Here is a 72,089-nt window from a genome sequence, read left to right on the forward strand (position 1 = left end):
GAAGAAATTTTAAAGGTAATAACTGTATCGTTGCCTGTCAAGCTAAGTCCACTAGGGCCACATCTGACGAAGCTTTTTCAGAAGGAAAAGGAGCCTTCGGTAGCGAAGAAGCCAGATGAGCCAAAAAACGAAGAATTATTCATGTAGTTGAAGTTATCGAGCAGACACCGCCGCTGGCATCGGCGTCAAAGACTCCAGCTATTGAGAGCACTGCTGCTGTCGAAGCTGCACCCACCGAAGCCGAAAGTGTCGAAGCTAAAACCGCTGAAGATGTAAATCTAGAGGCCACACTCTCTGAAACTGATACCATGCTTCTGGATGCGGCCGCGGAAGAAGCTGCTGCAGCCGCTGAAGGGATCCCGGACACAGTGGCTGGAAAAGGAAAGGAGAAAGCCGAGGATACTTCAGAAGAAGAGGACTTCAATTTCCAAGATATACTTGGGCAAGAATTGTCAAAGAGTATGCTATATCTTGTGGGTACAGACCAGGTGCGTTACTCTTCGGCGGAGTCAACGAAGAAAGCTTAGGATGCCTTCGGGATCACACTAGGGCGAAGGTTGTCGGCACTATATCGAAGAGTGTTGGCCTCCCGAAGGTTGAGGCAGACCTCAGCAGGTACTAGCGGCAGCATATCGCCGGTAGCCTATTTTATGCTAACTTTAAGGTAAAATTCTTAACTTTTTATTGCTTTGATATGAAGATTGTTTTCTGATGAAGCTTATTTTATCAGAGCTTACTGCCGAGCAAAGTCCTGAGGATGCAACAAGACCTCAAGGACAAAAAGAACGAAATTATAATTGAGGGCCTGGAGAAGAAGATTAAAGACCATGAGGCTACCCTGGAGAAAAAAGACTTCGCACTTCAAACCATGGAAGGTTCACTGGCGGAGGTCCAGGCCGAAATTGCTAGATTGAATAGTGAACTCTCCATAGAAAAGAAAAATTTTGAAGCCAAACTCGAAGATGAAGCTGAGAAAAATTCAAATTTGCGGAAATCACTGAAAGAACTTCAAGAAAAATGCGTAGACTTCGGCAACCAGTGCCTGCAGCGGCTAAAACAGGTTTTCAACTCGGTTGGAGCCAGCGCTAAGAAATTCAGTCCTTCGGTTGAAAACCTGCCGGAAACCTTCGAACACATTGAGGGCGAAGTTGATGCACTCGACGAAGTTATAGCTGGACACGCCGATTTTTGCGCTCCGCTAGCTTCTCGGGGCACAGTTGTTGCCTTTATGAAATCTAGCTGTACACATGAAAAAGTGTCAACAAACCAAATTTTAGCTTATCACCGGCAGATTTAATTGATATCCCCAGCCTAGCTAGGAGTATAGGAAATAGATTTATAACTCAAATTTGGGTAAAAGGTGGGCGACGAAGCTCGAAGCCACCTTAAGCCGGTAAAAAATTTGTGCCTGTTACTTTATCTTCTCCTTGAACTCTGCACTTCTCTCATACCGTTTTAATATGTACAAGATGACGATGCTGAGAAACAATGAGCCGAAGCTTGACAGGTGATCTGAAGCTCAGATGATCCGAAGCTCAATCATGTCAAAGCTGGAGACCTTGCTGAAAAAATTCTAGAGAAAATCTTGTAATATCGTTGTAAAAATATTTATAATTTAAGAATCAAATACTAATTCTGTAAATTTGTGCATGCCTTGTAATATATTTTTACCTTTTTGTCCATGTATGAACTGCTTTGATGTGGACGAAACTAGTATTTTTTTGAGCCAAAGACAAAAAACACCTTCACTTCTTTTCGTACACAACGAAGCATGAAACTGCTTCTTTTTCTTTTTGCCGAAGCCTTATCTTTATAGTCGAAGCATCTGCAGGTGTCTGTATGTTATGATGATGATGATCCTATGTATGTCTAAACGAATGTTTATGAATGCAAATGTATGATGTAATGTGTCGTGCAAATGTATGCCCAAACACACACATCCGAAGCTTCATCCACAACCTTCATTCTCTAAGGAATGACTGAAATCTCTTTGCCGTTTATTTTTTGGCTGCACCGTTTATTTTTTGGTGTAAGTTCTGCATTCCCTAAGGAATGTCTTTTGAACTTCTTCGCCTTCTATTTCGGCGGTATTCGCGTTGACTTTTCGCGCTTCGCCTTATATTTCGGTGGTATCAGCGTTGACTTTTTGTTGTAAGCTTTGCATTCCCTTGGGAACGACTTTTGAGCAGAAAACTTACGCTGCACTCCCTTAGGAACGGCTTTTTGTAGCTTCGTCGTGCTCTGCATCCCCTTAGGGACGACTTTTGAGTTTCTCCCTGTTTTTTCCTTTTTCCCTGCACTCGATGGTGCATGCTCAGTTTTTACATTTACATATTTAGGGGATTTTGCTCTCGTAGAGCTGAATAAGAAAAAGAGAAATTACATGTTATGGCCCCATTAAAAACCTTTCTCCCCCTTTGGAAAGGAAAAGGGTGTCATAGGAAAAATAAAAAGATTACATCAAGCTAGACATAATATCGCCGAAGCTCATCCGCATTCCAAGATCTAGGAATGTCGTTGCCGTCCATATCCTTCAATCTGTAAGAACCGGGTCTTGACGAAGATACTACCAGAAAAGGTCCTTCCCACTTTAGCTGTAGCTTGTCTACTGTATCTGGGTTGGCCACTCTCTGAAGTACCAAATGCCCTGGCTTAATGTTCTTTAGCCAAACTTTTTTGTCACGCCATTTTATTGTTTCGGCTTGATATTTATTGATATTCTCCACGACCTGAAGCCTGATCCCTTCTATAGCATCTTTTGCCACAAAATAATCAGCTTCGTCCTCTGCTGAAGCCACTGTTCTTATTGATCCTGCCTTAGCTTCTTCTGGGGTTATTGCTTCGTCACCAAACAATAGTTTGAATGGTGTAAAACTTGTTGACCTTGATATTGTTGTGTTGTGGCTCCACACAACTTTGATCAATTCATCTGGCCACTTTCCTCTGGGCTGATTGAAGATTAACTTCATTATTCCCGTCATTATAATGCCATTAGCTCTTTCAATAAGTCCATTTGACTCCGGATGTCTGACCGATGCAAAATGAATCTTCGTGCCAATTTGTTCACATAATTCCTTGAAAGCTTCAGCATCGAACTGTGTTCCGTTGTCTACAGTAATAGCCTTCGGCACTCCGAAGCGACAAACAATGTTTTGCCAGAAGAATTTCTGGACGGTGACCGAAGTTATTGTGGCTAAAGGCTTCGCCTCAATCTACTTGGAAAAATACTCTACCGCCACCACAACATATTTTAGATTTCCTTGTGCTGGTGGAAGTGGGCCTAGCAAATCGAGGCCCCACCTTTGCAACGACCAAGTGGGCTGTATTAACTGAGTGAGAGATGAAGGTTGCTTCTGGTCTCTTGCACATTTTTGACAGCATTCACATTTTTGGACTAATTCTGCTGCATCCGAAGCTGCCTTCGGCCAGTAAAATCCTTGTCAAAAAACTTTTCCCAACAAGGGCCTAGATCCAATGTGAGATCCACACAGACCTGCATGTATCTCTTTCATTAATTCCATACCTTCAGTTCTTGATAAACACTTGAGGAGTGGTGAACAAACTCCATGTTTATACAATTCCCCTTCTATTATCACATATGGTCTTGTTCTTGCCTCCATTATCTTGTTATAAGCTTCGTCACATGAAAGACAATCGTCACTGTGTACTGGAGAAATAGTAAGCACTGCTCTTTCCATGAGCTCAACCGAAGGTGCTTTTATTGTTTCAAAAAATACTTTCGAGGGTAGGGGGAGCCCCTGAGCCGCTGATTTGGCTAGCAAATCTGCATGCTCATTTTCACCTCTTGGAATATTCTTGACAGAAAAACCTTCGAAGGAAGCTGTCAACCTTCGAACTGTATCCAGATATCTTTCAAGCTTCGGATCTCGTGCCTTGCTACTTTTGTCCACGTGGCCAGCAATAACTTGAGAATCAGTCTTTAGGATGGCCCTTCTTATTCCCATTGCCCTTAGTTTCCGAAGACCCAATAGAAGTGCTTCATACTCAGCAATATTATTTGTGCAACTGAAATCTAGTTTGATTGCATAACATGTTTTAACTTTTGAAGGTGCCAGTATGACCGCAGCTGCTCCTGCACCGAAGGCTCCCCAAGAACCATCGCAAAACACTATCCAAGCTTCGGCATCTTTGCTTGTCTCCTCTTCGTGAGCCCCTGGCGTCCAATCAGCGATGAAATCTGCTTGTGCTTGGGATTGAATTGAAGATCTGTGCACATAGTCAATAGTGAATTCATTAAGCTCTGTGGCCCACTTTCCAATCCTTCCAGTAGCTTCTCTATTCCTCATGATATCCTTCAAGGGCTGTGATGAAGGAACAATTATGTGATATGCTTGAAAATAATGCCGAAGCTTCCTGGATGCCATTAACACAACATACAACACCTTCTCCAATTATGTATAATTTTTCTTTGATAAACTCAAAACTTCGGAGACAAAGTATATTGGGACTTGCTTTTTAGCTTGTCCTTCTAGCTTCTCTTGTACAAGCGCCGCACTCACTGCAGAGTGCGAAGCTGCCACATACAATAGCAATGGAGCCCCTAGCATAGGTGGAGTTAATGTTATTAAATCAATCAGGTATTGCTTCAGCTCTTCGAAAGCTTTCTGTTGAGTTGGGGCCCATTGAAAAACTTCAGTTGACTTTAGTACTTCAAAGAATGGTAAATTTCTTTCTACTGATCTAGATATAAATCGATTCAAAGATGCCAGTCTTCCTTTCAGCTGTTGCTGTTGGGCCCCCTTCTTTGTGCTTGGCGGCTACATTCGAAGGATAGCTTCGATCTTGCTTGGGTTGGCTTCGATCCCCTTCGTTGAAACTAGACAGCCAAGGAACTTGCCCTTCTTCACTCCGAAGACACATTTTTCTGGATTTAATTTTAGGTCAGCTTGCCTAAAATTAGCAAATGTTTCTTGCAAATCAGTAATGTGGTTTTCTTGCTTCGTGCTCTTCACTATGATATCATCAACATATGTTAGTACATTTCTTCCTATCTGAGAGTGAAGAACCTTGGCTGTCATCCTGTTGAAGCTTCCTCCAGCATTCTTGAGCCCCTCAGGCATCCGAAGATAACAATATGTACCACTGGGGGTTATGAAGCTGGTCTTTGGCTCATCTTCCTTCTTCACCCAGATTTGGTGGTAGCCTGAATAACAATCTAGTAGACTCATGAGCTCTGATGAAGCTGTTGCATCTACTAGAAAATCTATTCTTGGTAATGGGAACTCATCCTTTGGACAATCATTGTTCAGATCAGTAAAATCAATGCACATTCTCCATTTACCATTGGCCTTCTTCACCATAACAGTGTTGGCTAGACATTCTGGGTATTTTACTTCTCTGATGACACCAGCACTGAGAAGTCTTTTACTTCGTTCCGAGCACCTTTGGCTTTATCGTCAGACATTTTCTGAAGCTTTTGCTTCCTGGGTCTGAAGGATGGATCAACATTGAGTGAATGTTCAATGACGTCCCTGTTGACACCATAGAGATCGTTGGCTGACCATGCAAAAACATCTTTGTTGTTGAATAAAAACCTTATCAAGGTTTTCTCCTGCTCTTCAGATAATTGGGACCCCAGCAATACCTTCTGCTCTGCTATGTCTTCACATAGAAGCATGGGCTTCGACTGATCAACCGAAGCAACCTTCTCTCTTCTATACTTATATTGTTCACAAGCTTCGGCTCCATCTATATTATGGATTGCTTTTGAGTCTGTCCAATTTCCTTCAGCCTTTCTGACAGCTTCCTGACTTCCATGAATAGCAATAGGCCCTTGATCCGAAGGTATCTTCACGCATAGATATGCTGGATGAAGAATTGCTTCGAATGCGTTGAGTGTTCGACGACCAATGATTGCATTGTAGGGGTATTCCATGTCAACAATATCAAACACAACCTGTTCAGTTCTTGTATTGTGGACAAATCTGAAGGTCACTGGCATCGTGATCTTGCCAAGTGCTACAATCTGCCTTCCTCCGAAACCACAAAGAGTGTGTGTAGCATCATGGATCTTATCCTCTGGCTCTTGTATCTGTCTGAAGGCCTTAGCAAATATGATATCCGCTGCACTGCCTGTATCAACCAGAACATTGTGGACTAGAAATCCCTTGATGACACAAGATATGACCATAGCATCATTGTGAGGGTAATCCTTGAGCTGAAGGTCCTCTTGGGAGAAGGTAATTGGGATGTGGGACCATTTTGACTTGATGAAGGGTCCCTAGACCCCAACATGTTGTACCCTTCTCTGTGCCTCCTTCTTCTGCTTCTTGTTGGCCGGCTCTGAGTATGAATCGCCTGTTATCGGGAGCACTAGCTTCATAGCCGAAGCAGCTTCAGCTTGATTGTTGAACGAAGCCATCAGCTCAAAAAGTGGAAGTGAGTTCACCGGAGGTGGGTGCCAATGTTGGGACTTGTTCTCAAATGCTAAGAGTCAAGAACAAGGCAACACATAGTATTAAATGTTAATGCCCTTCATCCTTCAAAGCATTATTCCCCTTAGGATATAACGATCTTCGGACGAAGGTCATGAAGGACATACCTTCGTGATCAAAGTTATAAGATAATGAAAGATGAAATATATGAAACATGAAACATGAAAGATAATATAAACAAGCACATAATATCATCCATATATCTCATCACACGAACTTGAATATCAAAATACAATATTTAATTACATTTATACCTTCGGTTTGACAGAAGGCAAGAATCCAAGTATTGCGTGCGAGCGATTACAAGATAGCGTCCACAGTACGGGGCTACTGTTCATCTATTTATAGGCACAGGGCATAGCCTGTGAGATATTACATTCATGCCCTTTACAAAAGATTACGATTATGACACAGACTCTCATGGATCAATCGGTCATTTCATCTTTAAGTCGATGCAATCCTCCGTCTTGAGATATGCCACTATGCCGAAGCTTTATGGATGATAGCTTCGGCGCTGCTTTTGAAAAGATCTACCGAAGGTGTCTCTTCTTACAGGATCTTCGGCGACGAAGCATACCCCCAACAAAAGGTAATCAAGATGACAGATGAAGGTTTATTAGGTTGTCCGCAGCAGATCGCGTAAAATAAAGAATTTATATTGTACATTACATTGTTTATAGAGTGAAGTTTAAAATAGAGAATTCGATAGAAGATAGAATAGTATAACGGCCGAAGACAACCTTACGTTTGCCTCGGTTTAAATCGCCTTGTCACAAGATAGTAAGAGAAAAAAAGACAAAAAGACGATAATAGCTCCAGGTTAGAGTTGGAGCCTTGGTGGTCATACCAATAGATAAAGATGAATCAAGAGAAAAACAATTATACTCATCCATGAAGAAGATCTTGTTCAGCATGTTCTATTTGATACTGGTAGGAGAAGAACCCGACTCGGTATTCTTAAAAAAAGAGGGGAAGCAGAACCAAGTCAAGATGATATGGATCACCCCTTCTTCTTGCGTCAAAGATCTTACCATTTCCGAAGGAACTGGGGCTACATTTCTTTTCAATTTCCATTCAAGAGTTTCTATCTGTTTCCACGCCCTTGTTTTGAGACCTCGAAACATGAAATGGACAAATTCATTCTCTTAGGAACACATACAAGAAAAAGGATAATGGTAGCCCCCCATTAACTAATTTATGAATTTCATAGTAATAGAAATCCATGTTCTACCGAGACAAAATTTCGAACTTGCTATCCTCTTGCCTAATAGGCAAAGATTGATCTTGAAAGTCGCCTAGAGGGGGTGAATAGGCAAATCTGATATTTATAAAGTTTAAGCACAACTACAAGCCGGGGTTAGTGTTAGAAATATAATCGAGTCCGAAAGAGAGGGCGAAAACAAATCACAAGCAAACAAGGCGGATGACACGGTGATTTGTTTTACCGAGTTTCGGTTCTTGCAAACCTACTCCTCGTTGAGGTGGTCACAAAGACCGGGCCTCTTTCAACCCTTTCCCTCTCTCACACGGTCACCTAGACCGAGTGAGCTTCTCTTCTCAATCAATCGGGACACTAAGTCCCCACAAGGACCACCACACAATTGGTGTCTCTTGCCTTGATTACAATTGAGTTGGGAACAAGAAAGAAGGAAGAAGAAAAGCAATCCAGGCGCAAGAACTCAAATAAACACAATTGTCTCTCTCACTAGTCACTATTTGATTGGAATGATCTTTGGACTTGGGAGAAGATTTGATCTCTTTGTTTGTATCTTGGAATGAAGTCTAGAGCTCTTGTATGAGGTTTGATGGCTGAAAACTTGGATGCATTGAAGTGTGGTGGTTGGGGGTATTTATAGCCCCAACCACCAAAAGGACCGTTGGTGAGGGCTTATGTCGTATGGCGCCCCGGACAGTCCGGTGCGCCACCGGACACTATCTGGTGCGCCAGCCACGTCACCAGGCCGTTAAGGTTCGACCGTTGGAGCTTCTAACAAGTGGGCCACCGGACAGTCTGGTGGTGCACCAGACAGGTCATGTTCAATGTCCGGTGCGCCATCTGCGCCTGCTCTGACTTCTGCGCACGCAGTCGCGCACTGTAGCGTTTCACTGTAGCGTTGCAGACGGCCATTGGCGTGGACGACCATTGCTCCGCTTGGCACAACGGACAGTCCGGTGAATTATAGCGGAGCGGCCTCCCCGAATTCCCGACGGTGGCAAGTTCGGAGTGGAACTCCCTGGTGCACCGGACACTGTCCGGTGGTGCACCGGACAGTCCGGTGCGCCAGACCAGGGCTGTCTTTGGGTTGTCTTTTGCTCTTTTTATTTGAACCCTTTCTTGGACTTTTATTGGTTTGTGTTGAACCTTTGGCACCTGTAGAACTCATAATCTAGAGCAAACTAGTTAGTCCAATTAATTTGTGTTGGGCAATTTAACCACCAAAATTCATATAGGAAAAGGTGTAAGCCTATTTCCCTTTCAATCTCCCCCTTTTTGGTGATTGATGCCAACACAAACCAAAGCAAATATAAAAGTGCAGAATTGAACTAGTTTGCATAAGATAAGTGCAAAGGTTGCTTGGAATGAAACCAATAATTATTTCTACTAGATATGGTTGGCTTTCTTCTTATTTAAAATTTTGGACCACGCTTGCACCACTTGTTTTTTTGGCAAAGTTTTGGAAATTCTTTTTCAAAATCTTTTGCAAATAGTCAAAGGTATATGAATAAGATTTTGATAAGAATTTTCAAGATTTGAAATTTCCCCCCCTGTTTCAAATGCTTTTCCTTTGACTAAACAAAACTCCCCCTTAATGAAATCCTCCTCTTAGTGTTCAAGAGGGTTTTAGATATTAATTTTGAAGAGGGTATACCAATTTGAAATTATATCAAAAATAAGATACCAATTTGAAAATCTTTAAAAACACTTCTTTAATACAAATTGAAAGACTACAATTTTTTGAAATTGGTGGTGGCGCGGTCCTTTTGCTTTGGGCTAATACTTTCTCCCCCTTTGGCATGAATCGCCAAAAACGGATACTTGTGAGTGAAATATAAGCCCTTTTTCAAATTTTCTCCACCTTTGGTAAATAATATATGAGTGAAGATTATACCAAATTGGAGAGCGTTGTGGAGCGACGACGAAGGATGAATAATTCGATGGAGTGGAGTGGAAGCCTTTTGTCTTCGCCGAGGACTCCATTTCCCTTTCAATCTAAGACTTAGCATAATATTCACTTGAAAACACATTAGTCATAGCACATGAAAGAGATATGATCAAAGGTATATAAATGAGCTATGTGTGCAAAATATCAATCAAAATTCCTAGAATCAAGAATATTTAGCTCATGCCTAAGTTTGGTAAAAGATTTCTCATCTAATGCCTTGGTAAAGATATCGGCTAATTGATCTTTAGTGTTAATGTAAGCAATCTCGATATCTCCCCGTTGTTGGTGATCCCTCAAAAAGTGATACCGAATGGCTATGTGATTAGTGCGGCTGTGCTCAACGGGATTATCCGCCATGCGGATTGCACTCTCATTATCACATAGGAGAGGAACTTTGGTTAATTTGTAACCATAGTCCCAAATGGTTTGCCTTATCCAAAGCAATTGCGCGCAACAATGACCTGCGGCAATATACTCGGCTTCGGTGGTAGAAAGAGCTACAGAATTTTGTTTCTTAGAAGCCCAAGACACCAGAGATCTTCCTAAGAACTGGCAAGTCCCTGATGTGTTCTTTCTATCAATCTTACACCCTGCCCAATCAACATCTGAATAACCAATTAAATCAAAAGTGGATCCCCTAGGGTACCAAAGTCCAAACTTAGGAGTATAAACTAAATATCTCAAGATTCGTTTCACGACCCTAAGGTGAACTTCCTTAGGATCGGCTTGGAATCTTGCACACATGCATACGGAAAGCATAATATCCGGTCGTGAAGCACATAAATAGAGTAAAGAACCTATCATCGACCGGTATACCTTTTGATCTACGGATTTACCTCCCGTGTCGAGGTCGAGATGCCCATTGGTTCCCATGGGTGCCTTGATGGGCTTGGCATCCTTCATCCCAAACTTGGTAAGAATATCTTGAATGTACTTCGTTTGGCTAATGAAGGTGCCTTTTTGGAGTTGCTTGACTTGGAATCCTAAGAAATACTTCAATTCCCCCATCATTGACATCTCGAATTTTTGTACCATGATCCTACTAAACTCTTCACATGTAGATTTGTTAGTAGACCCAAATATAATATCATCAACATAAATTTGGCATACAAACAAATCATTGGCAATTGTTTTAGTAAAGAGAGTGGGATCGACTTTTCTAACTTTGAAGCCATTAGTGATAAGAAAATCTCTTAGGCATTCATACCATGCTCTTGGGGCTTGCTTGAGCCCATAAAGCGCCTTAGAGAGTTTATAGACATGGTTAGGTTACTCACTATATTCAAAGCCGGGGGGTTGCTCAACATAGACCTCCTCCTTGATTGGTCCATTGAGGAAGGCACTCTTCACGTCCATTTGATAAAGCTTGAAGCCATGGTAAGTAGCATAGGCAAGTAAAATGCGAATTGACTCAAGCCTAGCTACGGGTGCATAGGTTTCACCGAAATCCAAACCTTCGACTTGTGAATATCCCTTGGCCACAAGTCGGGCTTTGTTCCTTATCACCACACCATGCTCATCTTGCTTGTTGCGGAAGGCCCACTTGGTTCCTACAACATTTTGGTTAGGACGTGGAACTAAATTCCATACCTCATTCCTCGTGAAGTTGTTGAGCTCCTCTTGCATCGCCAGCACCCAATCCGAATCTTGAAGTGCTTCCTCTACCCTGTGTGGCTCAATAGAGGAAACAAAAGAGTAATGTTCACAAAAATGAGCAACACGAGATCGAGTGGTTACCCCCTTATGAATATCGCCAAGGATGGTATTCACGGGGTGATCTCGTTGGATTGTTTGGTGGACTCTTGGGTGTGGCGGTCTTGGACCCTCATCATCTTCCGTGTCTTGACCATTAGCATCTCCCCCTTGATCATTGTCCTCCTCTTGAGGTGGCTCCTCTTGATCTTCATCTTCATTATCTTGAGCTTAATCCTCATCTTGGGTTGGTGGAGATGCTTGCATGGAGGAAGATGGTTGATCTTGTGCATGTGGAGGCTCTTCGAATTCTTTAGGACACACATCTCCAATGGACATGTTCCTTAGCATGACGCACGGAGCCTCTTCATCATCTAGCTCATCAAGATCAACTTGCTCTATTTGAGAGTCGTTAGTCTCATCAAACACAATGGCACAAGAGACTTCAACTAGTCCAGTGGACTTGTTAAAGACTCTATATGCCCTTGTGTTTGAGTCATATCCTAGTAAAAAGCCTTCTATAGCCTTAGGAGCAAATTTAGATTTTCTACCTCTTTTAACAAGAATAAAGCATTTGCTACCAAAGACTCTAAAATATTAAACATTGGGCTTTTTACCGGTGAGGAGTTCATATGATGTCTTCTTGAGGATTCGGTGAAGGTAGAGACGGTTGATGGCGTAGCAAGCGGTGTTGATTGCTTCCGCCCAAAATCCTCGCCATGTCAAGTAGAGTTCTATTCTTCCTCTCCACTACACCATTTTGTTGAGGTGTGTAGGGAGAATAGAACTCATGCTTGATGCTCTCATCCTCAAGGAAGCCTTCTATTTGTGAGTTCTTGAACTCCGTCCCGTTGTCGCTTCTAATTTTCTTGATCCTTAAGCCGAACTCATTTTGAGCCCGTCTCAAGATTCCCTTTAAGGTCTCTTGGGTTTGAGATTTTTCCTGCAAAAAGAACACCCAAGTGAAGCGAGAATAATCATCCACAATAACAAGACAATACTTACTCCCGCCGATTCTTATGTAAGCAATCGGGCCGAATAGGTCCATGTGGAGTAGCTCAAGTGGCCTATCAGTCGTCATGATGTTCTTGTGTGGATGATGAACACCAACTTGCTTCCCTGCTTGACATGCGCTACAAACCCTGTCTTTCTCAAAATGAACATTTGTTAGTCCCAAAATGTGCTCTCCCTTTAGAAGTTTGTGGAGATTCTTCATCCCAACGTGGGCTAGTCGGCGATGCTAGAGCCAATCCATGTTAGTCTTAGCAATTAAGCAAGTGTCGAGTTCAACTCTATTAAAATCAACTAAGTATAGCTGACCCTCTAACACTCCCTTAAATGCTATTGAATCATCACTTCTTCTAAAGACAGTAACACCTATATCCGTAAAAAGACAATTGTAGCCCATTTTACATAATTGAGAAACTAAAAGCAAGTTATAGTCTAAAGAATCTACAAGAAAAACATTGGAAATAGAATGGTCAGGAGATATAGCAATTTTACCAAGTCCTTTGACCAAACCTTGATTTCCATCCCTGAATGTGATAGTTCTTTGGGGATCATGGTTTTTCTCGTAGGAGGAGAACATTCTTTTCTCCCCAGTCATGTGGTTTGTGCACCCGTTATCAATTATCCAACTTGAGCCCCCGGATGCATAAACCTACAAAACAAATTTAGGCCTTGTTCTTAGGTACCCAAACGGTCTTGGGTCCTTTGACATTAGAAACAAGCACCTTGGGTACCCAAACACAAGTCTTTGATCCCTTGTGTTTGGCCCCAACATATTTGGCAACTACTTTGCCTGATTTGTTAGTGAGCACATATGAAGCATCAAAAGTCTTAAATGAAATATTAGGTTCATTTGATGCAATATGAGTTTTCTTCTTAGGCAATTTAGCATGAGTGGATTGCCTAGAACTAGATGTCTCACTCTTATACATAAAAGCATGATGAGAGCTAGAGTGAGACTTCCTAGAATGAATTCTCCTAATTTTGTGTTCAGGAGAACCGGCAGGGTATAAAATGTAACCCTCGTTATCCTGAACCATGGGAGCCTTACCCTTAACAAAATTAGACAATTTCTTAGGGGCAATAAGCTTGACATTGTTTCCCTGTTGGAAGCCAATGCCATCCTTAATGTCAGGGCGTCTCCCACTATAGAGCATGCTTCTAGCAAATTTAAAATTTTCATTTTCTAAGTCATGCTCGTTAATCTTAGCACTAAGATGAGCTATGTGATCATTTTGTTGTTTAATTAAAGTTAGGTGATCATGAATAGCATCAATATTAATATCTCTACAACTAGTACAAATAGTAACATGCTCAACCGTAGATGTAGAGGGTTTGCAAGCATTTAATTCAACAATCTTAGCATGTAAAATAGCATTTTCATTTCTAAGATTGGAAATAGAAACATTGCAAATGTTTAAATCTTTAGCCTTAGCAATTAATTTTTCATTCTCAATATTAAGGCTAGAGAGGGATGCATTCAATTTTACAATCTTAGCAATTAATTTAGCATTATCATTCTTAAGACTAACAATTGAATCATCACAAACATTTGAACTCTCAACCTTAGCAATTAATTTCTCATTTTCATTCCTAAGGTTGGCAATAGTATCATGACAAGAATTTAGCTCACTAGTTAATTTTTCACATTTTTCTACCTCTAGAGCATAAGCATTTTTAACCTTAACATATTTTTTATTTTCTTTAATTAGGAAGTCCTCTTGGCTATCCAAGAGTTCATCCTTCTCATGAATAGCACTAATCAATTCATTTAATTTTTCTTTTTGTTGCATGTTAAGATTGGCAAAAAGAGTATGCAAGTTATCCTCATCATCACTAGAGTTATCCTCATCACTAGAAGTTGCATACTTAGTGGAGGATCTTGATTTTACCTTCTTCTTCTTGTCGTCCTTTGCCATGAGGCACTTGTGGCCGACGTTGGGGAAGAGAAGACCCTTGTTGACGACAATGTTTGCGGCGTCCTTGTCGGAGGAGGAATCGGTGGAGCTCTCGTTGGAGTCCCACTCCCGGCAAACATGGGCATCGTTGCCCTTCTTCTTGTAGTACTTCTTCTTCTCCTTCCTTCTCCCCTTCTTGTCGTCGCCCCTGTCACTATCACTAGATAATGAACATTTAGCTATAAAGTGACCGGGCTTACCACACTTGTAGCAAACCTTCTTGGAACGGGGCTTGTAATCTCTCCCCTTCCTTTGCTTGAGGATTTGGCGAAAGCTCCTGATGATGAGTGCCATTTCCTCGTTGTCGAGCTTGGAGGCGTCGATGGGGATCCTACTTGGTGTAGAGTCCTTTTCTTCTTCCGTCGCCTTGAATGCGACGGGTTGCACCTTGGGTGTTGAGGTGGCGCCTTGCTCGATGATTTTCTTGGAGCCTTTGATTATCAATTCAAAGCTCACAAATTTTCCTATCACTTCCTCGGGAGACATTAGTTTATATCTTGGATCACCACGAATTAATTGAACTTGAGTAGGGTTAAGAAAAACAAGTGATCTAAGAATAACGTTGACCATTTCATGGTCATCCCATTTGGTGCTCCCGAGGTTGCGCACTTGGTTCACCAAAGTCTTGAGCCGGTTGTACATGGCTTGTGGCTCCTCCCCTTGGTGGAGCATGAAGCGACCGAGCTCCCCCTCGATCGTCTCCCGCTTGGTGATCTTGGTCACCTTGTCTCCTTCGTGCGCGGTCTTGAGCACGTCCCAAATCTCCTTTGCACTCTTCAACCCTTGCACCTTATTATACTCCTCTCGACTTAGAGAGGCGAGGAGTATAGTAGTGGCTTGGGAGTTGAAGTGTTGGATTTGTTTGACCTCCTCTGAATCATAATCCTTGTCTCCTTTCTGTGGTACCTGCGCTCCATACTCAACAATATCACATATGCTTTTGTGGAGTGAGGTTAGGTGATGCCTCATTTTATCACTCCACATAGAATAATCTTCACCTTCAAACATAAGTGGTTTGCCTAATGGGACGGAAAGTAATGGAGTGCATTTTGAAATACGAGGATAGCGAAGGGGCATCTTACTATACTTCTTGCGCTCATGGCGTTTAGAAGTGGCAGATGTCGATTCCGAGCCGGAGGTGGAGGGTGACGAAGAGTCGGTCTCGTAGTAGACCACTTTCTTCATCTTCTTCTTCTTGTCACCCTTCCGTTGGGACTTGATGGAGGAAGAGGATTCCTCCTTGTGCTTGTGGGCGGACTCCCTTGAGTGTGTTCTCCCCGAGCTTGCGGACTTGTTGCCGGTCCCGATCTCCCTCATAGCGGATGCTCCTGACATCACTTCGAGCGGTTAGGCTCTAGTGAAGTACTAGGCTCTGATACCAATTGAAAGTCGCCTAGAGGGGGGTGAATAGGCAAATCTGAAATTTATAAAGTTTAAGCACAACTACAAGCCGGGGTTAGCGTTAGAAATATAATTGAGTTCGAAAGAGAGGGCGAAAACAAATCACAAGCAAATAAGGCGGATGACACAGTGATTTGTTTTACCGAGTTTCGGTTCTTGCAAATCTACTGCCCGTTGAGGTGGTCACAAAGACCGGGCCTCTTTCAACCATTTCCCTCTCTCACATGGTCACCTAGACCGAGTGAGCTTCTCTTCTCAATCAATCGGGACACTAAGTCCCCACAAGGACCACCACACAATTGGTGTCTCTTGCCTTGATTACAATTGAGTTGGAAACAAGAAAGAATAAAAGCAATCCAAGTGCAAGAACTCAAATAAACACAATTGTCTCTCTCACTAGTCACTATTTGATTGGAATGATCTTTGGACTTGGGAGAGGATTTGATCTCTTTGTTTGTGTCTTGGAATGAAGTCTAGAGCTCTTGTATGAGGTTTAATAGCTGAAAACTTGGATGCATTGAAGTGTGGTGGTTGGGGGGTATTTATAGCCCCAACCACCAAAAGGACCGTTGGTGAGGGCTTCTGTCGTATGGCGCACCGGACAGTCCGGTGCGCCACCGGACACTGTCTGGTGCGCCAGCCACGTCACCAGGCTGTTAGGGTTCGATCGTTGGAGCTTCTGATAAGTGGGCCACCGGACAGTCCGGTGGTGCACCGGACAGGTCCTGTTCAATGTCCGGTGCTCCATCTGCGCCTGCTCTGACTTCTGCGCACGCAGTCGCGCACTGTAGCGTTTCACTGTAGCGTTGCAGACGACCGTTGGCGTGGACGACCGTTGCTCCGCTTGCAACACCGGACAGTCCGGTGCTACACCAGACAGTCTGGTGAATTATAGCGGAGCGGCCTCCCCGAATTCCCGACGGTGGCAAGTTCGGAGTGGAACTCCCTGGTGCACCGGACACTGTCCGGTGGCACACCAGACAGTCCGGTGCGCTAGACCATGGCTGCCTTTGGGTTGACTTTTGCTCTTTTTATTTGAACCCTTTCTTGGACTTTTATTGGTTTGTGTTGAACCTTTGGCACCTGTAGAACTCATAATCTAGAGCAAACTAGTTAGTCCAATTAATTTGTGTTGGGCAATTCAACCACCAAAATTTATACAGGAAAAGGTGTAACCGTGTAAGCCTATTTCCCTTTCAGATCTTTGTAGAAAGACTGATTCATTCGGATCGATACGAGGACCCAACTATGTTTAAGTATAGAATATAAAATATGAAAATATGTATTTTTTGTTAGCTAGGTGGATGAGAATGTGGGTTTGGAGCCAACAATCATGATTGATTCTCTATTTTTGCATAATTTGAGCATTTATTTAAATGTGTGGGAGCACGACGTCCGCAGAATTTTAGTACTTTTACTATTTAAATGGGCGGGGTGTATGACCACAGTGAAAACTATAGGTGTACATTTGGGCCGCCCGGCCCAGCCCGGCCCAAACCCGAAAAGGCCCGTATTGTTTGAATTTCGGGCCGGCCCGGCCCGTTTGAATTTTGGGTCGTGTCGGGCCGGCCCACGGGCCTAGCCCTCGGCCCACGGCCCGGCTCGTAATTGCTTAAACGTGCCAGGCTCATTTTGGGCGACCCGAAATTATAAAATCCCGAAATTCACATTAGGGCCCGAAATTCATTTTTTTGGCCCAAAATTCAATTTTTGGTCCGAAATTCACATCAGGGCCCAAAATTTTTATTAAGTTACCAGTGCTATGCAATGACTACCTCGTTTACAAATCATTTTGTTAGAAAGAAATAGAGTATAATCAGCTCTATATAAAGTTCATAAGTTCAGTTCATTATTTATTGTTCATAACAAAAATAAAATTACATCACATACTCTAATTCAAAGCCGCAAAAAACATCTAACTAACATTATCTCTAGCTTTGTGTTCTTTATCAAGTACATGAAAGTGTGGAATGAAGTGTGGTTTTAATAAATATATGGGCCTTTTCGTGCCTCTATATGGGCCATTTCGTGCCTGTCTTAAATGGGTCGTGCTCGTGCACGCCTATGGGCCGGGACCTCGGCCCAAATCCGGCCCGATATATCGGACCATGCCGGCCCGGCACTAAAATATTTTGGGTCGTGCAGTGCCTGGGCCGGCCCATCAGGCCCGACCCAAATGTACACCTATAGTGAAAACTGTGGGTGCTTTGATATAGTAGAGATAGATAAAACTATCTATCACTACAAGAGCTACAGTCATTTTCGGCGGCCAGACGCCGCCGAAAATAAGCCTTTTGCCGCCGAAAATAAGTTATTTTCGGCGGCAAATGGCTTATTTTCGGCGGTGGCTGGCCGCCAAAAAAATCCGGCCAAAAATAAGGCTTTATTTTCGGCGGCCAGGACCAGGCCGCCGAAAACAGCTTATTTCCGGCGGCTGGCTCCCTGGCCGCCGAAAATAATCTGTTATTTTCGGCGGCCAGACAGTCAGCCGCCAGAAATTAAAAATGCCGAAAATAAAATCCCTATTTTCGGCGGCCAGGGGGGCCGCCGAAAATTACTAATTTCAGAGAAAAAAATTGAAAAAAGCGAAAAATAACAGAATTTCATACAAAATTCATACAATAACAGAAATTCCATACAATAACAGAAAATTCATACTTGAGTTCACAACATAAAACTTGAGTCCATACAAATATAAAGTCCACAAATAGTCCATACAAACATAAAATCCACAAATAGTTCATTACAACACAGTGCGGCACAAAGCTAACTTAATCACACATTGGGGTCGTTGGAGTTGTGTCCACTACCTCCAGAAGCCAATAACTGGTCGACGAAGTCGTGTAACAGGTTTGGATCCTAAAAAAGATGACATTAATAACGGCATTGGTTACATGTATAACGACTATTCAAACAAATTGTTTCTCAAACTAACCTCTCCTGCATAAGCTCCCTCCCCTGCATAAGCTCCTCCTGGTGCTGGTATGACCGGTGGTGACGTGTTGTGGCCCATGACCCCGGATCCCTACAAAATCAAGTTTAGTAAAGATTTGAAATTAGGTTGATACAAACGACAAGTCTTAACTAAATTGAATAACCTGAGGTGGAGGTGGAGGTGGCGGAGCATGTAATCCCCACTGAGGCATCGGCGGCTGAAATTGAGGGAAAACAAATGGTTGCTGTTGTGCCTGCTGTGGAAACCAAGACTGTTGCAAATATAATATATTAGTTATAGAACCAATATCGAGCGTGTTGAGAATAAATAAGACACTCACGTTCATTGCTTGTTGCGCCTGTGCGTTGTAAGCAGCCATGTACTCTGATTGCTGTTGGAGAAATGCCATTTGTTGTTGCCGCATCTCTTCACGAAACTTTTCTTGCTGCTCCCTCATAGCTTCCTCCATGCTAGATACAGAGCGGCGACTACGGCTGCTACTACCACAGCCCGCCTGCGACGAAGAGCCGCCACGAGAACGCAACTCCGTCGAATCGATAACACCGGTAAACATAGAATATCTTGAAGAACAAGAAAATTAGCTATTCGGTCGTAATTCTAATATTATTGAAAACAATTCACAACTTCATACCGTCCATGCGACTTGCCTCCAAGTGAATGCACAACCTCAGCGTCGATGGTAGGCGCTCCTCGCCAATCGTAGTCTTCTCCATACTTCTTAACCATCTCCTGCTCGTATGTCTCCTGCAATACAATATGAAGGTTCAGCACACATGTAATTTATAGCTATATGGCAAGAAAACATTAATCATAACAACAACTAACCATACGCTCAACGGCCGCTTGACTACATAGCTCATCGGAGATTTCACTATTTTTCGCTCGATGCCCTCTCCTATAAACATCGATTGGGCTCAGGACAACTCCAGTTTGAGCCTCCTGCAAATATATGAGTTCAATCCCGTTTCATTTCTGAGTAAAACAGAATACTACATACTCACCATTCGCTTAGCCAACCGAATTTGTCCATCAGCCCCATAGGTATGGTTGACTACGACCTCATCATCGTCCTCGTCCTGCTGATGGCGTTGCCTATGTCGATTTCTGTTTGACTTCTCAATCCACTCGGGCGAAGCCCATATCTCACACAAAGCTGAAAGGGAAATGTGCCTTTGGGCCATTTCTAAGTATTTTGGTGATTGAGTGCAAACACAAGTGCTTAAATGTGAAAATGTGCCCATGGTTGAACAAAGTGCAAATCACAAGTAAAGGTATGTTTCTAAGCCTTAGTACATTGGTTTTGTGTACTAATATCTTGTCTAAGTGTTAGAAACAAGAAGAAGAAGAAAAGAAAAGAAGTGGAGAGTGGCTGTGTACAGCCAAAGGCTGTTTCGGGCTGGGGCACCGGACTGTCCGGTGTGCACCGGACAGTGCCCGGTGCGCCAGACCAGCGCGGAGCAAACCAGCCGCTCTCGGGTTTTTCTCCGGCGACTTCGGCTAAAATTCACCGGACTGTCCGGTGTGCACCGGACTGTCCGGTGAGCCAACGGTCGGCCGGGCCAACGGTCGGCCGCGCGATCGGCGCGCGACACGTGGCCGAGCCAACGGTCGGAAAGGTACACCGGACTGTCCGGTGAGCACCGGACATGTCCGGTGCGCCAACTGTGCGCAGATCTGCATCAGAAAGCAACGGTCGGATGAGCTTTTTATGGAAACAAATCGGGCACCGGACAGTGTCCGGTGTGCACCGGACTGTCCGGTGCGCCCGACGACAGAAGGCAAAGATAGCCTTCCAGATGTGTTCTCAACGGCTCCTAGCTGCCTTGGGGCTATAAAAGGGACCCCTAGGCGCATGGAGGAGTACACCAAGCATTCCTTGAGCACTCTTGATCACTCACACATCAATCTTGCGCACTTGTTCGACATTCTAGTGATTTGAGCTCCGTTCTAGTGTGCTAGTCTTCTGAGCTCAAGTCTGGGTCTTGTGTGTGCGTATTCGCTGTGATCTTTGTGTTGTGTGTGAATTGCTAATCCCTCCCTTGCTCCGTGATTCTCTGTGAACATCTTTTGTAAGGGCGAGAGGCTCCAAGTTGTGGAGATTCCTCGCAAACGGGATTGAGAAAAGAAAAGCAAGAACACCGTGGTATTCAAGTTGATCATTGGATCACTTGAGAGGAGTTGAGTGCAACTCTCGTCCGTTGGGACGCCACAACGTGGAGTAGGCAAGTTTTGTACTTGGCCGAACCACGGGATAACCACCGTGTCATCTGTGTGATTGATTTCTTGTGGTTATTGTGTTTTGACTCCTCTCTAGCCACTTGGCCATAATTGTGCTAACACTTAACAAGTTTTTGTGGCTTAAGTTTTAAAGTTTTACAGGATCACCTATTCACCCCCCCCCCCTCTAGGTGCTCTCAATTGGTATCGGAGCCGTTCTCTTCAAGAAAGGGACTGACCGCCCGAAGAGATGGATCCTAAGGGGAAGGGAATCGTGATCAACGATAAGGAGAAGGAGTCCTTCGTCAACGAGCCCAAAGATGACAAGCCTAACGACTCTGGCTCGGGTCATAAACGGAAGGAAGGAAAGAAGAAGAAGACAAGGCGCATCAAGGAAATCGTCTACTACGACGACAGTGATGAGTCTACTTCTTCCCAAAAGGACGACGACCACAACGACTACGAACAAAGGAAACCGGTTAATTCTAACTTTTCCTTTGACTACTCTCGTATTCCGCAAAGTTCAAATTCACATTTGCTTTCCATTCCACTCGGTAAGCCCCCACACTTTGATGGGGAGGACTACGGATTTTGGAGCCACAAAATGCGTAGTCACCTATTCTCTCTCCATCCTAGTATATGGGAGATTGTAGATAGTGGAATGCACTTTAATAGTTCGGATAGTCCTATATTCATTAATGAGCAAATCCATAAGAATGCACAAGCTACTACTGTTCTTCTAGCTTCATTGTGCAGGGATGAATATAACAAGGTGAGTGGCTTGGATAACGCCAAGCAAATCTGGGATACCCTCAAGATCTCTCATGAGGGAAATGACGCTACCTTGCTCACCAAAATGGAGTTGGTGGAGGGCGAGCTTGGACGGTTCGCGATGATAAGGGGCGAGGAGCCAACTCAAACATACAACCGGCTCAAGACCCTTATCAACAAAATAAGGAGCTACGGAAGCACGCGTTGGACGGATCACGACGTCGTCCGCCTACTGCTCAGGTCATTTACCGTTCTTGATCCTCATCTTGTGAACAATATTCGTGAGAATCCCAGGTACACGAAGATGACGCCCGAAGAGGTACTTGGAAAATTCGTGAGCGGGCGGATGATGATCAAGGAGGCAAGATACGTCGACAACGCGTTGAACGGTCCACTCCACGAGCCTCAACCCATTGCTCTAAAGGCAACAAGGAGCAAGGAGTCGCTACCCAGCAAGGTGGCACTAATTGAGGCTGCCGGTCTTAATGATGAAGAGATGGCCCTCATCATTAAAAGATTCAAGACGGCGCTAAAAAGTCGAAAGGGACAGCCAAGCAAGGCCAAGACCAAGGGAAAGCGATCATGCTTCAAATGCGGTAAGCTTGGTCATTTTATTGCTAACTGTCCCGAAAATGATAGTGACCAGGAGCAAGGGAAAAATGGGAAGAGAGAGAACAAGAAGGTCTACAAGAAGGCCAAAGGTGAAGCACACCTTGGAAAGGAGTGGGATTCGGATTGCTCTTCGTCCGACTCCGACGACGAAGGGCTTGCTGCCACTGCCTTCAACAAATCGGCTCTCTTCCCCAACGAGCATCACACTTGCCTCATGGCAAGGGAAAAGAAGGTAATCACTCGTAATGCTAATGCTTATGATTCTTCTAGTGATGATGAATCTAGTGAGGATGAAATTGATTACTCTAGTTTATTCAAGGGATTGGATAGAACTAAGATAGCTAAGATTAATGAGTTGATTGATGCCTTAAATGAAAAGGATAGAATCTTAGAGAAACAAGAAGACCTTTTATATGAAGAACATGATAAATTTGTTAGTGCACAAAATTCACTTGCTCTAGAAGTTAAAAGAAATGGAATACTTTCTTCTGAACTTTCTACTTGTAATGAAACCATTTCTTCTTTAAAAGGTGAAATTAATGCTTTAAATGCTAAACTAGAAGTAGCAAGTAACTCTTGTAGTGAAAATATTGCAATTTGCACTAGGTGTAAGGATTTTGATATTAATGCTTGTAGTGAACACTTAGTTTCAATTTCAAAACTAAATGATGAAGTGGCTAGTCTTAATGCTCAACTTAAGACTAGCAAAAGTGATTTTGAAAAACTAAAATTTGCTAGGGATGCCTACACGGTTGGTAGACACCCCTCAATTAAGGATGGACTTGGCTTCAAGAGGGAAGCCAAGAACTTAACAAGCCATAAGGCTCCCATTCCCGCCAAGGAGAAAGGGAAGGCCCCTATGGCTACTAGTGATAAAAGGAACCATGCCTTTTTGTATCATGATAGAAGACAAACTAGAAATGTAAATAGAAGTTATGATGCTTTTGATTCATATGTTTATGATTCTCATGCCATGGTTGCTCCTAGTTCTTCTTATGTGTATGATAGAAATGTTACTAGGAGAAATGTTGTTCCTAAAAGAAATGTTGAAAATGCTCATAGAAAAGTAGTGAATGAATCCTCTACAATTTATTGTGCTTTGAATGCTTCCTTTGCAATTTGTAGAAAGGATAGAAAAATAATTGCTAGGAAGTTAGGGGCAAAATGCAAAGGTGATAAAACTTGCATTTGGGTCCCTAAGGAAATTGTGACTAACCTTGTAGGACCCAACAAGAGTTGGGTACCTAAGTCCCAAGCCTAAATTTGCCTTGCAGGTTTATGCATCCGGGGGTTCAAGCTGGATTATCGACAGTGGATGCACAAACCATATGACGGGGGAGAAGAAGATGTTCACCTCCTACGTCAAGAATAAAGATTCCCAAGATTCAATTATATTCGGTGATGGGAATCAAGGCAAGGTAAAAGGTTTAGGTAAAATTGCAATTTCTAATGAGCACTCCATATCTAATGTGTTTTTAGTTGAGTCTCTTGGATATAATCTGCTATCTGTGAGTCAATTATGCAATATGGGATATAACTGTCTATTTACAAATGTAGATGTGTCTGTCTTTAGAAGAAGTGATGGTTCACTAGCTTTTAAGGGTGTATTAGATGGCAAACTTTATTTAGTTGATTTTGCAAAAGAAGAGGCCGGTCTAGATGCATGCTTAATAGCTAAGACTAGCATGGGCTGGCTGTGGCATCGCCGCTTAGCACATGTGGGGATGAAGAACCTTCACAAGCTTCTAAAGGGAGAACACGTGATAGGTCTGACTAACGTGCATTTCGAAAAAGATAGACCTTGTGCAGCTTGTCAAGCAGGTAAACAAGTGGGAGGAGCGCATCACAGCAAGAATGTGATGACCTCTTCAAGACCCCTGGAGTTGCTGCATATGGATCTCTTCGGACCCGTCGCCTATCTGAGCATAGGAGGGAGTAAGTATGGTCTAGTTATTGTTGATGACTTTTCCCGCTTCACTTGGGTGTTCTTTTTGCAGGATAAGTCTGAAACCCAAGGGACCCTCAAGCGCTTCCTCAGGAGAGCTCAAAATGAGTTTGAGCTCAAGGTGAAGAAGATAAGGAGCGACAACGGGTCTGAGTTCAAGAACCTTCAAGTGGAGGAGTTCCTTGAAGAGGAAGGGATCAAGCACGAGTTCTCCGCTCCCTACACACCACAGCAAAATGGTGTGGTAGAGAGGAAGAACAGGACGCTCATCGACATGGCAAGGACGATGCTAGGAGAGTTCAAGACCCCCGAGTGCTTTTGGACGGAAGCCGTGAACACGGCTTGCCACGCCATCAACAGGGTCTACCTTCATCGCCTCCTCAAGAAGACGTCGTATGAGCTACTAACCGGTAACAAACCCAATGTATCATACTTTCGTGTATTTGGGAGCAAGTGCTACATTCTAGTGAAGAGAGGTAGAAATTCTAAGTTTGCTCCCAAAGCTGTAGAAGGGTTTTTGTTAGGTTATGACTCAAATACAAAGGCGTATAGAGTCTTCAACAAATCATCGGGTTTGGTTGAAGTCTCTAGCGACGTTGTATTTGATGAAACTAATGGCTCTCCAAGAGAGCAAGTTGTTGATTGTGATGATGTAGATGAAGAAGATGTTCCGACGGCCGCTATACGAACCATGGCGATTGGAGAAGTACGGCCACAGGAACAAGATGAACGTGATCAACCTTCTTCCTCAACAACGGTGCTTCCCCCAACTCAAGACGATGAACAGGTTCATCAAAAAGAGGCGTGTGATCTAGGGGGAGCACAAGATGATCAAGTAATGGAGGAAGAAGCACAACCGGCACCTCCAACCCAAGTTCGAGCGATGATTCAAAGGGATCATCCCGTCGACCAAATTCTGGGTGACATTAGCAAGGGAGTAACTACTCGATCTCGATTAGTTAATTTTTGTGAGCATTACTCCTTTGTCTCTTCTACTGAGCCTTTCAGGGTAGAGGAGGCCTTGCTAGATCCGGACTGGGTGTTGGCCATGCAGGAGGAGCTCAACAACTTCAAAAGGAATGAAGTTTGGACACTAGTGCCTCGTCCGAAGCAAAATGTTGTGGGAACCAAGTGGGTGTTCCGCAACAAACAGGACGAGCACGGGGTAGTGACGAGAAACAAGGCTCGACTTGTGGCAAAAGGTTATGCCCAAGTCGCAGGTTTGGATTTCGAGGAGACTTTTGCTCCTGTGGCTAGGCTAGAATCAATTCGTATCTTGCTAGCATATGCCGCTCATCATTCTTTCAGGTTGTACCAAATGGATGTGAAGAGCGCTTTCCTCAACGGGCCAATCAAGGAGGAGGTGTACGTGGAGCAACCCCCTGGCTTCGAGGATGAACGGTACCCCGACCACGTGTGTAAGCTCTCTAAGGCGCTCTATGGACTTAAGCAAGCCCCAAGAGCATGGTATGAATGCCTTAGAGATTTCTTAGTTGCTAATGCTTTCAAGGTTGGGAAAGCCGATCCAACTCTTTTTACAAAGACATGTGACGGTGATTTGTTTGTGTGCCAAATTTATGTCGATGACATAATATTTGGTTCTACTAACCAAAAGTCTTGTGAAGAGTTTAGCAGGGTGATGACGCAGAAATTCGAGATGTCGATGATGGGCGAGTTGAACTACTTCCTTGGGTTCCAAGTGAAGCAACTCAAGGACGGCACTTTCATCTCCCAAACGAAGTACACGCAAGACTTGCTAAAGAGGTTTGGGATGAAGGACGCCAAGCCCGCAAAGACGCCGATGGGAACCGACGGACACACAGACCTCAACAAAGGAGGTAAGTCCGTTGATCAAAAAGCATACCGGTCAATGATAGGGTCTTTACTTTATTTATGTGCTAGTAGACCGGACATTATGCTTAGCGTATGCATGTGTGCTAGATTTCAATCCGATCCTAAGGAATGTCACTTAGTGGCGGTGAAGCGAATTCTTAGATATTTAGTTGCTACGCCTTGCTTCGGACTCTGGTATCCAAAAGGGTCTACCTTTGACTTGGTTGGATACTCAGATTCCGACTATGCTGGATGTAAGGTTGATAGGAAGAGTACATCAGGGACGTGCCAATTCTTAGGAAGGTCCCTGGTGTCATGGAACTCTAAGAAACAAACATCCGTTGCCCTATCCACCGCTGAGGCCGAGTATGTTGCCGCAGGACAGTGTTGCGCGCAACTACTTTGGATGAGGCAAACCCTCCGGGACTTTGGCTACAATCTGAGCAAAGTCCCACTCCTATGTGACAATGAGAGTGCTATCCGCATGGCGGAAAATCCTGTTGAGCACAGCCGCACAAAGCACATAGACATCCGGCATCACTTTTTGAGAGACCACCAGCAAAAGGGAGATATCGAAGTGTTTCATGTTAGCACCGAGAACCAGCTAGCCGATATCTTCACTAAGCCTCTAGATGAGAAGACCTTTTGCAGGCTGCGTAGTGAGCTAAATGTCTTAGATTCGCGGAACTTGGATTGAATTGTAGCATACATGTGTTTATGCTTTTGATCATGTTCAGTCTGCATTTTGTTGCTTATTGTGGTGCTCAAGTTGTACAAACACTCCCTGGACCTCACAAGTCCGTTGCAAGGTGATGCACATGTTTAGAGGGAAATGTGTTACAACTTGACCCTTTGAGACTAACTATGTGGTTGAGTTTGCTTGATTTAGTCTCGAAGGCGAATTGAAAGGGAAAGGTGGACTTGGACCATGAAAGACTTCCACTGCACTCCGATGAGAGGGTAACTTATTCCAAATCCATCTAATGAACTCTTATTGCCATTTGCTCTTAATTGGAGAGTTTAGTGAGGCAATGGGGTTAAAGGGCCAAGATTGTTCCCGTTTTGGTGTTTGATGCCAAAGGGGGAGAAAATAAAGGCCAAAGCGATAAATGGATCAGCTACCACTTGAGAAATTTTGAAAATAGTCAAATATAGTTTTTTGTTTTGTCAAAACTCTCTTATTGTCTCTTTTGTCAAGAGTTGGCTTCTTGTGGGGAGAAGTGTTGATTATGGGAAATAGGGGGAGTTTTTGAAATCTTTGATCAATCTCTTTTGGTATGACTCTCTTTATGCCTCAACATGTGTGTTTGACATAGAAATAGAGATTTGAGTTTGATTTGCAAAAACAAACCAAGTGGTGGCAAAGGATGATCCATATATGCCAAAATTGAATCAAAACCATTTTGAGTTTTTATTTGAAGTGATTTTGCACTTGTTCTAGTTGCTTTATGTTGTGTTGGCATAAATCACCAAAAAGGGGGAGATTGAAAGGGAAATGTGCCTTTGGGCCATTTCTAAGTATTTTGGTGATTGAGTGCAAACACAAGTGCTTAAATGTGAAAATGTGCCCATGGTTGAACAAAGTGCAAATCACAAGTAAAGGTATGTTTCTAAGCCTTAGTACATTGGTTTTGTGTACTAATATCTTGTCTAAGTGTTAGAAACAAGAAGAAGAAGAAAAGAAAAGAAGTGGAGAGTGGCTGTGTACAGCCAAAGGCTGTTTCGGGCTGGGGCACCGGACTGTCCGGTGTGCACCGGACAGTGTCCGGTGCGCCAGACCAGCGCGGAGCAAACCAGCCGCTCTCGGGTTTTTCTCCGGCGACTTCGGCTAAAATTCACCGGACTGTCCGGTGTGCACCGGACTGTCCGGTGAGCCAACGGTCGGCCGGGCCAACGGTCGGCCGCGCGATCGGCGCGCGACACGTGGCCGAGCCAACGGTCGGAAAGGTACACCGGACTGTCCGGTGAGCACCGGACATGTCCGGTGCGCCAACTGTGCGCAGATCTGCATCAGAAAGCAACGGTCGGATGAGCTTTTTATGGAAACAAATCGGGCACCGGACAGTGTCCGGTGTGCACCGGACTGTCCGGTGCGCCCGACGACAGAAGGCAAAGATAGCCTTCCAGATGTGTTCTCAACGGCTCCTAGCTGCCTTGGGGCTATAAAAGGGACCCCTAGGCGCATGGAGGAGTACACCAAGCATTCCTTGAGCACTCTTGATCACTCACACATCAATCTTGCGCACTTGTTCGACATTCTAGTGATTTGAGCTCCGTTCTAGTGTGCTAGTCTTCTGAGCTCAAGTCTGGGTCTTGTGTGTGCGTATTCGCTGTGATCTTTGTGTTGTGTGTGAATTGCTAATCCCTCCCTTGCTCCGTGATTCTCTGTGAACATCTTTTGTAAGGGCGAGAGGCTCCAAGTTGTGGAGATTCCTCGCAAACGGGATTGAGAAAAGAAAAGCAAGAACACCGTGGTATTCAAGTTGATCATTGGATCACTTGAGAGGAGTTGAGTGCAACTCTCGTCCGTTGGGACGCTACAACGTGGAGTAGGCAAGTTTTGTACTTGGCCGAACCATGGGATAACCACCGTGTCATCTCTGTGATTGATTTCTTGTGGTTATTGTGTTTTGACTCCTCTCTAGCCACTTGGCCATAATTGTGCTAACACTTAACAAGTTTTTGTGGCTTAAGTTTTGAAGTTTTACAGGATCACCTATTCACCCCCCCCCCTCTAGGTGCTCTCAAAAGCCTTGTAAGCCTGCGGCCGGTGTTCCATCCATGGAAGAGTTACCTGCATATAAAGCGTTAGCTCAAAATTACATTCACATCTGAATGAGCTGTTAAATTAGATTTTTACCTCCATGTACTGGTCTACAGTCAAGTAGACATCTGGATATTGTCGAAAGTTGTTGATAGAATGACCTCGGCGCTTCATGTACACGTTCACAACCTGTAGACGAGCATTGGAAAATGCATCCCTGCACACCTTTTTCGCATTTTTCTCTAATACTCGGTCTGCATGCTCTTGAGCCTCAGGTTCCACACGATAGCGTCTCTGTCCAACATTGAAAATAAAATTAGTTCAAAAACAACTAATAAATGTTAGGTTGAAACAACTAATAAATGTTAGTTCGAAAAAATTACCCAAAAGTCGTGCTTGACGGCGCCTTGAGCTGTTCCATATGTAGCATGTGGAGCTAGTGCGAAGTGCGACCAGCTAGTGCAAGGAACCACCACACCTTTCGGGTCGGTGATAATTCCTGGGTTATGTAGACGACAGAGGTTACCTAAGACTTGATTAACCTGTCTATGGTGACCTCGACTGTCAAATGGCGTGTCTTCCCATTGGCTACATGACAAAAAACAAGAAAGTCATGTCATATATATAGTGTAAAATAAACAAATAAGTAAGAACAAAGTGGCCAAACGTGAGTACCTATCACCAACCGGGATGATCAGTACTCGAGCTTCAGATTGTGCAGGCGCTGACGGAGGTAGGACAAAGTGGCCCTTCCGAGTGCCCCTTCGTCGAACGACAAGAGCCTCGGTGGTATCGTCATCCGCCTCAGCATCTATGCCCTCATGGGCCTGCTCGTCCTCCTCCTCATGGTGTTGCACCTCCTCCTCGTCGTCCTCCTCTTCCTATGCACATGAAATAGAGACACGTAAAAATTTACATAAACATTTACATAAGATCAATTACATAAGTGACTGACAAATAAGATCAATTACATAAACATTTACATCGGTACTCCGTTGTAGAGCGATAGGTGTATCACGTAGTTCTGGCCGAGCGTGTCTCAGCAACGCCTCCTGTCTGCTCTGGCTAGAAGAACTCCCTTGGAAAAGGGAACGTGCACCAGGGAGTATCCTGCTAGCCGCATTAAGAAACCCCCTAGCAGTGCGCTTTGGTTTATTCCTACCACTCATCCTGTTCAATAGAAAAACATTAAATGTATTAGCTCCATAAAATTAAGTGAACTAATAAAAAATCAAATAATACATCACATAATATGAAATTTTGCATTACACATCAAAATTCATCAGAATCACGATCAAGGAGTCTTCTTCGATCCAAAGCTCGCAATGTGGCTTTTTTGTTCCTTGGATTTCGTTTTCGTTTCGGTGCAACACACTCATCAGTAGTGACATCGTTACGGTCTCCGACTAGTGAGTTCAGTGCAACACCCTCATCGATAGTAAAAGTAGTTGGCAATTCTTCTTCTTGATAAACATCATCGGCCTGTTCGTCTTCGAATTGATAACCAGCAGTGCAAGGAGTATGTAAACGTTCCCTAGGGTTCACCTTATGAACTACCCACCATGCTTCAAACTTCGGATTTGGGTACGACATATAGTAGACCTGCTCGCACTGGTGTGCAAGGATAAAATTATCATGGCCTCGAAGTCGTTCCTTGTGCTTTACTTCGGTTATACCATATTGACTTTGTCTAATCCCATTAGTGCTGTCAAACCAATCACATAGAAAGAATACTAATTTCAAAGGTTTGTTCCCTGCAAAATTAAACTCTAGGATGTTTTGAATGATGCCATAATAATTAGTTTCTCTGCCGAGTGCATCGAGTACCCTAGTCAGAACTCCAGTGTTACGTGTGGCTGCACGAGGACGAGACTTTTCAAATTGGTCTGAACGAAAACGAAAGCCATTCACATCGTATCGACCAAATGTTCTGCAAGTGACCGTCCCATAAGATAGCTGTCTCAAGTCCTCGTGTATGTTAGGAGTCTTTGTGCACTGCAAATAATATACAGTTAAAATGACTACCTCACGTAAAAGGCTAAATGACATGAAAGTAAGGAATATAGAGAGTTTACATGCTCGCGAAACCAGTCAACAAAATTAGGTCTTCCTTGCCTCCCATGTCGTCGCATAGTATCTAGTTGTTTGCTTGTAGGCTGATGGGAATAAGTCCAATTTTCCTCGTCGAACTTACTGTACGACAAATAAGTAATTAAATATGGCTCCTTTGGTAAAGAAATTAAGGGGTAAAATAAAGACTTACATGAAATATGGCTCCATCTCTTCCATATTAGAGTACATGTATAGCAATGCGGACATTCTTTCATCCATGCTAAGGTGGTAGAACGTGCCCTTACTAGTACTTGTGCCTCTCCATTGGAAAATGTTGAGATCACTGACAGGAGGTTCCTCATCGACATTGTATCGCATGGTAGCAGCATAGACATTATGTTCCTCTGCGAAATACACACTCGTGAAGTATGAAACCTCCTTTAGCAAAAAAGCTTCAGCGATGCATCCTTCTACTCTAGCCTTATTTCGAACCATGCCTCGCAGGTTTTTGAGTGCACGTTCAATGTGATACATCCACCTATATTGTACAGGTCCACCAACCTTTGCCTCATATGGAATGTGAATAAGTAGATGCTCCATCGGATTGAAGAATCCAGGTGGGAATATTTTTTCTAGCTTGCATAACAACACTGGTATTTGTTTCTCCAACTTCTCCATCATATTTTTACTTATTTCTTTGGCACAGATCTGCCTGTAGAAATAACTTAGCTCAGCTATTGCTTGCCACATGGCGTCGGGCATATAACCACGAAACATGACAGGGATAATCCTCTCCATTAATATATGGAAGTCATGGCTCTTTAACCCAGTTAGTTTTCCCGTTTTCAAATTCACAGCTCTTTTCAAGCCCGCAGCATAACCATCGGGAAATTTAATTTTTTTCATCCATCTCATTACCTCGATCTTGTCTTTAGAGGTAAGACAGAACAAGGCACGTGGCGGCCTACCGTTGTCATTGAGCACTTGGGTTGGTCGGTCACAAAGCATTGCTAGATCTCTTCGAGCTTTCAGATTGTCCTTTGTTTTGTCAAAATGCATGCAGGTGTGTATGAGGGCTTCAACAACATTACTTTCTTGGTGCATGACATCAATGTTGTGCACAAGAATCAATGACGACATATAAGGGAGCTCCCAGAGACCACATATATGTGTCCAGTTGTGGTCCACTCCGAATCCTTCGTACTTGTCCCCCTTTTCATTTAGGACAAGGTTGTTCAGCTGAGCATATATTTCTGCCGCGTTAAGACGTTTAGGCGGACCTTTGGTGACCACAGTGTTCTTTATAAAGTTTTTCTTATCGCTCCTAAAGGGGTGTTTCCTGGGCAACCATCGTCGATGACAATCGAAGTAAGTGATCTTTCCGCCATGAGCAAGACGGAAGCAATCTGTATCTGAACCGCAATATGGACATGTCAATCTACCATGTGTACTCCAACCGGTAAAAATAGCATACGCCATGAAGTCATGCACCGACCACAAATACGCAACTCGAAGTTTGAATATCTGTTTTGTAAAAACATCGTATGCTTCAACACCTTTCCAAAGCTCCTTCAACTCTTCAATCAAGGGTTTTAACATGACATTGAGGTTCTTTCCAGGATAGTCTGGGCCAGGAATGATTAAGCAAAGAAATATAAATTCATATTTCATACAAAGAGAAGGTGGAAGGTTGTATGGAATAACAAAGACGGGCCAACATGAGTATGATGATGCCATTTGACCAAAAGGTGTGAAGCCATCGGTCGCGAGGCCGGTTCGAACATTCCTCGGATCAGCTGCAAACTCGGGATCAAACGTGTCGAGAGCCTTCCATGCATCCCCATCTGAAGGGTGCACAATTAGGTCATCGTTATCACGGACACCTTCTTTGTGCCATCGCATGTGCATAGCGGTTTTTTTAGATAGAAACATTCGTTTCACTCGAGGAGTTAGTGGCAAGTAGCGGAGCTGCTTATGTGCAACATTTGTCATCACCTTCTCACCCTCATCATTAACAACTTCCACAAATCTAGATTGTCCACATTTCAGACATTTTTTCTCTTTCGCATGCTCCTTCATGAAAAGCATACAATTATTTTTGCACACATCAATCTTCTCATAATCCATACCGAGACCTTTGATAATTGTCTTTGATTGGTACATGTCTTTAGGCAACTTATTGGGCTTTAGGAGCACATCGCCTAATAACTTTAAAATCTCATTGTAACAATTGTTTGAGAAAAGTACTTGGACTTAATGGCCATGAGCCGAGTCACAAAAGCGAGTATACTCACATCTATGTGTTCATGCAACGGCTCTTCAGAGTCTTTTAGTAGTTTAAAAAATCTGGAAACCTCTGGTGTGGCAGGATCCTCGGAGCTTAGGTTGAATTCTGGACGTAGCGAATCTAGCATCTCATGCATCGCATCATCGCCAGCCCAATCATTGTTCTCCTCCTCTTCTACATTCCGGTTGGGTACTACCTCACCATGATGTTCCCACACTTCATATCCGGGCATAAATCCAAACTGACAAAGATCTAGGCTAACTCTTTCCTTATTAAGAAATATACTGTTTTCGTGACGCCTACAAGGGCATCTGACAGTGCCGGTTAAGGACAAGGCGAATACGTGGTCCACAAAATCTTTGGTCTTGGCTACCCACTCATCAGAATGACGTCCATTTCTACTCCAGCCATTGTACATCCATGCACGATCTTCAGCCATGCCTGAGACTGTTAAACCGAACCATATCGTGAAACAATTATTCAACTTCATCAAGTGTATCGGTCCTACATGTATACACAGGGATAGGTTCTAAACCCACATGAACCTAGTAGGACCCAAAAAAAATTTGGCAGCATAAATTCGCTGCCACTAAATAATATTACTTATATACAAAACAAACAATGATATAATAATAATCAAATCAAACTAAGTACCACATACACTAATTATGCAACTATTATACGTACTAATATAATATACTATTAAAGCTAATAATATAATTAGTACCACATATTAATATGAAATTAATGCCTAAATACAATATACCTCTAATCACTAAACCACATATACCACTAATACATTAATGAAATCGAACTAAACAATAATAATAATCATACAACTAATCAAACAAACACAATTATAAATATATAGTAATTTCGGCGGTAATTCAATAACGGCCGCCGAAAATATGGAATAAAAAACGCAAAAAATACCTTACGACGGGGAAGAGCTTGGCGACGACGGCGGATTGGTTCCACGACGGTGGCGGCTCGGGGCTTTGAACGACAGCGGTGGAGTAGGAACGGCGGCGGGTCGACGGTGGTGGCTCGGACGACGGTGGCCTCGGCCGGAGTCCCACGCAGGGGCGCTGCGCGGCGCGGTGGTGGCCCGGGACCAGCGGCGCAGGGCCGGCCGGGGAGCGGCGGCTGGAGGAAGGCGGCGCGAGCGGGTGAGGCAGACAGAAAGAAGCAGAGAAGAAGGTCGGGCCCGACCTTTTTAAAATCTTAGTTTTCGGCGGCTAGCCGCCGAAAAATAAGCTGTTATTTTCGGCGGCTGTGTCAGAAGCCACCGAAAATAACACTATTTTACACAGCCGTCGAAAATAACACTATTTTCGGCGGTTGTGCCTGGCCGCCAAAAATAACAGCTTATTTTCGGCGGCCAACCCCTAGCCGCCGAAAATAACAGGGGCCGCCGAAAATGGTGTACAGTGCTGTTGTGTATAAAAATATATATTAAAATAAAAATTAAATATGCTAACAAACAAACTCGTTACCGGTGCCATTTGCACAAGTGAGCCTGCTAGTATATAATAGAATTAACAAAGAGCGACAATATAACACCATAAATATCTCTCTCTACTCCTTTAAAGCACGAATTTCGTGTGTCATATGTCGCAAGCGAAGAGAGTAGATATGTTTTTTCCTCCTCATGCCTCGCCTAAGAAATACGTCGTTATCTTCTAGATGGGCCGTGAGAAAACACCTAAAACCAACGTGACACAAAACCACACACAACGCATCGCTCCCGAATAGTGAAGGGAGACGAGCGACCAAGCGAGCTATAGAACAGAGGGCATGCCTCGTTTTTAACTTATATCTTTCTCGACCTTTTGCTAATATAAAGTGAAATATCTACAGTTTAATATCAGGGTACATGGGCCATATGTTTACTTTAATTTTAAATTTATTTTTTTGTGGGTAGGATTCACTTTAATTTTCATTTTTACACGAAAGATCTATTACAATGGCTTGTCATTGACCCTTTGTGTGTCGTACAACTATTACACCATATTATTACCTTAATTTTCAAATATTTATCGCCTGCTAGTTTATTTTTAAACTAAAATGCGATAAATAAAAAATATTGGAGGGAGTATTAAATATGATCGGTACGCGGTCGCAATGTATATATGACCATTGCAGTAGTAGGCATTTGTATATTTGGCATCACGACGGTTGTCATTGCTACCACACGCGCTGCTACGGAATACTCGTGTTGCAGAATACACCAGCGACGGCTTCCATGAATGATTACCTGAACCGTTCCTGATTTCCTGTACGTTAAGCAACTGCGAGATAATGATAAAAAAAAAGCATCGCTGGAAAGTGCCCCGCAGTCGGCAGACGCCAGGCGGGAGCGGGATGCATGCATGAATGGCGATGTCCCAGCGGCGCGTCCCGATCAGCCAGCCAGTCGGCGGCGAAAGGGGAAAGGCCCCCCGAGGCAAAAGAGAAGGCGCCGGGGTGTTGATCGCGCCGCCAGGGGGCGGAGGAGGGCAGTGCAGCAGTGCTTGGCATTCACATTCCGTCAGGTCGCAGCCTAGCCCTACCGGCACGCTCCAGCCAGCGTCACGGTGCAAGTCTGCAATCCATTTCTTTTCTTTTTCGCAAGTTCCACGGTGCTTGCGTTGCGAGCTCGACGCATCTCTGGGCTGTTGGATCGGGACGCAGATGCTTGTTGAGTCCGAGTGGGGCAGAGCAGGGCAGGCGTCTCTCTCTTGGGTTTAAAGAAGAAAAACGGGACATAATAATCGTTGGGGGGGCAAGCGTTCAGAGGAAGGGAAGGCGCCAGCGCCAGCGATTTGGCAGGGAAAGCCGGGGATCCAATGCCTACTCCTAGTATCATTCTAGGTTTCAGACATCATGGCCCCCACCCCACGTAAGCTGCCACTGTCTACCTGTACCGGCCCTGTCGGATTGGTTTTCTTTTTCAAGTGGCCTGCGCAGATCGCTGGCGCGGCAGAGATTCTGGGCGGGCGATTGATAAATTGATAACGGTAGAGCGAGATTCAATGGGGAAAAAAATGTGTGCAGAGACAGACATTAATGATGTGTTTGTTTCATGAATTACTCCATCAAAAATAAAATACGGTGATGCATCATGGATTCATTCCTTAATAGTGTGTTTGGTTTGAGAAATAAAGTGATTCTTCTTCTTCTCACTCTTCATTTTTTTATTTAGTTTGTGGAATATAATGAGTTGATTCATCATCACCTCATTCCTCATAAGCTAATAATTAGTATATATATGAGGAGTGAGTTGATTCCACCAAAATTAATGGAATAAACTTATGATGTATCACCTCATAAAGCATAGAATGACTCCACAAACCAAACACACCATAAATATAGTGGGATGACGTATTCATCATATTATAACTAACTAACTATAAGGAATGATATGATAATGAATCCACTCATTCTATTTCACAAACTAAACAAAAAAAAAGTGTAAAAATGGACTATATCATTTCTTAAACCAAACACAACAAGAATGAGCCACTAGGCGTATCGTGGAAAACAAACATGATCTGTATCTGCTAGTTATGGCAGTTGGTGGTTGGGGCACTAGCGGTGCATCCAAACAAACATTATCTATGCTAAGCTAGGATAAACTGGGCAATGAAACAAACATGCCACTTTGTGGCTTAGAAACCTAGTTGTGCATACTTCGGCCTCGCTGGTCCTGATGGGCCACTGTGGTCCAAACAACCAAACATGTCCTAAAAGCCTTTGGGTTGCTGCTATAGTTTCAATTGGACTTCTAGATTTTGGATGGAACTCAACGGGATTTGCTACTACCTGCCAAGTCAGAAGCCAAGCAAACGGAAGTTCATTATGCATGCAAAGGAGGAGACTTTCTCTCGTGCATTATTTTTCTTACTAGTCATGCATGCAACAACAGTGCATTAGTTGATATATTCTTTGTCAAGAAATTGATTAATGTTCTTCTGACATATAGAGCATATTTGGTTCACTGTATCACTTGTCACAGTTTGTCACGCCTAATATTAGGTAGGTTTAACATGCTTAGACGTATGTTTGGTTTGCAGTTACAATTGTGGCAAGATTTTTCTCCTGCTACGTAGGTCCCAATCATCAATGATTTATAAAACGTGTGGTAAGATTTCCTTAGCCACACTAAGATGTGGCGAAGAATTTAAACGTCTAACCTTAGGTAAGTGTGTCAGAAAATATATGACATTTTTAACATCTTAGAGCATCTCCAGTTTTTTTGTAAAAAAAAATCTCCTTAAAGACATATATGAGGAGTTGCTAAAAATGTGTGTTCTCCAGTAATTATCTATTTTTAGCTGCCAAATATATCAAAGTATGACAACTAGAAACTCCTCTCGCTCTCATGTTCTAGAAAGGTTTATGTTCTTCCCATCAAATATGATATTGTTATTGCAATGGTTCTATAATCTACGTATAAAACAGGCACAAATCTTTATGATTCATCGATTTCAAATATTACCTAAATTGCAAACCGAAGAAACAAAAAGTGTAACACGCAACAAAATTCTTTTCCACCTAGTAGCCCGAAGTTTATTAATAAAAAATAAAAGAGAATAAAACAGAACTCATAGAATACTAATTTTGCACGAAAAAGTGTTGTGAGAAGTCTCTCTCGGGTTGCCAAATGTGGAGACAAGAAAGGATAAAATATCATCTTCTTAAATTTAACAACACCATTTAGGTTACTATTGGAGACGTATTTTTTCTAATAACGTATTAAACCGAGATTTAGGAACATTTTTACATAACGGTGGAGATGCTCTTAGGTTTACAACCAAACATGTCCATAAAAAAAGAAGGCTTTAAAATAACAAAGAATATTCAGTGCAACTATTTCTAGAGTATTAAAAAAAGCTAAACCAAACAGACCGCACTAAGCACAGTATCACTTCTTATGCTACATGAACATTTTATGTACTTGGCACTCTAATTATGCTATAAACAATATCTAGTGAAACTATTCTTGTTAAGGAGTGTTAGTTTTTTATAATAAAAAAATATCCCCACCCCACCCACGTCCCACCCGACGCCATGAGCGACCTATATGAGACAGCGAGCGAATCCACAGCCACCATGTCACCAAGGTTGCAGGTTGGCTACAGAAATAGGAGAAGAATAGTATGTGAGCCCCATATAATCCTCCCCACGTCGTCGTGCTCGTTTTGCGCGTCAACCAGCCCGCCCCCCAACCCCACCCAGCGCGACGAAGCCGGGGGGCGATCGCTCCAGCGCCGCCGCGCCAGCGACCTCACCCCCCGGGAGCCGCCGGCGGTACCCCCCTCCCTATCACGCCTCATCGAATCCTCAGGTTCGTTGGTTTCTTTTTTTTTTTCTTCCGACATTTCTACCGCGCGGATCCTCTAAGTCGGTCGCTTTCAAGCGCTGATGCGGTCACCGTCACATCCTTGATCCGCTTGGTGGGGGGGAGTGTGGATGCGATTCGATTTATGTGAGCGCGTTTGATTTCGCTGGGCCTCGGGTGATTGTTTGACACCTCGATTGGTCCCTACTGCAGAGTTTGAATTATGTAGCCATTTCATGCGATTTCCTGTCGCTGTCGGAACTCAACCATCAGCACACGCTGTTGGAATGGAATATAGGTTGATTCGCATCGGAAGTCTGGGACAATCGATTAACACCCGAGCTCTTATTCTATGGAATATAGGGTGGTTCACGCTTTGGATGAAATCGAGATACTGGTCAGATATAAATAGCTACCAATGGATTTCCATACGCACGACCCCCCTCACGCGATCACCACCAGTTGTTCATGCTATATATTTCAGTTTGTAATCCTGCCTGATCCAGGCCGATTTCTTTTCGCCATGCTTCAGAACACATGGGCATGTTCGTAAGTTCGTTTATGGTTGGTTGATCACCTTCTTTGGGGTATTGCGGTGGCAGAGGCAAGGGAGGGCTATTAGTTCTTGTTCTGCCCTTGTAGTTGTGTACATCGTGTGATTGCAGAGCTTATAAATGTGAGAGGAGCCAACCACACATAATTAGCATGATGATGGGTTCTTTAAGTTCGTTTCAGTTTTGTCTAGGTGATAAATATGAAAAGAAATTTTACGACGGGCTAATCCTGCGAGCTTGATATCCAGGAATCACAAATATGTTCCAGCTCCAACATCAATTCTTTTGTACGCTTCATTTTTCAACAACCAGACTTCAAGTTATATTTGGCTTGATATTCGCTGGGCTAGTGAAACCTCATCTGTAGTGAGGGACCAGCAGCTGTATAGTGATTCCTGTATACATTGGAGCTATGTTCTTATAAAATAAAAAGCTTCAGATTTTGTTCTCTTATTTGACATGCCGGTTCGTTTCATCATGATAAGAAAATGATCCTCGACTCCTGCTAATCCCTGTGTTGTCTGCAGATCTAAGTTTTTTTTGGTTTTGTGAGTTATCCAAAGTTGGACCGCAAAGATGAGTACTGCTAATCACTATCAGCACATCAAGTCAACCAAGCCTGTTGTAGGTACATAAGATATTCTTTGATAACACGGTATATGTTATATACCATGTGCCATGCTTGATGTTTCTGTTCTGTAACACGCATACATCGGTGCTAATGATGACATGAGTACATGACAATACAATAACAGTCATAACTCAATAAATAAACAAATTTATGGCATGAACTTCACTGTATTCTTGAATATGATATAAGAGTGTATCTTGTGCCATAGCTTGGTTTGTCAATATTGCGTTATTCAACTCCACAAATAGCAGCAAGTGAATCTTTGGTTCCTTTTATTTTCTGTCACATGCAGTTTTTTTTTTGCTGAATTCTTGTAAATCGTTTGGTAGGCAAAGCAAGAAAATTGAAGGATCTCATGATAAAAAGTGATAATAGGATATGCGCTGACTGTGGTGCACCTGATCCCAAATGGGCGTAAGTGAAGTCATTGTTTCTCATTAAACTTTTATTATTATGTTTACCATTTCAGAAGATAGCTACTTGTGTGACTTCTCTACAGAAAGATCCTTCCTTAGTTGATAAACTAGATCATCAATTTCTTTTATGTGAAGACAGAATGCAATGGAGCGTGCACGTGCACACACAGAGCTTTGCTGCTATATCCATGCCATTGATTACATATTTTATTTTTCGTCTCATTATGCACAGTACTTTATTTTATTTTTTCGTCTCATTATACATAATTTGTAAAAGGTATTTGCTTTTTGTGCATTTCAGATCTACTAATATTGGAGTGTTTCTTTGCTTAAAATGTGGAGATGTTCATAGGGCACTTGGACCTGACATTTCAAAGGTTATTTGGACATGAAAAACTTCCTTTTACAATTCTTTTCATTGCAGTGTACATATATGTCAATGCATCTTCAAACTAATCAGCATTTTCAGTAGCCGTATGATATGTAGTCTGTCATAGTTCATGCTTACACTCCTTACTCATTTCATGCTTCCACCGTTCTCCATCAGGTTTTATCTGTAACTTTGGATGATTGGTCTGACAGTGATATCGACTCCATGGTTGAGGTTGGTGGAAACTCATATGCAAATTCAATTTATGAGGCTTTTCTTCCAAAAGATCACCCAAAACCCAAACCAGATTCAACGATGGAATATAGGACGAAATTTATAAGGTCTACTAACTGTTCCATTCCGTACTCTGTAATGTCGCCAATATTTCCTATATAATAACCCCTTACTTTTTTTATACAGAGCTAAGTATGAGACACAAGATTTTTTGAAGCCAAGTTTGCGCATTTCATCAAGATCATCTTTTAAATCTACCAATTCTGTGAAGAGTGTAGATAGCAATTTCTCTAGCACTTCAAGGAAGGATATCTCTGTAAGTTGTGCTGAGAAATAGATGTTACATTTTTTTATATGTATCTCCTAGAAAGAAGCTGACATGATTTCTGCATAGCAATTGCATGTCTGTGATGGAGCATGTTCATTGAAATTTTGTATGGTTGTAGTGATTTCGTCAATCTACCTTACCCTTACAAATTTATTACAGGAAGATACAAGAGAATTTGTTGGAGAGCTGAATATTACAGTCGTGAAAGGTACTAACTTGGCCGTTAGAGACATGCTAACAAGTGATCCATATGTTGTTTTAACACTCGGAGGGCAGGTATGTTTATATACATAAAACATTTTATTTGTCAATTGTCATTCTAGTTTTGCTCTAAAACAATCAACGATCGCTCCTAACTGCAGAAAGCTCAATCGACAGTTAAAAAAAGTGATCTTAATCCGGTATGGAATGAAATGCTTAAGATTTCTGTTCCTCGAAATTACGGACCTCTAAAACTTGTAAGTTTTTATCATTAGAACCTTTAAATTAATTTCTTTATATCCAAAGGATTCTAGTTCAAAGAAGAGTATAATATGCTAAGTGTCATGAATTATGGCAAAGTTCTTAGGGTGTTTCCTTGAATTCAGTCACATAATACTCCCTACATCCCAAAATAACTGTGCATCTCACTTTTCTGGAAGTCAAACTTATTAAAGATTAACTAAATCTGTTTAAAATATTTTTAACATCTTTATCTTCTAATATATTTATTACGAAATTAATCTAACCATACTTAGTGTACATCATAAGTATTAGTATATTTATGTATATATTTAGTCAAATTTTAAAAAGTTTGTCAAAGGAGTGCACAGTTATTTTGGGGTGGAGGGAGTAACAGACTAACTGGTAGTATGGAATGACTCAAACACTTAAACATACACATAATGCTTCAAGAAAAGGGCAGTGTGATGAGAAAGTAGCGAAGACAAAAGCTGCTGGCCAATGCGACATGAAAGTAATACACATAATTTCAATGTCCAGGAAGTGTATGACCATGATACGTTCTCAGCCGATGATATCATGGGTGAAGCAGAGATAGATCTCCAACCAATGATCACAGCCGCCATGGCCTTTGGAGATACTTCACGTCTTGGTGACATGCAAATTGGGCGGTGGTTCACGACCAAAGACAACGCCCTGATGAAAGATAGCACAGTGAATGTCGTTGCAGGCAAGGTAAAACAGGAGGTGCACTTAAAGCTGCAGAACGTAGAATCTGGTGAGCTGGAGTTAGAGCTAGAATGGGTTCCGATCCTCTAGACTATGATAACTCCCCTGATCCTTTTGTCTAAAAAACTATCCTCAAGATGCATCAAAATTTTCAAGCTGTCCACTTTGATGATCTTGGACATTTTTGCTGGATGGCTTGAATTTGTTAAAAAAATGTCATTGTTAAATATCCTGGTGTAACTGTCAGCTATAATCACAGCCTTTCATTTTCCCCCCTTTGGTTGTCATGCCTTGTAACTACTCGCCGTCTCTTGATTGTTGTTGTATTGTCCCATTGAAAGGACATGTGTATTATAAGAGATGGGCAATTATAGCTAGTGAACTCTTTATGCTGATTCCTTTTTGGCGCGCGCTGCAGTAGCTATCGTGTTATTGGTTTTCCCGGAGCTTTCTCTAGCCGTGTCTTGTCCGCTCAGCTTTGTCGTTGGAGATGCTGCTGCACCGGTTTCTGAAAAGTGACATTTTGCTGACACTTTATTCTTACCATTCATCGATAATACTTGTATGGTATGTAAAATAATACTCGTTCCGTTCTTTTTTATTTGTCGTCATTTAGTTTAAAAATAAAGACGACAAATATTCGAGAACGGAGGTTGTATAACGCATTGTGTGGAACATGTTGCTTCAGTTTCATCAGGAAAAAAAAGTCGTTGCAATCTGATGCTCCCTGTGGCGGAACACGTTGCGTGAATCAGGTCACGAACGCAGTTCGTCGTGTTTGCTTCGCACCGATGCGACGAATGCCTCGGTGGCGAAAGACCCGGGACCTAAACGCCATTTTGGTGGTCTCGCACTCCGGGCTCAAGCGGCGGCGACACCCATTTTAGTCCCTGAAACTGAAACCCGCCTGCACCCAAACTACAAGCATTAGCCGCCTGCACAATTTTCTGCACGAGCTGCGCTGCCAACTAGCTTTGTCCACCAAAGATCCTCGCATTCCTATTGTCCTATCCAATGTGATGTCCAGTGCACACCTATGTGCAGCCCTCTCTTCAGTTCAATGTAACTCATGTCCAATTCATTACCGGACACGTCTGGTGCTGTTGTGCAACCAATTATTTCGTTTCTTTGTGTTTTTAGATCTTCAATAAGTATTTTTAAAGTATTGTTTGAGCTGTTGATCTTATCCATTATCATTTTGCCTTTGTTCAAGCCCACGTTGCAACTTTTAAACTATAACCAAAAACACTAGCAGGCATTGATAGTTCAACTGGTTATGTTAATTATCAAACACCAAAACTCATTTGTTAAATAGACCTTGGTCCATTTTCTTACAGTATTTATCAAACATCAGTAAAATGTCTGTAACTATGGCATGCATATTTGAGCAATAGACACTTAGAAGTTGTGAGTCAGAACCATCATCAGAAAATTGTAGCAGCTACCAACAGCTCCACAATTCAACATCAGAGTCATGTGAAATTTGACTATTTCAGTAGCATGTATATCAATTGACTAAATAGTCAGCAAGATTTCACTTCGTAAAAGAATCAGCCGTATTGGTGTTACTATTAACGAACAGCGAGCATCACAGCTAATGTGGCACCCATGTTACAATATAACCTTCCCAGAATAGTAACGAACTGTAAATGAATAGCTTCATTTTCATATTGAATAGATCTCAAGTGTTCCAAAACCAAAGGCTGCTCACAAATGCCCAGAGCAAGCAAAACTGAATGGTATTACAAAGTGCAATAAACATAGCTGAAGAACTTACAATCATTCCTAAGAATTAAGTTTCAACTTGAGTGACTGTGCTGCGCTAAATGATTGAATTAATCATGACCAAAAGCCATGGGCGTTGCCATGTATCCATTTTTTCCATTTGATTTATTGTGTAGTATTTCTAAGAGGGTAACTATTACCATGATCAGATGACTCTATTGCAGAAAGAGGCAGCGGGGCACACCTCTAATCAATCTTAACAGACGAGAAGAGGTAGTGGACGAAGTAGAAGGAGAGCAGGAAACCAATGGCGCCAGTGGAGAGCATGATTGCAAGGGCCATGATCAGGGAATAGCCAAGGTAGAGTGTGGCAGAAACTGGTCCGCTCAGGCTCCTGAGATCGAACACCAGGTAGTTAATAGAGTAGAGGAACACATAGAATGCGACAGAGCCAGAAGCAAAGAAGGCCTTCCACCACCATTTCCAGTCCTCCACGCAAAGGTGCATGTAGGTCAGGACCAGAGAAACCTCACCACAGACTATGACCAGCAGGAAGAGGACAATGAACAGGAAGCCAAAGACATAGTAGAACCTTCCCAACCAAATGCTGGAAAGGATGAAGAAGAGCTCAATGAAGAGAGTACCAAATGGCAATGTTCCCGCACCGAGCACAAGCAACCATGAGGGGAACTTGCGCTCAGGGATCTCTCGTGGGATCTGGTTGGTTCGGACAGGGTAGTCGATGCTTGCAGCACGTGTGCCTAGCAAGCCTCCAATAAGTGTGAGTGGCACAGAGATGCAGAACCACAGGGCCAGGAGGGTGAAGAACAGTGAGATGGGTAGAGCTCCAGTGCTCTTCTTGCCCCACAGAATGGAGTTAAGCACAGTGAGGATGATGAACACAATCCCAGGGAAGAAGCATGCAGTCAGCCAAGCAACAGATTTCCACCCTTCCGAGGTTCCCTTGATAGTCCTCCAGACACGGACACCAACGTATCCGGCAATGATACCAAGGAAGAGGTAGAGAATGATCATTCCGGTCAGGAGCATTCCCCTGGAAGCAGGTGAGAGAAATCCCAGGGCAGCAAACACAATTGTAACAACTGCCATACCAGTGATCTGGATACCATCAGCGACCATAACGCACAGCAACTTTGGAAAGCTGGGCTCTCTGAAGACATCCCCAACAACAAGTTTCCATCCTGAGAGCTCCTCGTTCATCTGAGCTTGTGCCTCCTTGTCCATCTCCTCATACCTTGTCAGGTCCCTTCGAACCGTCCTCAAGAATATGACAAACACGATACCAGCCAGGAAGAAGACAACCATCATCGAGTTCATGATCGAGAACCAGTGGACCTTGGCACCATCCATCTTCAGATACGCATCCCACCTGGACGGCCACTTGATGTTGCTCTTGACATACTCAACCTCATAGGTAAATGTGATCCGCTCATTCTCACGGATCGCCTGAGATTTCTCAAGCTCCAACGGGCAATTCACAGAGTCGACCTTGTCATACATCTTGAGCTTGGACATGGACTCAGGATCACGTCTTACGCTGCAAGGCACGACCTCAAACCCAACAATCTGGAACCCACTCTTGCGATCAGACTCTACCATTGCAACACCATCCTCACTCGTGACCACAACGTCGCCCTGCGCCTGGTACTGATGGACCAAGACTCTGAACTTGAGGTGGTTAATGATATAATCCTCGTTGCTCCCTATCGGGTTGTACCCAACTGGGAACCCAGTCCACTGGATTATCACGCCGTTCTGCTCGGTGAACCGCATGACCGGTAAATTGTCCAGGACCATGTTGACCTGGTACAGATCTCGTGCCCTCCTCTTGAGCAGCTCGGCCTGCTCCTTGGTGAGCGGGTCCGTGGTGCAAAGGAATACTGACTCATTGACATTAACTTGGAAGCGGTATGGAGAGTTGTCGATCTGGTCACCCATGAGGATCTCACCAAGGTTCTCGGCACTCTTCTTGACGCCATCCAGAGGCTTGCAGTATGGCAGGCTGTAGTAGCTGAAGGGCAGCTCGGTCTCGATAGAGGTGAGCGAGTTGACCTTGGCCGAGATCACCTCTCCAGGGGAGTAGGTGTGCATGAAGGTGCCGGGGAGGTAGAAGGCATGGACACGCGGGTGCAGGCTCAAGAGCAGCACGAGCACGCACGCCGAGATCCATGAGCATGGCAACATCTTGGCGACCATTGCAGTGACAGGTCTTGTGACCGCTCAATCAAGAACCTCAGAACCTGCAAAAAAAAATCATAGAATAATAAATCAATTCGATTCTTAAGATTGCCTCTCTCTCTCTCTCTCTTTTCCCCTTCCAGTCTCCGTTTTCCCGTGGAGATATCAAGATATACGGGATAATAAAAAAGATAAAACTCCAGGATTAAATTAACATGTGGCATAGGTTCGGTAGAACCCAGAAGCCAGAAACTTCTGAAAATAAACTGCTATAACAGAAAAAAAAGGGGGGAAGACATGTTGCTCCACCGCATGAATAATGGCGGAGACAACGTCAATTCAAACGGAGTGGATCTAAACGCAGCAAACGAATCCAGCTTTGTGGATCGGGAGCACATCCATGCCAGAATCAAGTACTCGTCGTGTTCAGGGCGCAGGAACCACAACAAAGAAAGTAAGAAACGATCCTGCGGAACAAAACGGGCATGCATCTAGTCTAGGCAAACCAGTGCTCCCTCCCTTACCAACGGATGAAGAAATGAAATCCCAAGCCCTAGTGACAGACACGCCTGGATCTGTGGCCGAGGAGTGGGTTAAGGAGTGACGAGCGCGGAGATCAGGGGAGGGGAGGGAACTGACCTCAGATCTAGATCGCTGCCGAGACGACGCCGGGCGAGGTCAAAACATGGGCGCGCGCGCGCCCCCCTCTTTCTTCCCGCTCGCTCGCTCCCTCCCTCCTCGAGATCGCGGCCGAAGAAGTAAACGCTTCGCCGGCGGAACCGAGAACCCGCCAAATTTTATACCCGCCTTCCTCCGCCCTTCGGCCCTCTTCCTTGGTGACGATACTACTGCTGCCTCGGTCGATACATTTTGGGAGATTTGTGTAAATAGTTTCGTTAGGTCGTGGGCCATTTTTCGTCGGTGCGTGCGTCGGTCGCTGGTCCACGTTTGGGATCCGTGCTTCCTATTGGGTCTCCACTCTCTAGCCCACCACGTGGTTCGTTTGACCAAGGCGGGGGTTCGGCCTTCGTCGGCGTGTTGGTGGGGAGCCTAACCAGCGTACTACCAGGAGAATCATCCAGGACGTGGGGCCATTCAGGACGGGACCGTGTTTGCTTTGCAGATCCGTCGGTTGGTCCTTTTTTTTTTTTGGTGAGACTTATGTTTTGGTAGGAGAGTAGGAGACGGTAGACTATACAGGCCATCCATCTCCGGTACGCGTAGCACTGGAGATTATACTGTTTGTATAGTAGGACAGGGAGTCTACTGGAGATAGTCACCGTATTAGAGCAGAAATGTACACGTTGGAATGATTAAATTTAGCTGGTTAATCACGTGGTATCAGTGGGGCTGCCAACGAATTTGATGGTATCGTATCGTCGTTGCCCAGTCCGGAGGCTGTGAGCGCAGACGGCATGAGTCCCACGGTCTCCATCACATCACACACCATGCATGGATCATGCATGGCCATGGATGCAGCACGCCCCTTCCGTGGTTGTGTTGTCTGTTGTAGAAATGTAGACAGATCAGGTGCTGCGAGGGACAGATGCGTCCTTTTTTTAATTATTATTATTTTCTCCACTGGTCCAGCCAGCCTGCCATCAGGCATCAACGCAAACGCTGCCTCCAACCTGCCGCCGCGACCGCGACGCCTTACTCGATCGGCGGCCACCGCTCCAGCAAAAGGAAAAGGAGCGGCATGGCTTCACGATCACACACCCTCCGCTGATCCGCTCCGCTCATTAAGATCTCGAGGGAATAGGCCGCGGTTGCTTAACAAGCAAAAAGCACGTTTGGTAGAAAAAAAAAAAGAGGGGGGTGGAGTGGGGACAAGAGCAGCACCCGCCGTCCGAATACCTGAGGAAAACAAAAAAAAAAGTTGGAGTAAACAAGGAGCGAAAACCATCGCAGTTTGCATCAGCAAGAAATTAAAGGAGAGGGTCACGTTGCTTAGGGAGGACACAACACAACAGCTTGGGCTGGGAGTACCTTTCACATGAACAGCCAGGTCACGTCTGTCAAAAAAAAAATCGATAGCACTCGCACATCGAAGGCAAAAGACGCGGGCACACGCCGACCGGAACTGCCGCATGCATTAGAGAAGACCTACAGGTATAATATGGTGGCAGTTCATGTGAAAGAACCACCGTAGCAGTCAGTCACCATCAGCGTTAGGTCTCTGGCACGTCATGTCTGTTTGGCCGTTACGAGCTGGAGGCTGAGGAGAACAGCGCAACGCCCCCAGGCCCAAGGTTACAACCATTTCAGCAACAACAAAAAAGAAAAAGGAAAGGAAAAGGAAATGCAGCAGCCAAGAATGAGACTTCCTTCCAGAAACGAAGAAAAAAAAAGGCGTGGCGTAGGGGTTGGCACGCACATGTCTTCCGTCAGGCTAGCAAGCATAACCAATAATCACTGAGCAATAAAGCTAACTCCGAAACGACGTTTTAGCTGCCATTCAAGAACGATGAGGGTGCACGACAGAGGAAGAGCTTATTAAGTTGCCTAACGTACGATGGATCTGACAGGTAATCCATGAGCACACGGGGCCCAACCGTAGTAGCACCGAAACATTTGAGCACCGAAAAAATTGCGACATGTATGTTCAACTGACAGAACGCAGGTCCTCGGGATGACATGGGTGAGTGAGAGTTGAATAGCTCCAGTCACACAGCTAAAGCATAAACAATACTACTAGTAAGCAATTACGAGTAACTAGTCGGTTGCCTCTGCGTTGCAACGGCTTACAACAATACCTATGTAAACTATCTATCAAAAAAAATTCCAAGATCTTTTATTGATTGTCTCTGCTCTCTGTATAATATATATTTTTGATTTGGTTAACTGATGTTATTGTTTGCTCCATGCAAATATGTCTTGGTACAACACGACCAATAAAGTGAGCGATTAGAAGAAAGTTCACAACGATTGACTGAATGAACAGAGATTATAAAATGACATAATTTCATCATACAGACAGAGACCAAATAAGAGAAAATTTGTGAAATCAAGTTTATAAAATAAGTCCCATGAAATCAAACTTATAAAAAAAGATAGATCAAAATATGAAGTGATTGCTAAAGTCAGGCATCAATAAAAACTGTATGTGCTCCATATAAATTACGCTACTTCGTAGTAATTACTAACGTTTAAAACCAACAAATAACCTTTAATTTTTGTTGTTAGTGTGACAAATTATTGTTGCTTCATCCAATTCAGCAACCTCAAACACCGTGTAGTCCATTGCGCCAATGTGGTCTCAGAAACGACCTAATGCTTGCAAGAGCAAAGAACGTCGTGTCGTGCTTGGGCTGTAGCCTCGGCCCGTAGTGCTGGCCCTACCCGATACGATTATTTTTTTATTTTACCAAAACGTATATACCTATATACAATTTATATTCAATATTAAAAACATTTTAGCGTGATGTTCTACTGGTTAGACAATTTCACCTAATGTCTCCCGCCCTCTGCACCGTTTTTTAACATTCTACGCTGATTTAATTAAATGGATCGATGGCCCATCAACAGTTAGCATGCCGGCATGACGTGCATGTGCCATAGTTGTGGCCCGCGTGCATCTAGCCCATGTCGGGCATCGTTACGCTGATTTAACTAAATGGATCGACGGGCTAACGGGCTGGCCCGACCCAGTTAGCAGGCCGACATGATATGTCTGTGCTATAGTTGTGACCCGCGTGCATCTAGTCCGTATGACATCGCGGATTAATTTGAAATAGCTGTCAGAGTTGACGACCTTCACATCATAGCCCCGCGTCAAGTGGGTTTGTAGTACACAGCTAGATACTGAGATTCATTGACATTTACACGGAATAAACGGTACGGAGAATTATCTATTTGGTCACCCATCACAAGCTCGCTCAGCACTCTTCTATCTTAACCCCCATCTTTAGGACGGCAATATGGAAAGTTGTAGTAACCTGAAGGGCAGTTCTGTCTCAATGGAAGTGAGCGACTTCACCTTCGCCCCTATTACTTCACCTTGCCGATATGTGTGCATGTAAACTACTACCTGGCAAGTAGAATGACTCGCAAGGTGTTGCGAATGCTAGAAACGCCACTAATAAAGCAGAGAATACCAAGTCTTCAACCATGATAAATAGTTCATGGCAAACTTTGTCTGAGCTTCTCAGGTTGTAGGGTTGATGTTGCTGGGCAAGGGCACGCCGCCTGGGTGCTGTTTCAGGGGGTGCCGTGGTGAAGAGGATGAGAGAAGGGATTAAGGGAAGTTGGAAGTAAATACTCTTTATTACTTCTTGCTTAACTATTGATAATATGGGTTGATGTTGCTTAACCATCCTTAGCCCTTTTATTGTAGCCCTTTCCAGTCATAACATCTCTCCTCGCCTCCAAAAACAGCTTTGTTGGGAATAGTCTCACATTGTGTGGTGAGGATGGAAAAGCATGGTTTATATGGTTGAGGGTGCAACCCCCTAACAGGCTAGCTTTTAGGGGGAGTGTTGGCCCAAGAGACCTAAAGCTCACTGCTATACGTGCGGACGCGTGTGTCGCGGCCCGACAGCCTAGGTGAGCGCGTCGTGTGTGCGGGCGTCCCCAACGGACACGCCATGTGTCAGTGGTCCGGTTCCAACAATTGGTATCAGAGCCAGGTTGGCCCAGTATATTCTCAGACAAATCTTGGATCACAATGTGTGAGGGGGAGATTGTTGGGAATAGTCTCACATTGTGTGGTGAGGATGGAAAAACATGGTTTATATGGTTGAGGCTGCAACCCCCTAACAGACTAGCTTTTAGGGGGAGTGTTGGCCCAAGAGACCTAATGTCACACCCGGGTTTCAGGGGTCCAAAGCCCGGGCGCGAACATAATCACCAGGTGTGCTGGGACCAAGTCTCACACATATGATGAATCATGGCACATGATCGAATGTCACATCTTTACTACATAACAGGAGTTCTATACAAAAATAAATAAATAATTACATTATAAGGAGACAACGGTCCAGCAACCCAAAGTTGACTGGGAGACGACGACCTAGACCTCTCACGAACTCGCCACAACATCCTCCATGCGCCTCATCCTGCGGTACCTGTTCTTGACCTGTGGGGGGTGTGAGACAGCAAGAGTGAGCTCACATACGTTCATCGCTCAACAAGTTGTGGGGAATAATGTGAATGAACTCGCCAAAGGTGGGAGTTCATGTGAAGTGTAAGGCTTACCAAAGAGGATGGTTAGAGTTGAGCATTGCTTTTAAAGTTGGTCAAAATTTTATTAGCAATTACTAATTATAAGTAAATACTAAACCCAATTAAGTAGTAGAACAAAAGTAACAACATCACCTGCGATGCAATGCATATGACAAATTGAATTTAGTTCCATAAATTAATCATGTGAGGGTCCGAGCTGCTCATGACCGTGAGCACGTCTAGTATACCAGTTTTACACTCTGCAGAGGTTGCTCATCTTTACCCACAAGTCATGTTACCCATCTGCCAAGGGATCGCGACTTCCCATACACCTCTACCGAGGAGGCGAGGCAGGGTAACACTACGAGGCCTTTACAAAGTTCCACTAGCTTCAGAAAACCCGCTACAGTTTATAGGAAGCTCCAATGCAGGGATCCCTCGCATGATCGTCATCGCAGCAAAATCATCCCAAGGACCTCCCTACACTGACCACTCCCCTACTGCCCTTGCCCCTTTCGGGTAAGGTAGTCTTCCACTAGCTTTCCTAATTATTCAGCCAAGGACGTCCCATTAAACCCTTGTGGTAGCATTGTTTTCCCGGGTGGTCGCTCCATGTTCCAATTAACATAATGATCTTATCATGAACAGTAATAATAAATAGATAATAAAAGTGTGATCATGAATAATGTATCTTCATACCCAAAACCACATAAAGCACTAGCAAGTACTACCCAAAAAGTTCAGTGGTAAACAAGGTATAAAGATAGACAAACTAGGGTAACCTATTAGGTCCCATCAAAATTAACCTATGCATATCATTATGATTAATTAGAACATGAGTGGGTAAAAAGAAGTGATCAAGGGCACAACTTGCCTGACACTTGAGATTCCAGGTACCAACTTGCTCTTCAGATGACACGTGTCCTCACTGCTAAACGTAGCAATACAGACAAACATGTATAGACAAAATTAACATCACACCAAACATAATATTAAACTGCGTATTAATAATCTACGTGTCGTAACGAGATCGTAGAAACAAGAACCACTAAATTCGAAGCTACGGTTACCGAGTTATGAATTTCCGAAGATCCACGTGGTTAAATATAGAATAGACTAACTGCAACATTTTAACCTATTTTTCATGACAAAACAAAGTTACCAGATGATAATAAATATTATTGTGAGACTAATGCAACTAGAATGGATTAAAACGGAATTACGGATATTGAGTTATGAATTTCTGAAATTATTTAGCACCTAGAATAGATTGATTTAATTGAGCAATCTTAATTCAAGTTTCATGGTTAAACAAAGGTACTAGGTGATAAACAATATTAAAACAAAATTAATGCAACTGGAACGGATCAATTTAGAGTTAAAACAAGTTAAATATGGATTAAACAAGTTTATGGAATTGTTTTTGTACTAAGAATCATTTTAAAATGTTATTTCTCTATTTCCTAACAGCCCATGTACTGTGGACACAATATCCAAAGAAGTCAGGGTCTAAACTGCGAAATACAGGACCTATATGCAATTAATTTTGAACTGGCGTGGATGGCGGGTTGAATAATAGAAACTAGAGGGTCTATTTAATAATTTGCGCACGGTTGAAGGGGTATCGGCACACGCTGGCCGTTGGATCAGCGATCAATGGCGCAGATCAAATTGAGTCTTCATTAACGTGGTATGGACTGGCAGCCCTTGGATCAGGATCAACGGCTAATGTTTAACGAAAGGGCCTGTCTGTTGTACACCGTCCGATCAGGGCACGATGGTCAGGATCGGACGAGCAAAGCGCTATAGCACAAACGGATCCTGGCCACCGGATCCACGATCAACGACAGTCACCCTCCCCTCACCTCACCCACACCGCACTATCCCCAAGCGGCGGCACAATACAGGGCCACGGCAGTGGCCATCGCCGGCCAATCCCAATTCACGATCCCGAGCGCCGTGCTTCAATCCGAAGGGCAATACATGAAAAAGGGACGCCAGCTAACCGTATGGGAAACTTCTCACCTCGACTCTGGCAGCAACGGGACTTGGCGACGTGGAGGAGCAGCGCGGTGGACCTCTGAAAGCACGGCGAGGAAATTGCGGCTATTCAGAGCATGAACCCTCCCAAGCGATGTTACGGCGGTATTCCGAGCGGCATGATGAGGCCCATGGGTACAATTCTGAAGACCCGCCCTTGCCATTAGCTCAAATCACCCGCAGCGGCATCTCACGATTTCTCTCTTGTGACGGTGACCTTCTACTGAGTGGTGGAGTTACCCAGTGCCAATCGTTCCATGGAGCAGAGGTGGGGAAGGAGGCGCTCGCGTCACAATTTTATAGCTTCAGCGGAGGTCGGTTCGCGGTGGTTGTAACGGAACCCGGTGACTCCGCGCGGAAACAATGGCGGCGACTACGGTGTTCTGGTAGAGAAGATAGGTCCGACACCACGAGCCCACTAGCAGTGATACGAGGGAGAGACTGGAGCGCACGGTGGCGCGCGCAGCCGAGAGGCTGAGCAGTGGCCCCGCAACGTCAGCAAGAGAGGAAATACTCAGGCACAGGGGAGCGACTGACGGTAGTGGCCCACATGTCGGCACTTTTACCTTCGTGGGCCGCGCGGTGAGAGGGATGGGCTGAGGGGGAGGGAATTCAGCCCAGAATCCAGTTTGTCCATTTTCCCTTTTTTTCTTTTTAATTTCTTTTCTAATTCCTAATTCAAATTTAGTTTGCAATTCACACTCAAGGTTTGAGTTCAACTTTTAAATGCACAGTGAAAACTCCAGCATGAGATTCAAGTTATATTTGTAGGTAATATTTTATTCAGTTATTTAGAAATATATATTTCAAATATGAAGTAAACATATTGTTGAGAAATACCATTTTGAATGTAAGTTTAAAGGTTCTCCCATAATTCAACATTTGTTTATTATTATTATTATTTATTAAAATTAAAGGGATATGTTTTATGAAGGATGAAAAACATTTATAGAAGTTATTTTATCTTAAATTATTCGGACATTTTTATAACTTCACAAAATACGATTTTGGGTATTACACCTAAAGCCCGCTGCTATACGTGCGGACGCGTGTGTCGCGGCCCGACAGCCTGGGCGAGTGCGCCGTGTGTGCGGGCGTTCCCAACGGACACGCCATGTGTCGGTGGTCCAGTTCCAACAAGCTTGTCCTCAAGCTGATAATCTGGGTAATCTTTCTTGAACTGCCGCAGAGGTTCCCATGTAGCTTGACTGGTCGCCATGCCTCCCACTGCACGAGTAGGTGCTAGGCTCCTCTGCGTAGGCTGGCTCTCAGAATCTTGTCAGGAACTGGTAACAGACGCCCTTGTGCCATTGGAGGCAATGCTGGAGTTGTTGCTGGAGGAGTCCCATGATATGCCTTCAAAATACCCACATAGAAGACATCATGCAGTCGTGTACCTGCCGGAAGCTGAAGGCGGTAGGCAACTGTCCTGATTCGCTCTAGCACCTGGAACGGGCCTGCATACCTGGTAGCTAGCTTGTTGTTCGCCTTGTCAATCAGGGAGCGCATTGGTCGGTGTAGGAGTCGGAGCCATACCCAAGCACCGATGTCGAATGCTACTTCCCGGTGGTGGCCGTCATACTAGCGCTTGGCATACTGCTTTGCTTGAAGAAGCCTATCCCGAACCTCTGCTAGGAAGTTGTCACGCTCTCTCAGCATGTCATCCATCGCTTGTGTCCGTGCCATCCCTTGCTGGTAAGGGATCAAGGAAGGTGGATCGCGGCCATAGACGAGCTTGAATGGTGTCGTCTGCAGGGCTGTGTGAAATTGAAAGGGAAATGTGCCCTTGGGCCATTTCTAAGTATTTTGGTGATTAAGTGTCCAACACAAATGGTTATGTGTTAAACTATGCCAAATGGTGGACAAAGTGCAAATCAATATAAAGGTATGATTCTAGACTTAGTACATTGGTTTTTGTGTACTAACATATTTGTCTAAGTGCTAGAATCAGAGAAAAGACAATTGGAAAAGACTTGGCTCGAGCAGCCAAGACTCTGCTTAGTCTAGGTGCACCGGACAGTGTTCGGTGCGCCAGGCTGGCGTCGGGTGAACTGCCTGCTCTCGGGTCTCGACGGCGGCGTACGGATATAAATCACCAGACTGTCCGGTGGTGCACCAGACTGTCCGGTGAGTCGGCTGCAGGCGAAATCGCCGCTCTCGGGAATCAAGTCAACAACGTACGGCTAAAATTCACCGGACTGTCCGGTGGTGCACCGGACTGTCCGGTGAGCCAACGGTCGGACGAGCCAACGGTCGGCCGCGCAATCCGCGCGTGACGCGTGGCCAAGCCAACGGTCAGAAGGGGGCACCGGACAGTGTCTGGTGCGCCAACGACTCCAAATCTTCAACGGTCGGCTGCGCCAAAACAGGAAAGAAATCTGCACCGGACAGTGTCCGGTGGTGCACCGGACTGTCCGGTGCACCAGTCGACAGAAGGCAATAATTGCCTTCCTGGATTTCTCTCAACGGCTCCTAACTGCCTCGGGGCTATAAAAGGGACCCCTAGGCGCATGAAGGAGTACACCAAGCATTCTTTGATCATCTCTTAGCACCAAGACATCTCTCTAGCGCATTTGATTCGTTGTGATAGCAATTTGAGCTCCTCTTGAGTTGAGAACTCTGTGTGTGATCTTAGAGCTCAAGTTGTGACTTGTGTGCGTGTGTGTGCTCGTGCTTTGAGGCTTGTGTGTGTTGCTCTTCCCACTCTTACATCTGTGCTTCTTTGTGATCATCTCATTGTAAGGGCGAGAGGCTCCAAGTTGTGGAGATTCCTCGCAAACAGGAAAAAGAAAAGAAAGAAGAACACCGTGGTATTCAAGTTGATCATTGGATCACTTGAAAGGAGTTGAGTGCAACTCTCGTCCATTGGGGCGCCACAACGTGGACTAGGCAAGTATTGTACTTGGCCGAACCACGGGATAAATCCTTGTGTCTCTTGTGATTGTTCTCACTGTGTCAATTGTGGTTCACAAGAGCTCTCCTTAGCCACTTGATTTCATTGTGCTAACACTTAATCAAGTTTGTGGCTTTAAGTTTCATGTTTTTATAGGATCACCTATTCACCCCCCCCTCTAGGTGCTCTCAATTGGTATCAGAGTCGTTCTCTTCACGAAAGGGACTAATCGCCCGAAGAGATGGATCCTAAGGGAAAGGGGATGGTGGTCAACGATAAGGAGAAGGAGTCCATCTTCAACGAGCCGAGGGATGACAAAACCACTGACTCTGGCTCGAGTCAAAAGAAGAAGGACGAGAAGAAGAAGAGGCAGATCAAGAAGATAGTCTACTACGGCAGCGACGAGTCTTCCTCTTCCCAAAAGGACGACGAATACGAGGAGAAAAAGAAAACGGTTAACTCGAACTTTTCTTTCGATTATTCTCGTATTCCGCAAAGTTCCAATGCTCATTTGCTTTCCATTCCACTTGGTAAACCTTCTCACTTTGATGGAGAGGACTACGGATTTTGGAGTCACAAAATGCGTAGTCACTTGTTCTCTCTCCATCCAAGTATATGGGAGATAGTAGAAAATGGAATGCAATTTGATAGTACGGATAGTCCCATATTTATCAATGAACAAATTCACAAAAATGCACAAGCTACTACTGTTCTTTTAGCATCATTGTGCAGGGATGAATATCATAAGGTGAGCGGCTTGGATAACGCCAAGCAGATTTGGGACACCCTCAAGATCTCGCATGAGGGGAACGATGTCACTATGCTCAGCAAGATGGAGTTGGTGGAAGGCGAACTAGGAAGGTTCGCAATGATCAGGGGAGAGGAGCCAACCCAAACGTACAACAGGCTCAAGACTCTAGTCAACAAAATAAGGAGCTACGGAAGCACGAGATGGATGGACCATGACGTCGTCCGGCTTATGCTAAGGTCCTTCACTATCCTTGATCCTCATCTTGTTAACTCTATTCGTGAGAATCCTAGGTACACCAAGATGACCCCGAGGAAATACTCGGAAAGTTTGTAAGCGTGTGAATGATGATCAAGGAGGCGAGATATGTTGATGAGGCGTTAAATGGCCCAATCCACGAGCCTCAAACCATTGCTCTAAAAGCAACAAGTAGCAGGGAGGCGCTACCTAGCAAGGTGGCGCAAGTTGAGGTGGCTGGGCTAAATGAAGATGAAATGGCCCTCATCATCAAGCGCTTCAAGACGGCGCTCAAAGGTCGCAAGGAGCATCCCAACAAGAGCAAGATGAAGGGGAAGCGCTCCTGCTTCAAGTGTGGTAAGGTTGGTCACTTTATTGCTAACTGTCCTGATAATGATAGTGACCAGGATCAAGAAAAGAAGAGGGAAAAGAAGAAGACTTACAAGAAAGCGAAGGGCGAGGCACACCTTGGCAAAGAGTGGGACTCGGATTGCTCTTCATCCGACGATGAAGGACTTGCCGCCTCGGCCTTCAACAAATCATCCCTCTTCCCCAACGAGCATCACACCTGCCTCATGGCAAAGGAAAAGAAGGTATGCACTAGGAATAATACTACATATGCTTCTTCAAGTGATGATGAATCTAGCGACGATGAAATAGACTATGCAAGTTTATTCAAAGGTCTAGATAGAACTAAAATTGATAAAATCAACGAATTAATTGATGCTTTGAATGACAAGAATAGATTGTTAGAAAAGCAAGAGGATCTTTTGTATGAAGAGCATGATAAATTTGTAGATGTCCAAAAATCTCTTGCTTTAGAAGTTAAAAGGAATGAAATGCTTTTTTATGAATTATCTACTTGCCATGAGACTATTTCTAGTTTAAAGAGTGTTAATGATGATTTAAATGCTAAGCTAGAAGTAGCAAATATATATAGTCCTTGTGTAGAACATGTAGTGATTTGCAATAGGTGTAAGGACTTTAATGTTGATGCATGTGTTGAGCACCTTACCTCTATTGCAAAACTAAATGGTGAAGTGGCGAGTCTTAATGCCCAACTTAAGACTAGCAAAAATGAATTTGATAAACTAAAATTTGCAAGGGATGCCTACACTATCGATAGACACCCCTCAATTAAGGATCGGCTTGACTTTAAGAGGGAAGCCAAGAACTTAACAAGTCATAAGGCTCCCATCTCCACCAAGGAGAAAGGGAAGGCCCCTATGGCTAATAGTGTTCAAAAGAATCATGCTTTCATTTATAGTGATAGACAATTCTCTAGAAATGCTTATAGGAATTATTCTTATGATTCATGTGCTATGCCTGCTTCTAGTTCTTCTATTGTGCATGATATGCCTAGGCAAAATGTTATTCATCATATGCCTAGGAGAAATGTTGTTCATGTACCTAGGAAAGCAAGCAATGAACCTTCTACAATTTATCATGCTTGCAATGCTTCCTTTGCAATTTATTATGCCTAGGTGATTGCTAGGAAATTAGGGGCAAAATGCAAGGGAGATAAAACTTGCATTTGGGTCCCTAAGACCATTGTTACTAACCTTGTAGGACCCAACAAGAGTTGGGTACCTAAGACCCAAGCCCAAATTTGCCTTGCAGGTTTATGCATCCGGGGGCTCAAGCTGAATTATCGACAGCGGATGCACAAACCACATGGCGGGGGAGAAGAAGATGTTCACCTCCTACGTCAAGAACAAGGATTCCCAAGATTCAATCATATTCGGTGATGGGAACCAAGGCAAGGTTAAAGGACTAGGAAAAATAGCAATTTCATCCGAGCATTCCATTTCTAATGTGTTTTTAGTAGAATCGCTCGGATATAACTTGTTGTCCGTTAGTCAATTATGTAATATGGGGTATAATTGCTTATTTACAAATGTAGATGTGTCTGTCTTTAGAAGGAGTGATGGTTCATTAGCTTTTAAGGGTGTACTAGATAGCAAACTCTATTTAGTTGATTTTGCAAAAGAGGAGGCCGGTCTAGATGCATGTTTAATTGCTAAGACTAGCATGGGCTGGCTGTGGCATCGCCGTCTAGCACATGTGGGGATGAAGAACCTTCACAAACTTTTAAAGGGAGAACATGTGTTAGGTCTAACAAATGTGACTTTCGAAAAAGATAGACCTTATGCAGCTTGTCAAGCAGGTAAACAGGTGGGAAGTGCTCATCAAAGCAAGAATGTAATGACCACATCAAGACCTCTGGAGTTACTTCATATGGACCTCTTAGGACCCGTCGCCTATTGAAAGTCGCCTAGAGGGGGGTGAATAGGGCGAATCTGAAATTTATAAACTTAAGCACAACTACAAGCAGGGTTAGCGTTAGAAATAAGAACGAGTCCGAGAGAGAGGGTGAAAAACAAATCGCGGGCAAATAAAGTGTGACACACGATGATTTGTTTTACCGAGGTTCGGTTCTTGCAAACCTACTCCCCGTTGAGGTGGTCACAAAGACCGGGTCTCTTTCAACCCTTTCCCTCTCTCAAACGGTCACTTAGATCGAGTGAGCTTCTCTTCTCAATCAAACAAGACACAAAGTCCCCGTAAGGACCACCACACAATTAGTGTCTCTTGCCTCGGTTACAATTGAGTTTGTCACAAGAAGAACGAGAAAGAAAAGAAGCAATCCAAGCGCAAGAGCTCAAATGAACACAAATATCACTCTCTCACTAGCCACTATTGATTGGAGTTGTCTTTGGACTTGGGAGAGGATTTGATCTCTTTGGAGTGTCTAGAATTGAATGCTATAGCTCTTGTAATGTGTTGAAGATGGAAAACTTGGATGCTATTGAATGTGGGGTGGTTGGGGTATTTATAGCCCCAACCACCAAAATATGGCTGTTGGAAGGCTGCTGTCGCATGGCGCACCGGACACTGTCCGGTGCGCCAGCCATGTCAGCCAGCCGTTGGGGTTCGACCGTTGGAGCTCTGATAGGTGGGGTCTCTGGGTTGTCCGATGGTGCACCGGACAGGTCCTGTAGACTGTCCGGTGCGCCAACTGCGCGTGCTTTGACTCTGGCGCGCACTGTAGCGCATTGAATGCGGTTGCAGTCGACCGTTGCACACGAAGTAGCCGTTGCTCTGCTGGCACACCGGACAGTTCGGTGTGACACCGGACATTGTCCGGTGCTTCACCGGATAGTCCGGTGAATTATAGCAGAGCGGCCTCCCATTTTCCTGAAGGTGGCAAGTTCAGCGTTGAGTGCCCTAGTGCACCGGACAGTCCGGTGCGCCAGACCAGGGTGCCTATCGGTTGTCTTTTGCTCTCTTTGTTTGCACCCTTTCTTGACCTTTTTATTGGCTTATTGTGAACCTTTGGTACCTGTAAAACTTATAGACTAAAACAAACTAGTTAGTCCAATTATTTGTGTTGGGCAATTCAACCACCAAAATCAATTAGGAAATAGGTGTAAGCCTAATTCCCTTTCAATCTCCCCCTTTTTGGTGATTGATGCCAACACAAACCAAAGCAAGTATAGAAGTGCATAATTGAACTAGTTTGCATAATTGTAAGTGCAAAGGTTACTTAGAATTGAGCCAATATAAATTCTCATAAAATATGCATGGATTGTTTCTTTATATTTTTATCATTTTGGACCACGCTTGCACCACATGTTTTGTTTTTGCAAATTTTTGTAAATTCTTTTCAAAGTCTTTTGGCAAATAGTCAAAGGTAAATGAATAAGATTTTGAGAAGCATTTTCAAGATTTGAAATTTTCTCCCCCTGTTTCAAATGATTTTCCTTTGACTAAACAAAACTCCCCCTCAATGAAATCATTCTCTTAGTGTTCAAGAGGGTTTTAAGATACCAAATTTGAAAATACTACTTTCTCCCCCTTTTGAATACAATAGAATATCAATTGAAAAATTCATCATTTTAAAACCTTTTCTTAACTTTAATTTTGAAAATAGGTGGTGGTGCGGTCCTTTTGCTTTGGGCTAATACTTTCTCCCCCTTTGGCATGAATCGCCAAAAACGGATACTTGAGTGAAATATAAGCCCTTACAAACTACTTTCTCCCCTTTGGCGAATACAATATGAGTGAAGATTATACCAAATTTGGAGAGTTGCCCGGAGCGACGGCGAAGGATGAGTTATGGAGTGGAGTGGAAGCCTTTGTCTTCGTCGAAGACTCCAAATCCCTTTCAATCTATGACTTGGTTTGAAATTCACTTGAAAACACATTAGTCATAGCATATAAAAGAGACATGATCAAAGGTATATTTATGAGCTATGTGTGCAAAACATCAAAAGAAATTCCTAGAATCAAGAATATTTAGCTCATGCCTAAGTTTGTTCATCTAATGGCTTGGTAAAGATATCGGCTAATTGTTCCTTAGTGTTAATATATGCAATCTCGATATCTCCCTTTTGTTGGTGATCCCTTAAGAAATGATACTGAATGGCTATGTGTTTAGTGCGCCTATGCTCAACGGGATTATCCGCCATGCGGATTGCACTCTTATTATCACATAGAAGAGGAACTTTGGTTAATTTGTAACCATAGTCCCTAAGGGTTTGCCTCATCCAAAGCAATTGCGCGCAACAATGGCCTGCGGCAATATACTCGGCTTCGGCGGTAGAAAGAGCTATGAAATTTTGCTTCTTTGAAGCCCAAGACACCAAGGATCTTCCCAAGAACTCGCAAGTCCCCGATGTGCTCTTTCTATTAATTTTACAGCCTGCCCAATCGGCATCCGAATAACCAATTAAATCAAAAGTGGATCCCCGAGGGTACCAAAGCCCAAACTTAGGAGTATAAACTAAATATCTCAAGATTCGTTTTACGGACGTAAGGTGAGCTTCCTTAGGGTCGGCTTGGAATCTTGCACACATGCATACGGAAAGCATAATATCCGGTTGAGATGCACATAAAAAGAGTAAAGAGCCTATCATCGACCGGTATACCTTTTGATCGACGGATTTACCTCCCGTATCGAGGTCGAGATGCCCATTGGTTCCCATGGGTGTCTTGATGGGCTTGGCATCCTTCATCCCAAAACTTGTTTAGAATGTCTTGTATATACTTCGTTTGGCTAATGAAGGTGCCCTCTTGGAGTTGCTTTACTTGAAATCCCAAGAAGTATTTCAACTCCCCCATCATCGACATCTCAAATTTCTGTGTCATGATCCTACTAAATTCCTCACATGTAGATTCGTTAGTAGACCCAAATATAATATCATCAACATAAATTTGGCATACAAACAAATCAATGTCAAGAGTTTTAGTAAATAAAGTAGGATCGGCCTTTCCGACTTTGAAACCATTAGTGATAAGGAAATCTCTTAGGCATTCATACCATGCTCTTGGGGCTTGCTTGAGCCCATAAAGCGCCTTAGAGAGTTTATATACGTGATTAGGATACTCACTATCTTCAAAGCCGGGAGGTTGCTCAACATAGACCTCTTCCTTGATTGGTCCATTGAGGAAGGCACTTTTCATGTCCATTTGGTAAAGCTTGAAGCCATGGTAAGTAGCATAGGCAAGTAATATGCGAATTGATTCAAGCCTAGCTACGGGTGCATAGGTTTCACCGAAATCCAAACCTTCGACTTGTGAATATCCCTTGGCCACAAGTCGGGCTTTGTTCCTTGTCACCACACCATGTTCATCTTGCTTGTTGCGGAAGACCCACTTGGTTCCTACAACATTTTGATTAGGACGTGGAACCAAATGCCATACCTCGTTCCTAGTGAAGTTGTTGAGCTCCTCTTGCATCGCCACTACCCAATCCGAATCTTGAAGTGCTTCCTCTATCCTGTGTGGCTCAATAGAGGAAACAAAAGAGTAATGTTCACAAAAATGAGCAACACGAGATCGAGTAGTTACCCCCTTTTGAATATCGCCGAGGATGGTGTTCACGGGGTGATCTCGTTGGATTGCTTAGTGGACTCTTGGGTGTGGCGGTCTCGGAACTTGTTCATCTTCCTCATCTTGACCATGGACATCTCCCCCTTGATCATTGCTCTCCTCTTGAGGTGGCTCAACTCCTTGATCTTCTCCTTCATCATTTTGAGCCTCATCCTCATCTTGAGTTGGTGGAGATGCTTGCATGGAGGAAGATGGTTGATCTTGTGCATTTGGAGGCTCTTCGGATTTCTTAGGACACACATCCCCAATGGACATATTCCTTAGCGCGACACACGGAGCCTCTTCATCACCTATCTCATCAAGATCAACTTGCTCTACTTGAGAGCCGTTAGTCTCATCAAACACAATGTCACAAGAAACTTCAACTTGTCCGGAGGACTTGTTAAAGACTCTATATGCCCTTGTGTTTGAATCATATCCTAGTAAAAAGCCTTCTACAGCCTTAGGAGCAAATTTAGATTTTCTACCTCTTTTAACAAGAATAAAGCATTTGCTACCAAAGACTCTAAAATATGAAACATTGGGTTTTTTACCGGTTAGGAGTTCGTATGATGTCTTCTTGAGGATTCGGTGTAAATACAACCGGTTGATGGCGTAGCACGTGGTGTTGACCGCCTCGGCCCAAAACTGATCTGAAGTCTTGTACTCATCAAGCATGGTTCTTGCCATGTCCAATAGAGTTCTATTCTTCCTCTCCACTACACCATTTTGTTGTGGGGTGTAGGGAGAAGAGAACTCATGCTTGATGCCCTCCTCCTCAAGGAAGCCTTCAATTTGAGAGTTCTTGAACTCCGTCCCGTTGTCGCTTCTAATCTTTTTGATCCTTAAGACGAACTCATTTTGAGCCCGTCTCAAGAACCCCTTTAAGGTCTCTTGGGTATGAGATTTTTCCTGCAAAAATAACACTCAAGTGAAGCGAGAATAATCATCCACAATAACTAGACAGTACTTACTCCCGCCGATGCTTATGTAAGCTATCGGGCCGAAAAGGTCCATGTGTAGAAGCTCGAGTGGCCTGTCAGTCGTCATGATGTTCTTATGTGGATGATGCACACCAACTTGCTTCCCTGCCTGACATGCGCTACAAACACTGTCTTTCTCAAAATGAACATTTGTTAGTCCCAAAATGTGTTCTCCCTTTAGAAGCTTGTGAAGATTCTTCATTCCAACATGTGCTAGTCGGCAATGCTAGAGCCAACCCATGTTAGTCTTAGCAATTAAGCAAGTGTCGAGTTCAGCTCTATCAAAATCTACCAAGTATAGCTGACCCTCTAACACTCCCTTAAATGCTATTGAATCATCACTTCTTCTAAAGACAGTAACACCTGTATCTGTAAAAAGACCGTTGTAGCCCATTTTGCATAATTGCGAAACTGAGAGTAAGTTGTAATCTAAAGAATCTACAAGAAAAACATTGGAAATGGAATGATCAGGTGATATAGCAATTTTACCCGGTACTTTGACCAAACCTTAATTTCCATCCCCGAATGTGATAGCTCGTTGGGGATCTTGGTTTTTCTCGTAGGAGGAGAACATCTTCTTCTCCCCTGTCATATGGTTTGTGCACCCGCTATCGATGATCCAACTTGAGCCCCCGGATGCATAAACCTACAAAACAAGTTTAGTTCTTGATTTTAGGTACCCAAATGGTTTTGGGTCCTTTGGCATTAGATACAAGAACTTTGGGTACCCAAACACAAGTCTTTGATACCTTGTGTTTGCCTCCAACATACTTGGCAACTACCTTGCCGGATTTGTTAGTCAATACATAAGATGCATCAAAAGTTTTAAATGAAATGTTATGATCATTTGATGCAGCAGGAGTTTTCTTCTTAGGCAATTTAGCACGGGTTGATTGCCTAGAGTTAGATGTCTCACCCTTGTACATAAAAGCATGATTAGGGCCAGAGTGAGACTTCCTAGAATGAATTCTCCTAATTTTGCTCTCGGGATAACCAGCAGGGTATAAAATGTAACCCTCGTTATCCTGAGGCATGGGAGCCTTGCCCTTGACAAAGTTAGACAATCTTTTAGGAGGGGCATTAAGTTTGACATTGTCCCCCCTTTTGGAAGCCAATGCCATCCTTGATGCCAGGGCGTCTCCCACTATAGAGCATGCTTCTAGCAAATTTAAAATTTTCATTTTCTAAGTCATGCTCGGCAATTTTAGCATCAAATTTTGCTATATGATCATTTTGTTGTTTAATTAAAGCCATATGATCATGAATAGCATCAATGTTAATATCTCTACATCTAGTGCAAATAGTGACATGCTCAATGGTAGATGTAGAGGGTTTGCAAGAATTAAGTTCAACAATCTTAGCACGTAAAATATCATTGTTATCTCTAAGATTGGAAATGGAAGCATTGCAAACATCTATTTCTTTAGCCTTAGCAATTAATTTTTCATTTTCAATCTTAAGGCTAGCAAGAGAGACATTCAATTCTTCAATATTAGCAAGCAAGTTAACATTATCATCTCTAAGATTGGGAATTGAAACATCACAAACATTTGAATCAACCTTAGAAATTAAATTAGCATTCTCATATTCTAAGGTTGGTAATAACATCATGGCAAGTGCTTAGCTCACTAGATAGTTTTTCATATTTTTCTACTTCTAGAGCGTAAGCATTCTTAACCTTAACATGCTTCTTATTTTTCTTAATTAGGAAGTCCTCTTGGGTGTCCAAGAGTTCATCCTTCTCATGAATAGCACTAATTAATTCATTTAATTTTTCCTTTTGTTGCATGTTTAGGTTGGCAAAAAGGATGCGCAAGTTATCCTCCTCATTTTCACTAGAATTATCTTCATCACTAGAGGAAGCATACTTAGTAGAGGATTTAGATTTCACCTTCTTCTTTTTGTCGTCCTTTGCCATGAGGCACTTGTGGCCGACGTTGGGGAAGAGGAGTCCCTTGGTGACGGCGATGTTGGCGGCGTCCTCGTCGGATGAGGAGTCGGAGGAGCTCTCGCTGGAGTCCCACTCGCGACACATATGGGCATCGTCGCCCCTCTTCTTGTGGTACCTCTTCTTTTCTCTCCTCTTTCCCTTCTTGTCGTCGCCCCTGTCACTGTCACTAGATAGTGGACATTTTGCAATACAATGACCGGACTTACCACACTTGTAGCAAACTTTCTTGGAGCGGGGCTTGTAATCCTTCCCCCTCCTTTGCTTGAGGATTTGGCGGAAACTCTTGATGATGAGTGCCATTTCCTCATTGTCGAGCTTAGAGGCGTCGATGGGTTGTCTACATGATGTAGACTCCTCCTTTTTCTCCTCCGTTGCCTTGACTGCGACCGGTTGTGCTTCGGACTTGGAGGGGCCATCTAGCTCAATGATTTTCTTGGAGCCTTTGATCATCAATTCAAAGCTCACAAAATTTCCTGTTACTTCCTCGGGAGACATTAGTGTATATCTAGGATTGCCTCGAATTAATTGAACTTGTGTAGGATTAAGAAAAACGAGGGTTCTTAGAATAACCTTGACCATCTCATGGTCATCCCATTTGGTGCTCCCGAGGTTGCGCACTTGGTTCACCAAGGTCTTCAAGCGGTTGTACATGGCTTGAGGGTCCTCGCCTTGGTTGAGACGGAATCGACCGAGCTCCCCCTCGATCGTCTCCCGCTTGGTGATTTTGGTCACTTCATCTCCTTTGTGTGCGGTCTTGAGCGCGTCCCAAACCTCCTTGGCGCTCTTCAACCCTTGCACTTTATTATTCTCCTCCGGACTTAGAGAGGAGAGGAGTATAGTAGTTGCTTGAGAGTTCAAGTGCTTGATTTTGGGCCACCTCGTCCTCATCATAATCTTCATCCCCCACGGATGGTACCTGTGCTCCAAATTCAACAATGTCCCATATACTTGTGTGGAGTGAGGTTAGGTGAAACTTCATCATTTCACTCCATCTACTATAATCTTCACCGTTAAAAGCCGGTGGTTTGCCTAATGGGACAGAAAGTAATGGAGTATGCTTGGAAATGCGAGGGTAGCGTAGGAGAATCTTACTAAACTTCTTGTGCTCATGGCGCTTAGAAGTTACGGACGGCGTGTCGGAGCTGGAGGTGGATGGCGACGAAGAGTCGGTCTCGTAGTAGACCACCTTCCTCATCTTCTTCTTCTTGTCACTGCTCCGACGCGACTTGTTGTGTGAAGGAGATCCCTTCACCTTGTTGGCGGACTCCCCGGATGGAGCCTTCCCATGGCTTGTGGCAGGCTTCTCACCGGTCCCGAACTCCCTCTTGGCGGATGCTCCCGACATCACTTCGAGTGGTTAAGCTCTAATGAAGAACCTGCTCTGATACCAATTGAAAGTCGCCTAGAGGGGGGTGAATAGGGCGAATTTGAAATTTATAAACTTAAGCACAACTATAAGCCGGGTTAGCGTTAGAAATAAGAACGAGTCCGAGAGAGAGGGTGAAAAACAAATCGCGGGCAAATAAAGCGTGAGACACGATGATTTGTTTTACCGAGGTTCGGTTCTTGCAAACCTACTCCCCGTTGAGGTGGTCACAAAGACTGGGTCTCTTTCAAACCTTTCCCTCTCTCAAACGGTCACTTAGACCGAGTGAGCTTATCTTCTCAATCAAAAGGGACACAAAGTCCCCGCAAGGACCACCACACAATTGGTGTCTCTTGCCTCGATTACAATTGAGTTTGTCACAAGAAGAATGAGAAAGAAAAGAAGCAATCCAAGCACAAGAGCTCAAATGAACACAAATATCACTCTCTCACTAGCCACTATTGATTGGAGTTGTCTTTGGACTTGGGAGAGGATTTGATCTCTTTGGAGTGTCTAGAATTGAATGTTATAGCTCTTGTAATGTGTTGAAGATGGAAAACTTGGATGCTATTGAATGTGGGGTGGTTGGGGTATTTATAGCCCCAACCACCAAAATATGGCCGTTGGAAGGCTGCTGTCGCATGGCGCACCAGACAGTCCGGTGCGCCACCGGACACTGTCCGGTGCGCCAGCCACGTCAGCCAGACGTTGGGGTTCGACCGTTGGAGCTCTGACAGGTGGGGTCTCTGGGCTGTCCGGTGGTGCACCGGACAGGTCCTGTAGACTGTCCGGTGCGCCAACTGCGCGTGCTCTGACTCTGGCGCGCACTGTAGCGCATTGAATGCGGTTGCAGTCGACCGTTGCGCGCGAAGTAGCCGTTGCTCCGCTGGCACACCGGACAGTCCGGTGTGACACCGGACACTGTCCGGTGCTTCACCGGACAGTCCAGTGAATTATAGCGTAGCGACCTCCCATTTTCCCGAAGGTGGCAAGTTCAGCGTTGAGTGCCCTGGTGCACCGGACACTGTCCGGTGGCACACCGGACAGTCCAGTGCGCCAGACCAGGGTGCCTATCAATTGTCTTTTGCTCTCTTTGTTTGAACCCTTTCTTGATATTTTTATTGGCTTTTTGTGAACCTTTGGTACCTGTAAAACTTATAGACTAGAACAAACTAGTTAGTCCAATTATTTGTGTTGGGCAATTCAACCACCAAAATCAATTAGGAAATAGGTGTAAGCCTAATTCCCTTTCACCTATCTAAGCATAGGAGGAAGTAAGTACGGTCTTGTTATAGTTGATGATTTTTCCCGCTTCACTTGGGTATTCCTTTTGCAGGATAAAACAGAAACCCAAGGGACCCTCAAGCGCTTCCTAAGGAGAGCTCAAAATGAGTTTGAGCTCAAGGTGAAGAAGATAAGGAGCGACAACGGGTCCGAGTTCAAGAACCTTCAAGTGGAGGAGTATCTTGAGGAGGAAGGAATCAAGCACGAGTTCTCCGCTCCCTACACACCACAGCAAAATGGTGTGGTAGAGAGGAAGAACAGGACGCTCATTGACATGGCGAGGACGATGCTTGGAGAGTTCAAGACCCCCGAGCGGTTTTGGTCGGAAGTCGTGAACACGGCTTGCCACGCCATAAACCGGGTCTACCTTCATCGCCTCCTCAAGAAGACGTCATACGAACTCCTAACCGGTAACAAACCCAATGTGTCCTACTTTCGTGTTTTTGGGAGCAAATGTTATATTCTAGTGAAGAAAGGTAGAAATTCTAAGTTTGCTCCCAAAGCTGTAGAAGGGTTTTTGTTAGGTTATGACTCAAATACAAAGGCGTATAGAGTCTTCAACAAATCATTGGGTTTGGTTGAAGTCTCTAGCGACGTTGTATTTGATGAGACTAATGGCTCTCCAAGAGAGCAAGTTGTTGATCTTGATGATGTAGTTGAAGAAGACGTTACAACGACCGCAATACGCACCATGGCAATTGGAGATGTGCGGCCACAAGAACAAAAGGAGCAAGATCAACCTTTTTCCTCAACAATGGTGCAACCCCCAACTCAAGACGATGAACAGGTTCATCAAGAAGAGGCGTGTGATCAAGGGAGAGCACAAGATGATCATGTTATGGAGGAAGAAGCACAACATGCTCCTCCAACTCAAGTTCGAGCGATGATCCAAAAGAATCACCCCGTCGACCATATATTAGGTGATATTAGCAAGGGAGTAACTACTCGCTCTAGATTAGTTAATTTTTGTGAGCATTACTCTTTTGTCTCTTCTATTGAGCCTTTCAGGATAGAAGAGGCCTTGCTAGATCCGGACTGGGTGTTGGCCATGCAGGAGGAGCTCAACAATTTCAAGAGAAATGAAGTTTGGACACTGGTGCCACGTCCCAAGCAAAACGTTGTGGGAACCAAGTGGGTGTTCCACAATAAACAGGACGAGCACGGGGTGGTGACAAGGAACAAGGCACAACTTGTGACAAAAGGTTATGCCCAAGTCGCAGGTTTGGACTTTGAGGAGACTTTTGCTCCTGTGGCTAGGCTAGAGTCAATTCGCATATTGTTAGCCTATGCCGCTCACCATTCTTTCAGGTTGTTCCAAATGGATGTGAAGAGCGCTTTCCTCAACGGGCCAATCAAGGAGGAGGTGTACGTAGAGCAACTCCCTGACTTTGAGGATGAACGGTACCCCGACCACGTGTGTAAGCTCTCTAAGGCGCTCTATGGACTTAAGCAAGCCCCAAGAGCATGGTATGAATGCCTTAGAGACTTTTTAATTGCTAATGCTTTCAAGATTGGGAAAGCCGATCCAACTTTATTGAAAGGGAATTAGGCTTACACCTAGTCCCTAATTAATTTTGGTGGTTGAATTGCCCAACACAAATAATTGGACTAACTAGTTTGCTCAAGTATAGATTGTACAGGTGTAAAAGGTTCACACTCAGCCAATAAAAAGATCAAGTTTTGGATTCAACAAAGGAGCAAAGAGGCAACCGAAGGCACCTCTGGTCTTGGGGCACCGGACATGTCCGGTGCACCACCGGACATGTCCGGTGCACCAGAGGACTCCAACGCTAACTCGCCACCTTCGGGAATTTCCAGAGGCGACTCCGCTATAATTCACCGGACTGTCCGGTGTACACCGGACAGTGTACGGTGCGCCAAGGAAGAGCGGCCTCAGGAACTCGCCGGCTTCGGGAATCTCCAACGGCTAGTCCGCTATAATTCACCGGACATGTCCGGTGTGCACCGGACTGTCCGGTGCAACTCCGGAGCAACGGCTATTCGGCGCCAACGGCTACCTGCGACGCAATTAATGCGCGCGCAGAAGTCAGGCGCGCCCATACTGGCGCACCGGACAAGGTACAATGCATGTCCGGTGTGCACCGGACATCCAGGCGGGCCCACAAGTCAGAAGCTCCAACGGTCAGAATCCAACGACAGTGATGACGTGGCGGGGGCACCGGACATGTCCGGTGTGCACCGGACTGTCCGGTGCGCCATCGACAGACAGCCTCCACCAACGGTCAAGTTTGGTGGTTGGGGCTATAAATACCCCAACCACCCCACCATTCATTGCATCCAAGTTTTCCACTTCTCAACCACTTACAAGAGCTAGGCATTCAATTCTAGACACACCAAAGAGATCAAATCCTCTCCAATTCCACAAAAGGCTTTAGTGATTAGCGAGAGAGGTTTATCGTGTTCTTTTGAGCTCTTGCGCTTGGATTGCTTCTTTTCTTTCTCACTTGATCTTGTGATCAACACTCAATTGTAATCAAGGCAAGAGGCACCAATTGTGTGGTGGCCCTTGCGGGGAAGTTTTATTCCCGGCTTTGATTTGAGAAGAGAAGCTCACTCGGTCCGAGGGATCGTTTGAGAGAGGGAAGGGTTGAAAGAGACCCGGCCTTTGTGCCCTCCTCAACGGGGAGTAGGTTTGAGAGAACCGAACCTCGGTAAAACAAATCCGCGTGTCTCACTTCATTATTCGCTTGCGATTTGTTTTGCGCCCTCTCTCGCGGACTCGTTTATATTTCTAACGCTAACCCGGCTTGTAGTTGTGTTTATATTTGTAAATTTCAGTTTCGCCCTATTCACCCCCCCCCCCTCTAGGCGACTATCAATTGGTATCAGAACCCGGTGCTTCATTAGAGCCTAACCGCTCGAAGTGATGTCGGGAGATCACGCCAAGAAGGAGATGGAGACCGGCGAAAAGCCCACTACAAGCCACGGGAGCACTTCATCGGAAGAGTCCCGCACCAAGAGGAAGGAGAAGAAGAAGAGCTCCTCCAACAAAGGGAAGGAGAAGAAAACTTCTTCTCACCACAAAGAGAAGAAGGAGAGATCTTCCTCTCACAAGCCACATCGGAGTGGGGACAAGCACAAGAGGATGAGGAAAGTGGTCTACTACGAGACCGACACTTCATCAACATCGACCTCCGGCTCCGATGCGCCCTCCGTAACTTCTAAACGCCAAGAGCGTAAAAAGTTTAGTAAGATCCCCTTACACTATCCTCGTACATCTAGACATACTCCATTACTTTCCGTTCCATTAGGCAAACCGCCAACCTTTGACGGTGAAGATTATGCTAGGTGGAGTGATTTAATGAAATTTCATCTAACCTCACTCCACAAAAGTATATGGAATGTTGTTGAGTTTGGAGCACAGGTACCATTCGTAGGGGATGAGGATTATGATGAGGACGAGGTGGCCCAAATCGAGCACTTCAACTCCCAAGCCACAACCATACTCTTAGCCTCTCTAAATA

The 72,089-nt window shown here is 44.0% G+C and overlaps 2 protein-coding genes across 4 annotated transcripts; one reads left to right on the forward strand and one right to left on the reverse strand.

Annotated features, from left to right (window-relative positions):
- Positions 1-38,214: 38,214 nt before the first annotated feature.
- Positions 38,215-43,917, forward strand: LOC100272989 (putative calcium-dependent lipid-binding (CaLB domain) family protein). Of its 2 annotated transcripts, XM_008678565.3 has the most exons (9): positions 38,215-38,444; positions 39,520-39,620; positions 39,953-40,037; positions 40,341-40,416; positions 40,587-40,750; positions 40,830-40,959; positions 41,131-41,247; positions 41,334-41,429; positions 41,953-43,917. In XM_008678565.3, exons 2-9 carry the CDS (start codon positions 39,569-39,571, stop codon positions 42,229-42,231), a joined length of 999 nt encoding a protein of 332 aa, XP_008676787.1. In that variant the 5' UTR covers positions 38,215-38,444; positions 39,520-39,568; the 3' UTR covers positions 42,232-43,917. The 2 variants fall into 2 exon arrangements, with proteins under 2 accessions (XP_008676787.1, NP_001140912.1); NM_001147440.1 differs by lacking the exon at positions 41,334-41,429 and having other exon boundaries at positions 38,236-38,444; positions 41,953-42,416.
- On the reverse strand, positions 43,775-47,069 carry LOC100381648 (Transmembrane 9 superfamily member 12). 2 transcript variants are annotated; one of them, XM_020551630.2, is made up of 2 exons: positions 46,590-47,069; positions 43,775-46,127 (listed from the first exon to the last, which is right to left on the reverse strand). In XM_020551630.2, the coding sequence occupies exon 2, from the start codon at positions 46,081-46,083 to the stop codon at positions 44,113-44,115; it is 1,971 nt and encodes a 656-aa protein (XP_020407219.1). In that variant the 5' UTR covers positions 46,084-46,127; positions 46,590-47,069; the 3' UTR covers positions 43,775-44,112. The 2 variants fall into 2 exon arrangements, with proteins under 2 accessions (XP_020407219.1, NP_001167934.1); NM_001174463.1 differs by having other exon boundaries at positions 43,779-46,127; positions 46,705-46,901.
- Positions 47,070-72,089: the final 25,020 nt, after the last annotated feature.

This window comes from Zea mays, chromosome 4, assembly GCF_902167145.1.
Source record: "Zea mays cultivar B73 chromosome 4, Zm-B73-REFERENCE-NAM-5.0, whole genome shotgun sequence".
Classification (NCBI taxonomy): Eukaryota; Viridiplantae; Streptophyta; class Magnoliopsida; order Poales; family Poaceae; genus Zea; species Zea mays.

Coding starts and splice junctions, on each gene's coding strand:
- LOC100272989 (XM_008678565.3), top strand. CDS start 39,569: ATGAGTACTGCTAATCACTATCAGCACATCAAGTCAACCAAGCCTGTT. Junction 41,248..41,333: donor TTTTAACACTCGGAGGGCAG/GTATGTTTATAT, acceptor TCCTAACTGCAG/AAAGCTCAATCGACAGTTAA. Junction 41,430..41,952: donor ATTACGGACCTCTAAAACTT/GTAAGTTTTTAT, acceptor TTCAATGTCCAG/GAAGTGTATGACCATGATAC.
- LOC100381648 (XM_020551630.2), bottom strand. CDS start 46,083: ATGGTCGCCAAGATGTTGCCATGCTCATGGATCTCGGCGTGCGTGCTC.